General features: G+C 43.3%; 2 protein-coding genes across 3 annotated transcripts; one reads left to right on the forward strand and one right to left on the reverse strand.

The window, feature by feature from the left end:
• On the forward strand, positions 30583-45098 carry MED4 (mediator complex subunit 4). The gene is made up of 7 exons (XM_018056752.1): positions 30583-30767; positions 36803-36869; positions 38733-38903; positions 40261-40318; positions 41123-41209; positions 42271-42402; positions 44416-45098. Exons 1-7 carry the CDS (start codon positions 30643-30645, stop codon positions 44586-44588), a joined length of 813 nt encoding a protein of 270 aa, XP_017912241.1. The 5' UTR covers positions 30583-30642; the 3' UTR covers positions 44589-45098.
• NUDT15 (nudix hydrolase 15) lies at positions 49878-58611 on the reverse strand. 2 transcript variants are annotated; one of them, XM_018056753.1, is made up of 3 exons: positions 58361-58611; positions 54580-54776; positions 49878-52256 (listed from the first exon to the last, which is right to left on the reverse strand). In XM_018056753.1, exons 1-3 carry the CDS (start codon positions 58516-58518, stop codon positions 52096-52098), a joined length of 516 nt encoding a protein of 171 aa, XP_017912242.1. In that variant the 5' UTR covers positions 58519-58611; the 3' UTR covers positions 49878-52095. The 2 variants fall into 2 exon arrangements, 1 of the variants encoding a protein (XP_017912242.1); XR_001918957.1 differs by lacking the exon at positions 58361-58611 and adding an exon at positions 57999-58330 and having other exon boundaries at positions 52139-52256.

The following is a 72089-nucleotide window of genomic DNA, read 5'->3' on the forward strand; positions in this document are numbered from 1 at the left end:
CAGAGCTGAATAAACTCAAGGTTCCTTCTCGAGAAGTGGGCATCATTGCCTGCTTCTCCACTTGTCACCGGAGAGTGGAGTGTCCTTGGAGAGGCTGTGGCACCAGGATTTGAGATGAGAGAAGATAAAGTAGGTGCAGTCCATTAGTTAAGACTTGCATTTGCTTCTTATCAAAACGTGCACTGGCCACCTGGTACGTGACCAGCTGTCCAGGTCTGCCTGGGACTGAGACACAGGACTTTCGGTGTTGAAACTGGCAAAGTTCCGGGTGAGCAGGACGAGTGGGTCACACCAGTGTGCTTTTAGGACTCTGTGAACCTGCTTTTCTTCCTCTCTTTCCCCAGATTTGATGAGGCCTGTTCCTTATGCCTCCTTGAAAAATCCAAAATGTTTGAAAACAGTCACACACTAAGGATTTACTGCCTTTCGAAAGTGCGAGCCATGAAAACCTTTTCATTTGAGTTAAAAGTTACACAAGCATGAACTTGTGTCAGGCGTGCCTAAACCACTCTACTGCAATGATTTATCATCATTTATAAGCACGTTGTCAAGGCTGACTGTTTCGGACAAAGTCCAGTGGTGGGGCGGGGGGAGTTGAAGGGATAAACAGATCAACCACAGAAATTACCAAGTGCTGGGCGAGTGGTGTGGGAGGCCAAAGAGCAAAGTGATGACTGTGGGCTGAGACAGCTGGGAGAAGCTTAATACAGGAAGTGGGATGTGGAGAGGGCTGGAGAGGACTCTGCGAAGAAAAGGTAGCTTTAAGTGAGAAGAGCCTCTTCCAGGCAGAGGAAACAGCTGCCTGTAGACCCAGGAGAGCAGTGTGTGGGAGCTGCCTCGGCTCCTTGCCCTGAAGCTGAGCTGTCAGATGGGTGATCAGTTGCAAGAGGGTGTGGAGGACCATCCCTGTGTTTCTGTATCGAGGCTTTTGCAATTATTACAGGCACACGGAGCACGCCTTTTCCAGACAGAGGGAGCACTTCTTTCTTCTCCTGTCCCTCTGCCAGCTTTTTTTATAGGTTAGGCCCAGCCTCTCTAAAGAATTACCTGACTGTCTCAGTAAATATTTGGGGTGCAAAGTCCTGGAGCATTGTCAAAACTCTGTGTGCCTGCTCCACCCTTCCTTCCTGAGGCCAGCGCAGGGTGGGGCAGCCCGCAGAGTGTGGGCAAGGAAGCTATCCTTCACCTCCCTGTAAACAGGCTTAGACACAGAGACGCAAAGCATCAGCCCCGGCAACCCTATCCTCAGCAAACGCAATGAACGTTTTCTATGTGAAATGGGCTGGTTAATGACTGTCTGTCTCCCTGACACATAAAACAGGAACCGCTCCGTAGTGGACCTTCAAAGACCTTATCACAGATTGAACGTAACATTGTGCCTGTGGGTTTGTCATTTAGATGTTACTGTATCACCGTGAGTGTGGAAGAGGTTCAGGGTGTACCAGAAGTGGAATCTTCCACCCTTTGGGGCCTTGTAGGTGGTAACCAGTTTTTGTTGTATCCTCAATGGCTACGCCATTCTTTTAAGGTGTGGCCTGCCCCCTTACCTCCCGTCTCAATGGCGTGGATTTACCTAAATGACCTTTTTCTTCCACAAATCCCATTGTTCTTTAGTGAAGGGAACCTCTTTCAATGCAGCAAAGACCCTGTGAAGATGTGTCTGTGAACCAGGTAACTGCCATCATAAATGGGGTCGTGGGAGACAGAAGCAAAAGCAGAAACTGCCTTCCATGAGATTTGGGAGAAGGGATACCAGGAAGGTTCTTGTACCTCTTCCACCAGCTTTCGACCTGAAAAATTCCTTCTCATGATGCTTTAGTCTCCCAAATACTCCTGGGAAGATTATACCTTGCCTTACTTTCACACTAAAAATCGGTATCACTATTCTCCTTTTGTGAGGAATAGACAGGGCCTTGAGTATTTAAAGAGAAGAACCCATAGATACGAAAAAACACTGCCAAGCTTAACACTAATGAGCTGCCACTAACACTAAGAAAACACTGACGAGCCTGAGCAGCTCCCACAAGGAAGTCTTAGCCTCTTTAAATCAAATCTGTATCTCAAGTTTTCTGCAATTTGTCACAGTTTTTATCTGAAACGGTTTGAATTACAGCAGCACTCAGAAAAACTCTCTTAGTTTTCTTGTTTTGGGTTTGTTGCTTCTTAATACTATACGGTCTTCCCTTCTGTCATTCAATTTCCTTCCCTTGCTCTCACACTCTTTCCGTAAACTATTTTAATCTGTCCTATTTCCGATCCTGGATTCCCACCTTGGTTCCCACTGGTTGTGTTTATTTTTTAGCTCACATGATCCTTTCTTGGGTCGAGAGAGACCTGACTGCCCCAAGATATAACTCTGTCCTTAGAAGACCAAAAATCCGAGGTTAAATCATTGAGTTAATAACTGCATCTATTAAAAATATTGTGATCACCCTCCTGCTTTCATCGGTTTTATTTGAAGACATAGGTTGGCAACTAATATTTCTATGCTTAAAAAAATGGAAGAGAAAGTCCACTAGATAGTGTGGATTAATCAGACACATTTTTCTTTTTTTTAAAAAAAGTTGCTTTATACTTCTTTTGGGTTTGCTGTTTCTTAATTGTAGCTACAACTGAGACATCTCTCCTCATCCTCTTTGTCTTGGGCATCTTCTAACCCATGTCTCTTTATAAATCATTATTATTATTATTATTTTTTAAACAACTTTTCAATGGTTCTGCCCTTGTGATGTCAATTAGATCAGTATCATTTGAATCGAATCCTAAGGTATGGTGTTTGCTATTAGGTTAAACGTTTCCTTGGAGTCGATCCAGTTCTTTTTAACCTTTTTTGATAAGTAATGGCTTTCAAAGTCCTGGCTTGAAGATTCTTGTTTTGAATTAGGAATTCTTATCTCTACATAATTGGAACAATCCCAGACTATATGGACATGGCCCAAGTCTACTAGACAGTTGCCCTTCATTATAGCGGGGCCGCTTGAAAGCCTAGAGGAGAATTCAGGCAGCCCTAGCAGAACAGGCGGCCGAACCAAGAACATCCAGAGGCTACTGTGAGACTATCCTACCACTCCCCTTAATCCAAATACAGCTGCCAAGTCACACTGTTCTCTCAAAGTTCAGTTAGTCCTGGTTATGGCTCAACGCATTTTGCATGGATCAGTCCACTAGCCCTTGGCATTCCTCTGAGTCAGGAAGCTGACAAGTGGAACTAACCCAGTTTCCAAATGTGCACTCAGAGGCATAGAAAGCTTAAATAACTGCAGCAGGATCACTAATTCAGGCAGCAAAGCCATACACACTTGGGAACCAAGGCGGTATCAAAATGTTCCATAGGACCCAATGTAACGTCCTCCCCAGCACTGGAGTTCCTGTAAGTAGCAAATACACAACTCTGTGACAAGATAAAACACCTCTGCATGGACTCCTCCTCATTCCAACACTCAGAAGTAAACAGGCTGACTTTAGGCAACATCATCCATGTAGGAGAGTTTTGTCTCCCGGGCCATCTTCTCTCCAAATCAGTTTCCTTTCAACTATGGCCAAGAGTTTGAGCAAGCCCCGGGAAATGGTGAAGGACGGGGAAAGCTTGGAGCGCTGCAGTCCATGGGGTCACAGAGAGTCGGACCCGACTTAGTGACTGAACAACAACAACAGCCAGGAGTATGGGCTCTAGGACTCGAAATGCCAGAATTCAAATCTTGGTCTCACCCCCATGACCCTGCTGCTGCTGCTAAGTCTCTTCAGTCTTGTCTGACTCTGTGCGACGGAGTCCCATAGATGGCAGCCCACCAGGCTCCCCCGTCCCTGGGATTCTCCAGGCAAGAAGACTGGAGTGGGTTGCCATTTCCTTCTCCAATGCAGGAAAGTGAAAAGTGAAAGTGAAGTTGCTGAGTCGCGTCCGACTTTTAGCGACCCCATGGACTGCAGCCTACCAGGCTCCTCCGTCCATGGGATTTTCCAGGCAAGAGTACTGGAGTGGGGTGCCACTGCCCTGAGCAAGTACCTAATCTCTCTGTGACTCAGCTTTCTCATCTGAAAAATAGGGATTAGTAAGAGTACCTTCCCCAGACAAAGCACTTCGGGAGGGAATGAGTTAATCCATGAGCACATTTAGAACAGAACCTGGCCACACGTACTCAGTAAATGTTAGTTATCCCTCTTGTCACCATGTAATATGCTTTCCTTCCTTGGGAGACCTCTGGTGCCAGAGCCCTCTCATACTCTTACTTTTTCTTCCTATGGAAATAGCAGAGGATCCAGTATCAGCCATTAACATTTTAGTGAGAAAGAGTTTCAGGTTACCTCTGCCAGCTGGCTTGCTTATCAAGCTTTGTCTCTAATTGTGCAGATAATTACTGTTTATGGCTTTCTGGATACCATAAATGTTTTGAGGGAGTGCTGAAAGGTGGGTGATGAGAACAGGAAAAATCTCAATTGCCCTTGACCAAAACCCTCTCTTTAAAACAAAAACAAACAAAAAAACCCTAAATCCCTTCTCCATCCTTATCGTGTTCCTTCTGCCTTAACATGAATCGCTTTCCCTTCACTCACCCTAGTATTTTATCCAAGACCTCCAATTGCCAGGAATGCAGGGTCTGTTTTCATGGGTCCTCTGCTTTGTCAGTTACTTCTGGTCTAGTTCTCTTCACCCCAGCCCCGCTTTGCTGAGATAATGCTGTTGTGCGGACCTAAAATGAGAAGACTTGACCTGTAGAAGTATAATTTGCATACATAAAAGTAACACAGGCTACATATATGATTACTTACCAATTAAGCCTAATTGTCTACCAGCATAATAATATAGCTCTGTATTATTAAGTCCTAATAATATTAACTTCATTAGTCTTTATTTGGAAATGGCAAAACTCTCTTCACGTATATTGGGCTTTCCTAATTAGTTGCTGTCATAACCTTATCATTTGATTATAGCCTTGTCCATTGTGGTTTTGCTTCCAGGCAAAACAAAAAATTTAGGTAATTATTTCATGTAATTCAGTTCAGTTCAGTCGCTCAGTCATGTCCTACTCTTTGCGACCCCATGAATCGCAGCATGCCAGGCCTCCCTGTCCATCACCAACTCCCGGAGTTCACTCAGACTCACATCCATCGAGTCAGTGATGCCATCCAGCCATCTCATTCTTGGTTGTCCCCTTCTCCTCCTGCCCCCAATCCCTCCCAGCATCAGAGTCTTTTCCAATGAGTCAACTCTTCGCATGAGGTGGCCAAAGTACTGGAGCTTCAGCTTTAGCATCATTCCTTCCAAAGAAATCCCAGGGTTGATCTCCTTCAGAATGGATTGGTTGGATCTCCTTGCAGTCCAAGGGACTCTCAAGAGTCTTCTCCAACACCACAGTTCAAAAGCATCAGTTCTTCAGTGCTCAGCCTTCTTCACAGTCCAACTCTCACATCCATACATGACCACAGGGAAAACCATAGCCTTGACCAGACGGACCTTAGTCGGCAAAGTAATGTCTCTGCTTTTCAATATACTATCTAGGTTGGTCATAACTTTTCTTCCAAGGAGTAAGCGTCTTTTAATTTCATGGCTGCAGTCACCATCTGCAGTGATTTTGGAGCCCCCAAAAATAAAGTCTGCCACTGTTTCCACTGTTTCCCCATCTATTTGCCATGAAGTGATGGGACCGGATGCCATGGTCTTCGTTTTCTGAATGTTGAGCTTTAAGCCAACTTTTTCACTCTCCTCTTTCACTTTCATCAAGAAGCTTTTGAGTTCCTCTTCACTTTCTGCCATAAGGGTGGTGTCATCTGCATATCTGAGGTTATTGATATTTCTCCCGGCAATCTTGATTCCAGCTTGTGTTTCTTCCAGTCCAGCATTTCTCATGATGTACTTTGCATATTAAGTTAAATAAGCAGGATGACAATATACAGCCTTGACGTACTCCTTTTCCTATTTGGAACCAGTCTGAATTTCAACTCCCAGCTATTTGCTACATGGAAGAGACATAGGGTAAGGAATGGAAAGGAGAAGAGAACAGAGGGGAGGGTATGAAACAAAAATTTCCCCAGGCCTTCCCCTTAACTTCACCACCCAGAGTTAATCTTTTTAAAACACAAGGTTTAAAAGAAGCCAGTGATTCACAGACTTAAGTTCCAGTCATCTTTAAGTGACAATCTAATTCCAAAGCCTTTTTCTTTTTTTAACACAAATAGAGATTACACTTCATGCCACCATTCTAAATGACATAAATAACTTAACAGAAACAGTGACTAATTTTTCTTTAGACCCCTGAGCAAATTTGACAAGGTTGTTAATCTCTTAGTCTGTTTTCATATCTGCTCATCACTCTTTCTATGTCCTTTGTTAAAGCCCCATTATTTGTAGTTTTTTAAATTTTATTGGAGTATAATTGCTTTACAGTGCTGTGCCAGTGTTCTTTTTATGTGAAGTTCACAGGCACCCAGATTCTTCACTGAGCATCTTAGCAACATTCCATTGTTGTTGTTCAGTTGCTAAATTGTGTCTGACTCTTTGCGACCACATGGACTGCAGCACACCAGGATCCCCTGTCCTTCACTGTCTCCCTGAGTTTGCCTAAATTCACATCCGTTGAGTCGGTGATGCTACCTAACCATCTCATCCTCTGCCACCTTCTTCTCCTTTTGCCTTAAATCTTTCCCAGCATCAGGGTCTTCTTCAAAGAGTCAGCTCTTCACATCGGGTGGCCAAAGGCTTGGAGCTTCAGCTTCAGCATCAGTCCTTCCAATGAATATTCAGGGTTGATCTCCTTTAGGAGGGACTGGTTGAATCTCCGTGCTGTCCAAGGGACTCTCAAGAGTCTTCTCTAGCACCACAGTTTGGAAGCATCAATTCTTTGTCACTCAGCCTTCTTCATGGTCCAGCTCTCACATCCTATTATATATGTTTTAAAAGCTTCTGTGTCTATTCAGTGACTCCAAACAACAGATTTTATTTCCTCTAACCTAAGGTCTCTTCCTAAACTGTTTTCCTTGGGAGTTTCAATTATGTACCCCTCACATAGGTTCAGGATCATACCGGCTCAGATAGACACCAAATATTAGAAGGAGCTTCAATGGAGCCAACTTCAGATGTTGTCTGTGGTTATTACAGCATGAGTGGGCCAGAAGTAAAGTACTGAACTCACTATAATCAGGTTAGGACATATGGCTTTTAGTTTTGGCCGAATAAAGCAATTGTTTCCAAACTACATCCTGTAAAAATTTTTGAGGCTCAACAAGAGGCTCTTAAGTATCTTAGAAGGAAAAGAGTGTATCTGGATATATGTTTTTGATTCGTCTCATGAGTCCACGCTACTGGTAATTATGTAGGAAAAATGCGGTGGTGAGTCACTAAGTTGTGTGTGACTCTTTGTGACCCCGTGGACTGTAGCCCATCAGGCTCCTCTGTCCATGGGGATTCTCCAGGCAAGAATAACTGGAGTGGATTTCCATGCCCTTTCCATGACCCAGGGATTGAACTTTGGTCTCCTGCATTGGCAGGTGGATTCTTTACCACTGAGTCAACAGGGAAGCCCAGGAAACTTGGGAATGTTTGGCCAAATGTGGTGCAATTCAAAATTTATCATTCAAGTCGTATTTTATATGAATGCTAATTTCCTGAGTTCTTATTGTGAAAGTGAAAGTCACTCAGTTGTGTCCAACTCTTTGTGACCCCATGGAATTCTCCAGGCCAGAATACTGGAGTGGGTAGCCATTCCCTTCTCCAGGGAATCTTCCCAGCCCAGGGATCGAACCCAGGTCTCCCTCACTGCAGGGGGGATTCTTTACCAGCTGAGCCACCAGGGAAGCCTGAGTTCTTATTATGTGCCAGCAGTTACTTGGACTACTTTCATTAATCTTAACAATTCTGTGATCGGTGTTCTTCTATAGAAGAAGCAGAGACTTAGGAAGTGAAGAGACTTGCTCACGGTCTCAGAGTAAAAGGCAGCTAAGCCTGGATTGAAACCCTAGCATTTGGCTCACATGCTCTTAAAAATGGTGATTTGCTGCATCCTTAATGGTTAGAGCTGACAGCAGTAGAGTAATCTATATATTCAAGCTTTCCCTTTGTACAGTACGTTTGACCCCGCCCCTCCGATATCCCCCACCCTGTTGAATGTGTAGATTATAAACTTGAAACTTCAGATCTTCATGTGAACCATGTAAAGCACTGGGGAGTGGAGAGGTTCCCCTTGTACAGCAGTGTTGGTATCTGCTGCTTTCCATGCGGTTAGTTGAGAGCCAATCTATTTTTTCATGTTCCACCGGCCAGTAGAAAGGCAGAGACTACATTCTCTAATGACCATTCTTGTGGCACAACCTTCTCTCAAAGGGCCTTGGGTCAGTGCTGCCCAGGGAGGGGACCCTGCAGTCCCTCCCTCCCCACAGCTTTTTAGCTCCTGGCAGTTCAGATGGAAAAGAATCTGCCTACAATGCAGGAGACCTGTGTTCGATCCCTTGGTTGGGAAGATCCCCTGGAGAAGGGAATGACAGCCCACTCCAGTATTCTTGCCTGGAGAATTCCATGGACAGAGGAGCCTGGTGGGCTACAGTCCATCGGGTCCCAATTAACATTTTCACCTCTCGCTGCTCTGCAGACTAGTGAGTTGTCCCTGGAGGCGCCCTCTCCTGGCTGTTTCCAGGTCTGGCAGATTGCGGTTTTTTTATTACTCTATGTGGACAGGCTCAGTCTGAGATGCCCTGGAGGTGAAAGGTTTATGCTTCCGGTGCCCTGCAGCTGCTGACCTGACCAAATCCCTTAGTATGAAATACGGTCCCTGGCACTCACACTGCCACCCTGAAGTCTTCAAGCCAACCCCCACGGCCTCCACTCCCAAAGCTCCTCCACCCCTCACTCCACCATTGTCCATCCATTATAAGTGACCATTTGGAGGCTGTCATCTCCATGACTGTTCAGTGGGCGCTAGAACCCTGTAAGCCTCCCACCACAGGCTGATGGAGACTTGCCTCTCAGGATTACAAATCCATAGTCAAGGAGAAGCGCCTTCTGTCCCTCTGGAAAGCCCTGAAGCCCTTCCTAGTTCTTGATCGCCACAAGGCAGCCTCATTTACCCCACAGCAGCTTTCTTTCTGGAGTCCCAGCAGGACGGATTAGGAGAAACTGTGGTGAAACCAATCCATGTTTGCTTTTGCTTAAATGACTCTAAAATCGGATCCCTCCTCAGCGACTCTTTTGGGCCCCAATCAGTCTCTTTTTCCCTTTAACCTGAGCACCATTTCTGCATTGTTATGTCATTTATTTCTTTAATGTCAGGAACCCAAGATTCATCTGTCTACCCCTCTATCTGTCCATCCACCCCTCTAATTCACTGAACCCCTTGCTCACTATAAGGCATTTATTGAGCCTCTCCTATGAGGGGTGGAGTTACAATGATTAATAATACACAGTCCTTGGACTTCCCTGGTGGTCCAGTGGTTAAGAACCCACCTGCCAGTGCAGGGGGCGTGGGCTCGATCCCTGGTCCAGGAAGACCCCACATGCCACGGGGCAACTAAGCCCCTGCACACAACTACTGAAGCCCAGGTGGCTAGAGCCTGTGCTCCCCAATAAGAGAAGCCACCGCAGTGAGAAGCCGGTGCATGGCAACAGAGGGCAGCCCCGCTCCCCACAACTAGAGAAAGCCTGCTTGCAGCAAAGAAGACCCAGCACAGCGAAAAAGAAATAAACTTAAAATTAAAAAAAAATAATACACAGTCCTTGTCCTTGAGGAGCTAAAAGTCTATTGGAAAGGTTGAAAAATAGTCTGGCAGTTACAGTTATCATAATGTAGTAAGTGATGTTGCTGTCTTTCAGAGTACCGGGCGGGGGCGGGGGGGGGGGAGCATGGGCAAGCAGCCTTGGTCTTCCCCTTCTCTCTTTGAGTATCAGGTATATTCCATCTCATTGTGACTTCTGACCAACCTCATTAGGCTCATCACAGCCTGGGCTAAAGTTCAGTTTATAAAAGGAAAATGGAAAACCCCACACCCTTTGATAATGAATCAACTCATTTTGGAAGCGAAAGTAATACTGAGAGAAAACATGTTTTCCAGCTTGAGTCAGGTTTTCTTTCTTTACTCTTTAAAATGAATTACCCAGAGCACGGGGGAATGCTAATATATGAATTATCAGGGTCCTTACCAGTTAATTCCAAATATTTATTCTGAATTGCAAACTCACTTCCCAGGCTTCAGTGAGTGCATTGCAGTGTTTACAGTTAAGATGTCTCAGAAGAACAGTTATTTTGTCATGCACCTTAACTCTAAACATGCTGATGAAGCAAGCGACCTGATAGTTCTTTCTTGATGTTCTAGACCCAGCAGGACAGTCATATTTCCAACGGGTCTTAACTCGGAACATCTGTGCTGCTTCATCACACCCTATGTAGACTTCTCAGAATGACCTGGACATAGGGTTCGCTTTCCCAAGAGCAACATTTTGCCCTTCATCCTACTGCTTCTAAAATGTACCTTTAAATTAAAAGTCATCTCCTTGGATCCTCAACGCAGTCAATCCTTTCCCCCTGCAAGACATCCTGATATTTACAACAGCACTCTGATTATGCTTGGCCCATTGTTGGCCTGACCCAATATTGGCTCAAATACCCATTCATGTTGTAGTAAAAAAAAAAAAAAAATTCTTTTGGATACAAAAGTGAATACAGTTCACACCTGGTAGATTCTAGACCCTATACTAAGCACTTTCACTTACGTTGCTTCATTTAATTCTCAAAATAACTCTATAATGTGGGTAGAATCTTGCTTGGCGCACAGAAGATGCCCATAAAGCATTCACTGAGTGAAGGAAGAAATTACAGTTCCCATTTTACAGACTAGAAAACTGCAGATAAAAAAGGTCATGCCCTTTGCTTGAGATCACTGCCTCCTCGTTCTCCAGGCCCCCTGGACCGCGCGCTTCAAAGTCGAATGTGTTCTGGAAGACTTAGGCTGCATCACCATCTGATGCCCTAAGGATTTTCTAAGTCATTGTAGGCAACACTTTCTAAGCCCCCTCAAGTAGTCAAAAGTCCTTTAATCCTCAGCTGTGAACACATAAAGCAAGGCTTTATCTTTGTTAGATAAAGGTCTCTGCTGAATCTCCTTGGTCTTGGATATCAACCATCCAAAGATGTAGAGAAACTCTTCAGAAAATTCACAGGGCAAAATTAATTTTAATGACTTCAATTTACATAGAAGTGAAGTGAAGTCGCTCAGTCGTGCCCGACTCTTTGCGACCCCATGGACAGTAGCCTGCACGAAGCTTCTCCGTCCATGGGATTTTCTAGGCAAGAGTACTGGAGTGGGTTGCCGTTTCCTTCTCCAGGGAATCTTCCCTACCCAGGGATCGAACCCAGGTCTCCAGCATTGTAGACAGACGTTTTACCATCTGAGCCACCAGGGAAGTCCATTTACATAAGAGCCCATGAAATAACTGTAGTCTACAGACCCCAAATCTCTGCCGCATTGCCGTTGGTCTGCCTTGCTGAGTCCTAACCTTTGTCTGGGCTTCAGGACCCATCTCCCTTCGTCCTCCCTCCCAGTGTACCCTCTGGGTCCTGATCTTTCCACCCAAAGCTTATTCCTATCTGTGGGTCACTGCCTGTGATCCATCCCAGCACTGAAAAGACTTGTGTGCCTCCTCCGGACTTATGAAAAAAAGCAAGGCCGCTCTCTTGATTTCACCCACAGTCCTGTCTCCTTTTCTGGATTCACTATAGCATTAGTTGGCCCTCATGGCGCTTGTTGTAGGGTCCCTCATCTTGTCTTCCAGCTGGCTTGGACAATTATCACCCCCTCATTCTCCTAAACATGTCAGGTAAGTGGTGGACATAGAGGCAGGTGGTAGAAAGTCCTATTAAGTACTTCTGATAAGCACACCCGTCCCCAACCAAGCACCAAATAAAAGAGGAACCCTGACACGCTCTCCCCTTTCATGGCCTGAGTTCTGAATTTCCCCTGCACAAAAGAAGAATCTTGCTGCTGGTGGCAATGTTTACAGCTTTCTTTCCACAAACTGCACTACAGCCTGTGTTCCACAAACCGAACCAGCGCAAAGACGAGCACTGCCTGATTCCCCAAGACCTCTCCCTTCCCCTGTGTTGCCCGCCTGAGTTAATGACACTGCCTCCACTGGATCACCACCCAACCTCCTCATTCACCTTTTCTCCTTCCCCTCACCTCTCTCTTTTCTCTCTCTTTCCCTCCTCCTCCTCTCCTTTCCCTCTCTGTCTCTCTCTCCCCTAAATTCAGTCAGCCAGTCCTTTTTTATTTTATCTACTAAATACTTCTTAAATTGTCTATTCCTTTTTATTCCCTACATCTCCTGTCTTGGTTCAGACTCACATTACACTAAGTCCCCTACATAGGTATAAGTTCTGTTGCAAGAGCACGTTCATAAGTCTAATTTTTTTTCATTCAGTCCAACAAAGTTAGTCTAGGAACCCAGCTAACACAATGGGCTGCATAGTACTGTAATGTAGTAGGTTTATAATACTTTTCACACAAATAATATGTACAAAACAAACACAAAAACAATAAAGAAAATATTCTAAACCTTACAGTACAGAACCAGTACTATGACTGTAAAAGAGCTTCTTAGCAGTACCCACTACATCACTGCTGCTTTTCCACTTGCTTCCGGACTTCCTGGGCTTGAGATAAAGCTCCTGCACCGCTGTACCCTACACAGTCCTGCAGAGTAAAGCAGACAGAAGCACAACCCCCTGTAGAGCGTGCACGCACGTGAGACAGTGTGAACTGACTTACATTATTGGACATGTGAACACACGTTCGCAGTTTTGAAAGTTTGTAGCTTGAAGGTTCATAGGCAGGGGACTTACTGTCTTGCTTTCTTAGACTGTTGCAATATCTCTTTAACTGGTTGTGTGTCCCAACTCTTGTTCCAAACCCATTCCTCACATGGTTGTGTCACCCTCTTGCTAAACATCTTTCAGTGACTGATAAAACCACGTCCAATTTTATTGCTGATTTCTAGCTTAGAATCTCATCAGAAAATAATGATCTATAAAATCTCTTTTAGGATATTCTGTTATTAAGATTCTGTTTGTACCTAAATGCATGATCTATATTAGAAGATTCTCCAACAACATAGGAAATGATGTGTATTTTCTGTTTCTGATTTACAGAAAGAAAAGTATATATTCACTATTTACAGTGTTCGTATCCTAACCCTGTTTATGCTAAATTGATTTCATGATTATATTCTTCAATGTCTGGTTGGTCACTTTTTGTTTGGTATTTGGAATTTTAAAAGCTAAGTATTTACAGCTACAATTTAACAGCGTTTTGTAAAAATTTCCATTTCTAGTTTTTTTTAAAGTTGGAAGATACACTGTTGCATAATTTTTGCATCTTCTTGTGACTAAAACTTTTACCAATATTTATCTATAAAAAAGAATAAGTCTAAGATTTTTATCTTGGAGATAAAAATGCCCTTCATGGAACGGCTTCTCTTTAAATCCCCAGCCTTCTCTTCAGCTGTGACCACTTTATATTCTGATATTAATTGTACAGCCTGCTACAAGTGCTTCACAACTTTTCAGATACACCTAAAATTTTGCTGGTCCTAAAATTCCCTGCATAACTATGTTTCAGGTTTATATCTGATGTAACTGTTATAACCGAACATAACTGTGTCCAGCTGTGATACCTTGAACCCCTAGCTTAATCTAAACGCACTTTGTAAACTCATAGTACCCACCACATTATGTAATCTGTGTATACGTCTGGGTTCCTCACCAGACTTTAAGTCCTTAAGAACATGGAGCAGGCCATCCTCTCTTTTTGTCCCCTCACAAGTTCTGAAACTTGGTAGGTTGTTCAGTTTTCTCACGCTGTACCTCACAAACAATTTCCATCCACCAGCTCAGTCTGAGCCTTATCTCATCCTATCCCATCCTCATCATGTCCAATATGATTATCATCTTGGGTTTCCATCAAGCCTTCACTCCCTTTTACTGTTTGACCTGACTTCTCCAGAATGTTCATGAGTGCTTCTTGGCAAGAGTCAGCTTCTCTCCCCTGTTCTTTTTCCTCATCCTTCCTTGGGCCACCGCCCCCGGATCTGTGGTCTCTGGCCTCAGAAGTGGTTTCTTGTGATTCAACCCCTGGAGAAGGAGTTGGAGAGAGATCAGACATCACGACCGTTCAATGCTTTTTGTTCTCCGAGGCACTTTTTGATCGCAGTTGGACTCATTGAATTGAAAAACAGTTGATCCGTGGACAGGGACATCTACAAACACTCAGAAGTTATAGTTCTCATTATAACTGCTACAAGTGCTTCAGAACTTTTCAGATACACCTAAAATTTTGCTGGTCCTAAAATTCCCTGCATAACTATGTTTCAGGTTTATATCTGATGTAACTGTTATAACAGTTGCCTTGCTTTAATTAATGACTCTCGTGAAGAATTAGTTTGTATAACGTAATGGGTGATTCAGATTCTTTTAAGTTGCAAGGAGCAAAACTCAGTCAAGCTAGCCTGCATTTGGAGGGGGAGAAGCTCCTCCATATGGAGCAATACGAGAGACAGGGTCATGAGAATTCATGACTGGAACACGTGATAAAGCTGAAGCTTATGGGAACTGAACCTAGAAAGTTGCCAGGAAGTGGGCTGGCCCCAGGGACAACCACTCGCCCCCATCCCTCTCTCAGGGGCCATATCATCTCTTTCTTCCCACTATCCTTTTCTCTCCCTGTTCTCTGCATATCGTCCATCTTCTTCATAGCATCTACACATGCTTGGGTTTTGCTCCTTTATAAATTCAGCTTATATAACCCATCATGTTCTCTTCATTCTCTCTCCGCATCAATTTCATTCTCCCCATATTTTTTTGGTTTCATTTCCTTAGAGAGAGTTGGCTCCAAGTTATCTTTTTAAGCTGTGGATGACTGTATCTGTAATCAGTCAAATTTGCTCCATTTCCATGGCTACTATTTTGGTCAAATCACAAATATCCCCCCAAATTAGTATAATGACTTTTCCTACCACTGTCTTCCCTCATTCCCAATCCATCTTCCATACCCTTCAGAGAATTCCCATCACCTTCATGATAAAATATAGATGCTTTAACACCCTGATGTGACTCTTCATGATTTAGCCTCATGACCTGGATCCTTAAGTACATTTCAGCCTCAGTTCTTCCCACTTCTCAATGTTGTACTCTGCCTCTCATCTTTTTGAAAATATTTCTTAAAATGCACCACATTCTCTCTTACCTCTGGCTATATGCCATTCCTTCCAACTGGAAAACTTCTACAACTGGTCTTCTCCTGCTTAATCTTCAGCTCTCAGCTTAAACGTCGCTTCCTCCAGGAAGTCTTCCTTGACCAGGTTACTTGACTATGCTGCTGTATGTTCCCCTAGCACTGCACTTTCCCTATCATTAAGTTCCATAATAAGCAAGGAACATGTGTATTTTGCTCATCACTGTATCCCTAGGACATAACAGGCACTTAATAAATACTTAATAAATGAGTGAGGGCCCCACCATAAGTCACTGGTGCTGTTAGGCACTGGGGGATGTGAATAGTTCGTGACAAGCGGATGCACCTTAATTCTAATTGACAGATCTGAAGTAGGTTGGTGGGAAGAAAAGCGGCCCTTGGTAGGGACTAAAGTCCTGATAGGCAACATGGTTGAAATATTCAGCACTCTGGTGGCTCAGCAGTAAAGAATCTGCCTGCAATGCAGGAGACCCAGGCTCAATCCTTGGGTTGGGAAGATCACCTGGAAAAGGGAATGGCAACCCAGTCCAGTGTTCTTGCCTGGAAAATACCATGGACAGAGGAGCCAGGCGGGCTACAGTCCATGGGGTCCCCAAAAAAGCTGGACATGACTTAGTGGCTCAACAACAATAGCAAACACACAAAATCTGATCTCTTTTTATGACCCTGAGTATTACATGACTTTACCAGGTTGTAGGGACCCCATGAAGTTCAACCCAAAGCCACCTACTGATCACCCTCTCCACTCCCATTGTAACAAAATTAGAATACCAACTCCTTGCTGGGACCTACAAGGTTTCACATGATGGGGCCTTTGTCTGGCACTCACCTAATCCCACATACTCGGCCTCACTCACTGTGCTCCAGCCTGCAGGCTTCCTCAAACACTCCCAGGTATTCTCTGTCTCAGGGCCTTTGCATTTCCTGTTCATTCTGCTTGGAATGAACAGAATGATCCCCAGATCATCAAACAGTGAGAACTTCCTTTTCATCTTTTGGTTCTTAGCTAAAAATCAACCTCCTCAGTGATGCCCTCCTTGGCCACCCTGTATAACATGTCACCCACCCCTTCATAACATTTATCATAAACTAAAATTAAAATCTGAGTGGTAAAGAATCTGCCTGCTAATGCAGGAGATTCGGGCGGTTCAATACCTGGGTTGGGAAGACCCCTGCAGGAGGAAATGGCAGTCCACTTCTGTATTCTTGCCTGGGAAATCTCATGGACAGAGGAGCCTGGCGGGCTATAGTCCACGGGGTTGCAAAGAGTCGGACACGACTTAGTGACTAAACAGAAACAACAACAACAAATATCAGATATATTTGCTTATTAATTCTCTGCCTTCCCCATTAGAAGGCAAGCTCTAAGAGGGCAGAGAATTCATCTGACTCATCCTCTACTGCGTCATCAGAATCTAGAGCAGTATTCAGGATCATAGCTGCTCAATAAGTTGCTGAAAGAATGAATGAACAGGAAGACTTGTGCCCAAAGTTGGCACAAGATTTCTTCTATTTGGACCCTCTTCAGATTTTTTACTGCAATACAGTTTCCCGAGAGAAATGCAAAAACAGGACAGTCTAGCCAAATATATGCTGACTAACCCTACCGAGGCCCCTGCGTCATCTGCTGTCCCCTGGGGGCTCCCCCAGGCTCCCTCATCCTGCCCCCATCCCCATTTCTGACTTGACCTTCTCTTCTGGTAATTCAGGGCAGTGCCAGACCTCAGCAGCCTTTCTTTCCCCTAATATTTTGGGCCACCCTGAGCCTGCCTGGGCCCCTGGGGTGCATGCCAAATACAAAATGCATGTACATCAAGTGTGACTTGGAATAAGAAAGAGGACTGATTGGAGCTTTGTATCCCTGGACTTCTCCCCACTTCACTGTCCTTGGTGCAAGACTGGGGATGGGCCCTTCACTCACGCTAGGGATGTAAAGTTTGCTGACCAATACGCCAGGCTGCGAGTAATCCAAAAGGCATAGGTTGCGAAGAGATTGAAATATGCAAAAATCTGTTAGAATGGTCCCTTGCCAAGTGATATTTGTGTTTCATAATTCCACCACTTCACATCAAAATCCAGCACTAAACACACAGCAGGCTGGATGTCTGAAGACTCAGAAAAGAACCACTGACACCACTAAAATCAAGGGATCTAAGCTCCCTTTGAAACTGCAAAGCCTTTGTTGAGGAACGTCATGGCTGTTCTGCCAGAACCCGAGGCAAAACCGGAGAAATACCTTTGGGGCACTTTGTACAGCCCACTGGCCCGGCAGGGGCTTGTGTACATCCAGTCTTGAAAATGGATCGCCTGATCATGCAGCAAATGAAGCTTTATTATGCATTTGTCTGGTTGAGAAGAGATAAAAAGCATGGATCAGATGGAGTGAACTGTGGCCAACGTTTGGAACGGGCTTTCCAGTGAAAATACAAGTTCTTAACGAAGAGCGGCTTGCAGTTTCAGATCTCCTAGGAGAGAGAATTTGGGGTCTGTAATTAGAAGTTTCACATCAGGTGTTAGGTTCACAAAATGGGCAGGGCACATTCTGGAAGCCCAGCCCTGGAGGACAGCGAGTCAGTGTGTTCACCGCTGGCTGGGCGGCCCCAGGGGAACGACTCGGGGGGAGGGTTGCGACCAGAGCTGGCCGAAGCTCAGCACATCCAAGAGCAACGAGTTATCCAAGAAGAGGCAAGGGCCAAGCCCCAGAGAGTCTGGAAACACAAAGGGGCCACTGTTCTCCCTGACCAGGGCCAAGAAACCGCCTTCGACCTCAAGCTTTTTACTCAAACAATTAGCAGCAAACTCATCTGTGTGGCTTTAAGGGTAAAAACCTGGCCAGTATCAGAAGCAGATGACACGAATGCAGATGTATTTGAAAGTTATCAGAACAATGGGAAACGATGATGATGTTGTATCAAGACGGCCAAACGGCCTCGAAACGTGGTGGTTCTGAGCATTCTTCATCAACGCTTCATCTCCTCACACTTGAGTGTTTATCTCTTTGCTTTTGCGGGGAGGCGTTACACAGACTCATTTGCCTACATGGTCCTGTGGTTCATTCCGGATTGTGAAACATTCAGAGAGACGATGGATGAAAGCAATCTGAAGCCAATTTTGCCAATTGAACTATAGTGTTTAGCTCACGCGGTGTTTTCCTCAATTAAGTTAGTAAACATTGATTGAGGATCTGCCTATCATGTGAAAAGCTGATGCACAAAAATGAACAGGATTTGAAACGCGAGGAAATGAAAAACAAACTGGCAGCCTGGAGATTACAGTTAATCTTCTCTGAATTGTCTCCGCAGTTCGAGACAGGAAGTGAACTAACTTACTAACAGCCAAAAGGGAGAATTTTTCTGGGAAATCTCCCTCAATATAGCCAAAACAAATATTTTGATCTGGGAGAAAACAAAAGTTATAATGAATGTAACACTGACCTTCACATTCAGATGCTAGATAAGTCAAAAGGCTTCAGTAAAAATACTGAACATTTTCTCTGTGGTAGGTACTGGTTTTATGAAATTAAAAATATGTGTCCTTAAATGTAAGAACAAATTTAAACGTAGTCTGTCAAAAATGGGTATTATACAAAAGCATGTTCCTTTTCCTCAAACCTCGTTTTGTTGCTGTTATTGTTGTTTAGGAATGTTAGATGGAGAAAAAATAAAAATGATCGTAAGTGAAGTTCTTGAATTTGGCAGAGTCTATCATGAATTACTTGAGTACCAAACAAAGAAATATGCACAGGGTGATGGTAGAGTAGGTGGATTTTTGTGGTTAATAGTTCACACCCCAACAGCACTGATTTATTAATTGATGGCTGCTGTGTCCCAGAAAATTCTTGAAGACATCAAGGCTATTGGGCTAACTGGAATATCACACATCTCCAAATACACATTCACAGATTCTGGGACGTGGACATATCTCTTTGGAGGTTCAAAGAGATTCAAATGTGTAGTGAATTTACTATTTAATCCTCCATATAAATGGACTGAATTCTCCATTTAATTCACTACATGTTTGAATCAAGAATGGTGAGATATCTGAACCATTCTCTTTCTGACATTGATTCCTTATTCTAGTTCTTCTTCCTTCTATCCCTGCCTACCTTCCTGCCCCATGTCCAACACTTAGCCCAGCCAATTTCTACCTTCTTAAGAGTTTCTGAGGGCATCTCTTCCAGGAAGCCTTCCCTGACCACTGCAGGCCCAGCATTCAGTGTGATCCCTGGCACATAAACAGCTCAATAAATATCTGTTGAGAGAATAAATGAAACTATCAAACCAGGCCAGTGATGATGGCCACCTTCTCTGGAGTTACTGAGAATGGTAAGTTTTCAGTGATGCCTGGAGAATTTCTAGCAGGAGATGAGACTAATATTAGAAGGTTTATAAATTCTAGAAAACCTTTTCATTGAAACCACACCATGAATATTTAAAGAGAAGCAGATGTTTAACCTAAACTCCTTTTTATTCTCAAGGCCCAAGAATGTAGGGAGTTAAAAGACAAATTGCTTAACTTTCCACCGGGCTAATGACTTTAATTAACACTGAGCAATTTTGGACAGTGGGAGTTTTTTTGCCGTGTTGTGTTTTGGAAAGAGGAGGAGAAGGTTCTTCTGATGAAAGCTTCCCATTGTAAGCAGGACAAGGAAGATACGGGGCCTTGTTCAGCCTGTAAAACTTTTCCTGATGTAGAGCAATGCCAGTTGGATTGAATAGAGAGAACTCGGCTAATTAAAAGCGGTTAAAATGGCACATTCTGAGGCTTTGTAATTGATTTAAAAATTGAAGTTGCTGGACTTTCCTGGTGGCGCAGTGGATAAGAATCCACCTGCTAGGGGCTTCCCTGGTGGCTTAGTGGTAAAGAATCCTCCTGCCAATGCAGAAGACATGGGTTCGAACCCTGGTTCCAGAAGATCCCACCTGTGTGGAGCAACTAGGCCTGTGCACCACAATTACTAAGCCTGCACTCCAGAGTCCAGGAGCAACAACCACTGAAGCCCGCACCCTAGGGCCCACGCTCTGCAGAAAGAGACGCCACTGCAGTGTGAAGGCTGTGAGCCACAGCTAGAGAGGAGCCCCTGCCTGCCACAACTAGAGAAAACCCCACGCGGCAAGGAAGACCCAGCACCGCCAAAAATAAATAAATAAATCCATAACATTTTTTTTTTTTAATAAATAAAATTGAAGTTGCTAACACAACATTGTAACTCAACTGTCAGTTCAGCTCAGTCGCTAAGTCATGTCCAGCTCTTTGCAACCCCAAGGACTGCAGCATGCCAGGCTTCCCTGTCCATCACCAACTCCCGGAGCTTATTCAAACTCATGTCCATCAAGTTGGTGATACCATCCAATCTCATCCTCTGTCTTCCCCTTCTCCTCCCGCCTTCTTTCCCAGCATCTTTCCCAGGGTCTTTTCCAATGAGTCAGTTCTTTGCATCAGGTGGCCAAAGTATTGGAGTTTCAGCTTCAGCATCAGTCCTTCCAATGAATATTCAGGACTGATTTCCTTTAGGATTGACTGGTTGGATCTCCATGCAGTCCAAGGGACTCTCAAGAGTTTTCTCCTCAAAAACATCAGTTCTTCAGTGCTCAGCTTTGTTTATAGTCCAACTCTCACATCCACACATGACTACGGGAAAAACCACAGCTTTGACTAGACAGACCTTTAGGGCAAAGTGATGTCTCTGATTTTTAATATGCTGTCTAGGGTGGTCATAGATTTTCTTCCAAGGAGCAAGGCGTCTTTTAATTTCATAGCTGCAGTCACCATCTACAGTGATTTTGGAGCCTCAAAAAATAAAGTCTGACACTGTTTCCACTGTTTCCCTATCCATTTGCCATGAAGTGATGGGACCGGATGCCATGATCTTAGTCTTCTGAATGTTGAGTTTTAAGCCAGGTTTTTCACTCTCCTCTTTCACTTTCATCAAAAAGCTCTTCAGTTCCTCTTTGCTTTCTGCCATAAGGGTAGTGTCATCTGCTTATCTGAGGTTATTGATATTTCTCCTGTCAATCTTGATTCCAGTTTGTGCTTCATCCAGTCCAGCATTTTGCATGATGTACTCTGCATGTAAGTTAAATAAGCAGGGTGACAGTATACAGCCTTGATGTACTCCTTTCCTGATTTGAAACCAGTCTGTTGTTCCGTGTCCAGTACTAACTGTTGCTTCCTGACCTGCATACACATTTATCTGGAGGCAGGTCAGGTGGTCTGGTATTCCCATCTCTTGAACAATTTTCCACAGTTTGTTGTGATTCACACAGCCAAAGGCTTTGGTGTAGTCAATAAAGCAGAAGTAGATGTTTTTCTGGAACTCACTTGCTTTTTCCATGATCCAGCAGATGTTGGCAATTTGATCTCTGGTTCCTCTGCCTTTTCTAAATCCAGCTTGAACATCTGGAAGTTGACAGTTCATGTACTGTTGAAGCCTGGCTTAGAGAATTTTGAGCATTACTTTGCTAGCGTGTGAGATGAGTGCAATTGTGTAGTAGTTTGAACATTCTTTGGCATTGCCTTTCTTTGTGATTCTTTGGCATTGCCCCACAAAAGACTGACCTAGACTTGCCTGTGAGTGTCCGGGTGTCTCTGGTGGGGGCGTGGGTGGATGGTAGCCTGCTGCAGGGTTGGGGCACTGAGTGCAGCAGTCTGTGCGCAAGACCTTTTGAAGGAGGTCACCATTATCCTCATTACCTGCACACATGCTAGCAAAGTAATGCTCAAAATTCTCCAAGCCAGGCTTCAGCAATACGTGAACTGTGAACTTTCAGATGTTCAAGCTGGATTTAGAAAAGGCAGAGGAACCAGAGATCAAATTGCCAACTTCCGCTGGGTCATCAAAAGAGCAAGAGAGTTCCAGAAAAACATCTACTTCTGCTTTATTGACTGTGCCAAAGCCTTTGACTGTGTGAATCACAACAAACTGTGGAAAATTGTTCAAGAGGTGGGAATACCAGACCACCTGACTTGCCTCTTGAGAAATCTGTTTGCAGGTCAGGAAGCAACAGTTAGAACTGGACATGGAACAACAGACTGGTTCCAAATAGGAAAAGGAGTACGTCAGGCTGTATATTGTCACCCTGCTTATTTAACTTCTATGCAGAGCACATCATGAGAAATGCTGGGCCGTATGAATTGCAAGCTGGATTGCTGGGAGAAATATCAATAATCTCAGATAAGCAGATGACACCGCCCTTATGGCAGAAAGTGAAGAGGAACTAAAGAACCTCTTGATGAAAGTGAAAGAGGAGAGTGAAAAAGTTGGCTTAAAGCTCAACATTCAGAAAACGAAGATCATGGCATCTGGTCCCATCACTTCATGGGAAATAGATGGGGAAACAGTGGAAACAGTGTCAGACTTTATTTTTTGGGGCTCCAAAATCACTGCAGATGGTGATTGCAGTCATGAAATTAAAAGACACTTACTCCTTGGAAGGAAAGTTATGACCAACCTAGATAGCATATTGAAAAACAGAGACATTACTTTGCCAACAAAGGTCCAAGGCTATGGTTTTTCCTGTGGTCATGCATGGATGTGAGAGTTGGACTATAACATTGATGCTTTTGAACTGTGGTGTTGGAGAAGACTTTTGAGAGTCCCTTGGACTGCAAAGAGGTCCAACCAGTCCATTCTAAAGGAATACTCAGGACTGATTATTCATTGGAGAATTCATTGGAAGGACTGATGCTGAAGCTCCAATACTTTGGCCACCTGACGCGGAGAGCTGATTCATTTGAAAAGACCCTGATGCTGGGAAAAATTGAGGGCAGGAGGAGAAGGGGATGACAGAGGATGAGATGGTTGGATGGCATCACTGACTCAATGGGTATGAATTTGAGTAAACTCCGGGAGTTGGTGATGGACAAGGAGGCCTGGCATGCTGCAGTCTTGGGGTCGCAGAGTCAGACATGAGTGAGTAACTGCACTGAACTGAAGTGAGTTGAGGGAGGCTGCAGGCAGTGTGGCTGGGTGGGTGGGGGTGTGGATGAGGAATCCCAGCTTGCTAATGTCTTTTTAGACACCCAAGTGGAGGACTCTCAAGTAGCCGGGAGGAGCTGCATTTGCAAGTCTGAGTGCAGAGGACAGATCTGGGCAGGAAATAAAAATTTGGGAGTCAGTTTACAAGCAGCATTTAAAGCCACTGGACTGAATGACGTGATCTGAAGTGAGCCAGATGGAGATGAGAACCTAGAAGTGGCCCTAAAATGCTCTTCTGTACACAGGCCAGTTGGGCTTCCCTAGTGACTCAGATGGTAAAGAACCTGCCTGCAATGCAAGAGACCCAGGTTCGATCCCTGGGTTGGGAAGATCCCCTGGAGAAGGGCATGGCAACCTACTCCATTATCCTTGCCTGGAGAATTCCATGGACGGAGGAGCCTGGAGGGCTATAGTCCATGGGATTGCAAAGAGTCGGACACGACTGAGCGACTGACACATTTTTTCACTTTCACAGAGGTCAGGAGGAACTAGGAGGAAGCAGCCAGAGAGATGCAGAAGAGAGATCAGTGAGGAAATAGAAAAATGAAGAGAGTCTGGCATCTTAGAAATCAAGTGAAGAAAGGGTCATCAAGTAGAAGCGGGTGATGGACTGTGTCCAGGCGGCTGAGAGATCAAGCACAGCAAGCACTGACCTTTACATTCAGCAGCACAGAGGTCTTTGACGACCTTTACAAGCTGAGTTTAGGTGTGGGATTAGAGCTGAAAAACGAACTGAAATTGACAGGAGGAAGGGCTAAACTTGGCAACAAAATAATCTGATCTCTTTGCTGCTCAGGGCAGCAAAGAAGCCAAGCAGTTGCTGGTGAGGGAAGTGGGCTCAAGAGAAGATTTTCTCGACAGGAAAAATAGCCCCCTTGGCCTGCAAGGAGATCCAACCAGTCCATTCTGAAGGAGATCCACCCTGGGATTTCTTTGGAAGGAATGATGCTAAAGCTGAAACTCCAGTACTTTGGCCACCTCATGCGAAGTGTTGACTCATTGGAAAAGACTCTGATGCTGGGAGGGATTGGGGGCAGGAGGAGAAGGGGACGACAGAGGATGAGATGGCTGGATGGCATCACTGACTGGATGGACGTCTGAGTGAACTTCGGGAGTTGGTGATGGACAGGCAGGCCTGGCGTGCTCTGATTCATGGGGTTGCAAAGAGTCGGACACGACTGAGCGACTGAACTGAACTGAATGATAAGAAGGATGAGTAAAGGATGGAAATTACCACAAACTCGGTTGCTTAAACAATATAAAATTTTCTCACTGTTACAGAAACTGGAAGTCCAAGTGGCTCAGCTAGTAAAGAATCCACCCGGCAATGCAGGAGATACAGGAGATGGTGGTTTGATCCCTGGGTCAGGAAAAGTCCTTGGAGGAGGAAATGGCAACCCATTCCAGTATTCTTGCCTGGGAAATCCCATGGACAGAGGAGCCTGGTGGGCTACAGTCCATGAAGCTGCAAAGAGTTGGACACGGCTGCGTGTGTGTGCGCCCGTGCGCGTGTGCGCACACACACACACTGGAAGTCCAGGACCAGTGTGGCAGCAGGTTAGTTTTTTCTGCAGCCTCTTCTTGGCTCGCAGACAGCTGTCCACTGCAGGTGCCTTCCAGGTGTGAGACGGCAGTATCCTCACACCATCTTTGCTCTGCGCTTGCACATCCCTGGTCTCAGTGTGTCCCCACGTCCTCTTCTTCTAAGGACAGCAGTCATATGGGATTAGAGCTCACCCTAACAGTTTCATTTTGACTTAACTGCCTCATTAAAGGCCCTACCTTTAAAGGCAAAGGGACTCAGTCATACAAATACATGTATCCATTCTCCCCCAAACTCCCCTCCTATCCAGGCTGCCCCATAATATTGAGGAGAGTTCCCTGTGCTATAGAGTAGGACTTTGTCGGCTATCCATTTTATTTTTTTTTAATCCATTTTAAATACAGCAGTGTAGTATGTATCCTTTTGGAATCAATAGATTGAGAAAATACTTCACACTCAAAGTTACCATGAATTCAGTTATCATAGTTCAGTTCAGTTCAGTTCTGTTCAGTTGCTCAGTCGTGTCCGACTCTGCGACCCTGTGAATCACAGCACGCCAGACCTCCCTGTCCATCACCAACTCCTGGAGTTCACTCAGACTCACGTCCATCGAGTTGGTGATGCCATCCAGCCATCTCATCCTCTGTCGTCCCCTTCTCCTCCTGCCCTCAATCCCTCCCAACATCAGAGTCTTTTCCAATGAGTCAACACTTCGCATGAGGTGGCCAAAGTATTGGAGTTTCAGCTTCAACTTCAGTCCTTCCAATGAACATCCAGGACTGATCTCCTTTAGGATGGACTGGTTGGATCTCCTTGCAGTCCAAGGGACTCTCAAGAGTCTTCTCCAACACCACAGTTCAAAAGCATCAGTTCTTTGGCGCTCAGCTTTCTTCACAGTCCAACTCTCACATGCATACACGACCACTGGAAAAACCATAGCCTTGACTAGACGACCTTTGTTGGCAAACTAATGTCTCTGCTTTTCAATATGCTATCTACCCCATGAACAGTTATCATAAGAACAGTGTAAATATATAAAATATTCATATTTAGTTACAATTGACCCTTAAACAACACAGATTTGAACTGCAGGGGTCCCCTTACATGTGGAATTTTTTCAATAAATATAGAAACTGCATTTTCCTTTTATAGATCTTTAAGTTAAATGAGTGTAGATCTTCAAGTTAAATGAGTGTGGGGGAAAGCTTTAGGTCACAACATATGGAATAAAAAAACTAGGATTTGAGTCCCGATTCTGTTCAATTCTGCCTTTGGTGAGAAGGAAATGGCACCCCACTCCAGTATTCTTGCCTGGAGAATCCCATGGACAGAGGAGCCTGGCGGGCTACAGTCCACGGGGTCGCAAAGAGTTGGACACGACTGAGCAACCTCACGTTCACCTTCTGTTCAATTCTGCCCTGGGTGAATCACTTATCAGTTTCTTTGTTTCAAGGCAAAGGCAGCAGGACTCCAACTGGCACCCCTACCCACCACGTTGCTCAATGGCCAACTCTATATTATAAAATAGCTCATATTTTGTTTACCATACTTGGGTCTTTACAGTTTGCAAAAGAGTGTATCAGTAGGAAGTACCATTGCTTATTAGTCTATAGAGACTATTCAGTGTACATGTGAATTTGTGCACATCTGAGGAGTTATGTAGTTCGCAACACACAAGGGCATGTGTGCATGCTAAGTCACTTTAGTCGTGTCCAACTCTTTACGGCACTATGGACTGCAGCCCACCAGCTCCATGGGATTCTCCAGACAAGAATACTGGATTGGGGTGCCACGCCCTCATCCAGAGGATCTTCCCAACTCAGGGATCGAACCCACGTCTCCTGCAGTTACTACACTGCAGGTGGATTCTTTACCACTGAGCCACCAGAGAAGCCCTCACATCACACAGACAGTCCGTGTGTTTACCCTGGTTATCTGTAAAGGAGGATTTGTAACTGGCCATTTTTAACTAATTAGAATCCTCCCAGGATTTTTATGTGGAAGCTACACTAATATGATCTACCTCATCCCCTCACCAGAATCTTGGCCCAAGACAAACAAAATCCACATAAATTGAAGGAGTTTAGCCCCTTGGAAACTTAATATAAGAAATTATCGACTAGAGCTACTGGGAGGCATGCTTAGAATGCAACTGTAATTAAGAAAGCCTAAATCTAATTAAGTCCATTGCCTGAGAACTGACTGTATGAAATGAAGAGGTGAGCCCCCAGCAGAAGTAGGGGGTGGTAGGACAATAAAAGCTGTCCATAAATCTCGTCCTGTGTAGGGAAGAAGGCAACTCTGACCGATGAACACAAACATGCCAATCTCTTTAACACCGATATCCCTGCACCATGGTGCTGTAAGTCCTGATGATTGCATCAATTAAATCTGTGTTTATCTTCCTTTGTTCTGATCCAGGTTTACCAGTCAGCATTCTGGTGATAATTTGTGGCTTTCAGTGTGGGTTTGTCTATGCATATAATTGTGCTCAACTTAAGATAATAAAATGCCATTCTGGATTATTACTATTCAGCAGTTGAAATGAATGAATTTATTCAGCATGAATCCTGAGGAAATCCTTCAGCAGGAATCAGGTTTGGCACCTCCAGAAAGGACAGGCCAGAGGACAGGACCACAGGTACTCCTGGCTCCCTTCCAGCTGTTGTCTGGAAGTGACATCTTTGCAGCTCACTCTCTGTGACAGCAGCTTGGGTCAGATGCAGAGCTCCCACACTCAGGGCTGTCTAACCTTGGGTTTTCCTAGTAAGGAAGGTCTTCTGCTACATTGTTTTCCCTGCTGAAAAGTGACTTAAATCACATTTTTGGTTGATTTGGAATTGTTATGCAAATTATTGAACTTTAAAATTATTTAAACTACATCAACTGTTTAAACTGTTTTCAGGGGCATCCCTCATGGTCCAGTGGTTAAGACTTCACACTTCCAGCCCAGGGGGTGTGTGTTCAAGCCCTGTTCAGGGAATTAAGATTGCACATGCCTCGGAGAACAGACCAAAAAACAAAAAGAAAAGCCCAAATGAACTATTTTCAACAACTACCACTTACACGGTTGCTCAGTCGGTAAAGAATCTGCCTGTAATACATGAGATGCAGGTTTGATCCCTGGGTCACAAAGATCCTCTGGAAAAGGGAATGGCTACCCACTCCAGTATTATTGCCTGAAGAACCCCATGACAGAGGAGCCTGGCAGTCTACAAACCATGGGGCTGCAAAGAGTCTGACACGACTGACCAAGTAACCACACACACACAGCACTTACATACCACGTTCATTGACTCAGTTCACTGGTCATCTTGAACAGTGAACTAAACATTTTGGTGGGAGATATATGATTATAAAGATGGACTATAAAATCGTGAGAGCAACCTAAGTGTCTCTGACAGATGAATGGATAAACAAGAAGGGAGGGAGGAATGGGAAACTATTAGTTTTGCAAGATACAAAAAGCTCTAGAGGAGGATTACAAATAGCTTACAAATGGGATTACAAATAGCTGAGAAAAGAAGAGAAGCTAAAGGCAAAGCAGAAACGGAAAGATGTACTCATTTGAACGCAGAGTTCCAAAGAATAGCAAGGAGAGATAAGAAAGCCTTCCTCAGAGATCAATGCAAAGAAATAGAGGAAAACAACAGAATGGAAAGGACTAGAGATCTCTTCAAGAAAATCAGAGATACCAAGGGAACATTTCATGCAAGATGGGCTCAATAAAGGACAGAAATGGTATGGACCTAACAGAAGCAGAAGATATTAAGAAGAGGTGGCAAGAATACACAGAAGAAGTGTACAAAAAAGATCTTCATGACCCAGATAATCACAATGGTGTAATCACTCACCTAGAGCCAGACATCCTGGAATGCAAAGTCAAGTGGGCCTTAGGAAGCATCACTGTGAACAAAGCTAGTGGAGGTGATGGAATTCCAGTTGAGCTATTTCAAATCCTGAAAGATGACGCTGTGAAAGCGCTGCACTCAATATGCCAGCAAATTTGGAAAACTCAGCAGTGGCCATAGAACTGGAAAAGGTCAGCTTTCATTCCAATCCCAAAGAAAGGCAATGCCAAAGAACGCTCAAACTACCACACAGTTGCACTCATCTCACAAGCTAGCAAAGTAATGCTCAAAACTCTCCAAGCCAGGCTTCAGCAATACGCGAACTCTGAACTTTCAGATGTTCAAACTGGATTTAGAAAAGGCAGAGGAACCAGAGATCAAATTGCCAACATCCGCTGGGTCATCGAAAAAGCAAGAGGGTTCCAGAAAAACACCTATTTCTGCTTTATTGACTGTGCCAAAGCCTTTGACTGTGTGGATCACAACAAACTGCGGAAAATTGTTCAAGAGGTGGGAATACCAGCCCATCTGACCTGCCTCTTGAGAAACCTATATGGCAGGTCAGGAAGCAACAGTTAGAGTTGGACATGGAACAACAGGTTGGTTCCGAATTGGGAAAGGAGTACGTCAGGCTGTATATTGTCACCCTCCTTATTTATCTTATATGCAAAGTACATCATGAGAAACGCTGGGCTGGATGAAGCACAAGCTGGAATCAAGAGTTCTGGGAGAAATATCAATACCCTCAGATAAGCAGATGACACCACCCTTATGGGAGAAAGTGAAGAGGAACTAAAGAGCCTCTTGATGAAAGTGAAAGAGGAGAGTGAAAAAGCTGGCTTAAAACTCAACATTCAGAAAACCAAGATCATGGCATCTGGTCCCATCACTTCATGGCAAATAGACGGGGGAAAAATGGAAACAGTGAGAGACTTTATTTCTTGGGCTCCTAAGTCACTGCAGATGGTGACTGCAGCCATGAAATTAAAAGACGCTTACTCCTTGGAAGAAAAGCTATGACAAAGATAGACAGCATATTAAAAAGCAGAGACATTACTTTGCCAACAAAGGTCTATGGGGTCGCAAGAAGTCGGACAGGACTGAGGGACAGAACTGAACTGAACTGAGAGGACAGTAGTGCAATATGAAGGTACTTGATGTCACTGAACTGTGCGCTTAAACACGGTTAAATGGTACATTTTATGCTAAGCGTATTTTACCACCAAGAAAAAAAGGAAGAAAATATGATAGATTTCAGTTCCTGCCCTAAACTTCTTACAGCCTTCCTGAGAGCCCAAACAGGAGAATGGGAATAGCGTTATGGGAATGCAGACTAGAGAGAAGTTAGGAAGAGGAGCCCCCCACCCCCACACCCCCCGCCCGCCCATTTCACGAAGAAACTGACACAGAGGCGGGCCGTTACAAGTTCTTCGAATGCTGAAAATCCGTTGAGCAGAAGCTTCCCATTCCTGCTTGAATAACTTAAGGCTTAGGAGACTCTAAGCTGGACAGGGCTGAGCGACTAAGCAAGCACAGGCTAGGAGACTCTGACCGCGCTGGCCCGCAGTTCTCGGTGTGGCTCTGCCTCCAGCGGGTGGAACTGAAGCTGAAATCCCAATACTTTGGCCACCTGATGCGAAGAACTGACTCATTGGAAAAGACCCTGATGGTGCGGAAGACTGAAGGCAGGAGGAGAATGGGACGACAGAGGATGAGATGGTTGGATGGCGTCACCGACTCAATGGACACGAGTTTGAGCAAGCTCCGGGAGCTGGCGATGGACAGGGAGGCCTGGCGTGCTGCAGTCCATGGGGTCGCAACGAGTCGGACACGACTGAGCGACTGAACTGAACTGAATCGGGGCTGGAAGGAGAAGACCTCACTAACCAGCAGGGGGCGCTGGCGCCCTCAGCATACCGCCAGGCGCGCAGGGGGCGCTCTGGCCCGTCGCTCCTCCCCGCCTCGGCGATCCTTCCTTCCGCCGGGCGAGCCCGCCTCTCGTCGCCAGTGCGCAGCTGCGCGCACGCCTGCCCGTGGGCACCATGGCGGCGGCGTCGAGCGGCGAGGAGAAGAAGGAGCGTCCGGGCGGCGGCTTAGGAGCGGCCGGCGGTAACAGCACGCGAGAGCGGCTGCTGTCAGCGCTGGAAGATCTGGAGGTCTTGTCGAGGTGAGGCCGTCGGCCCGAGGCCCTTGCTGTGGCTGGGCCGGGAGGACTGAGTCGGAACCCCCGGCCTGCCTTGGGCTGGTTCCCCGGGGCTAGAAGGGGAGGGCTGCGCCCCGAGGGACAGTGCCCGAGCGCCGTGGAAGTCCGTCTGCAACCTTCAGGGACTCGGGGTCAAGAGCCCTCTTTGTTGTTATCGTTCAGTCGCTCAGTCGTGTCCGACTCTTGGCGACCCCATAGACTGCAGCAGGCCGGGCTTCCCCGTCCTTCACCATCCCCTGGAGCTTGCTCAGACTCATGTCCATCTTCATACTGACAGTGACCCTGCATCTGCAGAATATGGGATTCTTAGCGGACGTTAGAGGTCGCCGGGTGTGGGTCCCTTCGTCCACCGACACTCGAGAGACGTATAAGGAACTCCCATGCGTGCTGCGCGCTGGGAGACGGTCCCCAGGGGTGAGACTCGGTGCCGACTACGAGGAGGAGCCTAGTGTCATGGGGGAGAGCCCACTGACCCAGAGGAACGTCTGTGTCAACAGTGATTGTGGCGCGGAGCCTCCCCAAGGCCTGTCCTCGGTGTAGTCAGATATTGTGTTAGTTCAAGATGTACAGTGGAGAAGGAACTGGCAACCCACTCCACTACTCTTGCCTGGAAAATTCCATGGATGGAGGAGCCTGGTGGACTACAGTCTGTGGGGTTGCAAAGAGTCGGACACGACTAAGCAACTAACACACACACACACGCGTGTACAGCAGAGTGATTCAGTTACGTGTGTGTGTATATATATCAGTTATCCAGTCCTAGCTCCTACTGTTTGCCACATGACAGGCCAATAGAGAGAATTGTTGGGGCAGAGGAATAGCGACCTTATTCAGAAAGCCAGCAAACCTAGAAGATGGTAGAGTTGTGCCCTAAAGAGCCACCTGAGTTAGAATTCAGCCTTCTTTTATACTAGAAGGGGAGGCAAATCAAATGTTTCCCACAGCTTCCGGAGGGGAATTGTTAATTTCTTCCTCCCTGCAGTCCTTCAGGGGTGGGCCTGGTCAGGATGTTTCCTGTGAGTTAAACAAGGTATTTTAGCTTAATGCTCATTACCTGGGAGGCAGGCTTCCCAGAGATGGGACATTTTGTATAATTTAAGCTTACAGGCAACGTGTCTTTAATGATTTAACTTCTAGAAGAGTACCAAGATTTTTTTTTACCAATTGCATATCTATTCTTTTTCAGATTCTTTTCCCATATAGGTTATTACAGAGTAGAGCTCCTTATTCTGTACAGTAGATCCTTGTTGATGATTTGTTTTATATGGAGTAGTATGTATGTGCTAATCCCAACCTCCTGATTATCTCTCCTTCCCACTTTCTCCCTTTGGTAACCCTAAATTTGTTTCTTGAGTCTGTTTTTGTTTTGTGAATGAGTTAATTTGTTTCTTTTTTTTTTTTTTCAGATTCCACATATAAGCGATATCATATGATACTTATCTTTTTCTGTCCAACTAGTAGGATAATATTTTGTTCCATCCTTGTTGCTATAGATGGCATTATTTCATTCTGTTCTACGGCTGAGTAATATTCAGTTGCCACATTTTCTTTGTCCTTTCCTCTGTCAGTGGACAGTTAGGTGGCCTCCAGCTCCTTGGCAGTTGTCAGCAGTGCTGCAGTGAACACTGGGGTGCATGTATCGTTTTGAATTATGGTTTTCTCTGGATATTTGCCCAGGACTGGGATTGCGGCATCACATGGTAGTTTTATTAAAAAATTAACTTATTTGTATTAATAGTTATGGTGAGTGGGGATCACTCTCTAGTTGTGGTTCACAGGCTTCAAATTGCTGTGGTTTCTTGTGCAAAGCATGGTGAGTTCCATGCTTATGGGCTCAGTAGTTGTGGCACACGGGGTTGGTTGCCCTGTGACATGTAGGATCTTTTAATCCAGTGATCTCTATTAGAAATGAAGTAGAGATTCAAAGAAGATAGGTTTATGGATGTAACATCCCATTTGCTGGGTATTTACTATGATCCTGGTTCAGGATGTGTGACTAGTTAGTGGCTGAATTGAGATGAGAACTGTGGTGTCCTGTACTCTGAGTTCACTACTATTTCCAGTATACTATTTGTCATGGATTATTAAATTGGAATTTGGTTAAGATTTCAACTAAGGGCTATAATAATTTGCCTTCGAATTCTCATTCCTATTAATTTGGATCTTTCTGACACAGGGATCGAAACCCGGTCTCCTGCAATGCAGGCAGATTCTTTACCATCTGAGCCATTGGAGGGAAATCCAAATAATTTGTATCAAAAAGAACTGGCATGCTTGTTGCATATTTCAGGTGTATATTGAGGCATAGTTCTAATTTTTAATCCTGTTTTCTTCCTTTAAGGGCCTGTTTTTAGCCTTAGGGAGTTGCCTATGGCCCCAGGGTCTTGAAACGGCTATCTGTGATTTATTATAACAATTCCAGTCCAACGCCATTGGCCGCAGTTTCCCACCCTACGTTCTCTTTGGTTACTTTGACTCCTGATGAAAATTATATTGGCATCATGCTGCCTGCAGTGTGGGGCACCTGGGTTCAATCCCTGGGTTGGGAAGATCCCCTGGAGAAGGGCATGGCAACCCACTCCAGTATTCTTGCCTGGAGAATCCCATGGACAGAGGAGCCTAGTGGGCTATAGTCCCTGGGTTCGCAAAGAGCCGGACACGACTGAGCGACTGACACACACATGTAGGATCCTAGGAGCTTCGATACTGTTCTCCATAGTGGTTATGTCAATTTACATTCCAGCCAACAGCCAGGGTGCTGTTTTAAGTCCTTCGGATACATACGGACATCGCCTCCTTAAAATCACTCTATATGGCAGCGCTATGATTTCTTACATTTGGCTGATGAGGGGTCCACAGTACAGACAATCCCAGCATCTTTTCCAGGTCGCGCAAGAAGAAAGGAGTAGAGGACTTGAATCCACGCTCTGATGTTCGTGCCTGAGTGCTTGGTCAGCCCCGTGTACTTCCTTTCTTTGCATCTCCCACCATACTCCCTGCAGCCACCCCCAGCCCGGCCCCCAGAGGCCAGCTTGCGTTTAGGCCAGGAGTTCTCAACTCTCTTCATCTCATTAATGGGGTACAGAAATGGGCTAAAACAGTTGGTCATCTTAGCAAGTCCTGTCAGCTCTGCCTCCAAAATATACCCTAAATCTGTCCAGGTTTCCCCATTTCCGTGACTAAATCCTCATGCCTAGGACCTAGTCAAAGCCAGTGTCATTCTGTTGCCTGAGTTCCTACAAAGACCACCTAACCTGATTTGCACTCTAGCTCTCTTACAGTCTTGTCTCCAGATGGGCTCAGTAATTGTCTAAAAACATGAATCAGGTCGTGTCCTTTTCCTGTTTAAAACAATTTAGTAACTTCTCTTTGCACTCAGAGTGAAAGACTGATCCTTTAAACTGACCTACAAGGCCCTGCACCAGCAGGCGCCAGCCTTTGCGGCACCAGGGACCAGTTTCGTGGAAGAGTTTTTCCAGGGACAGGGTGGGGAAGGAGAGGGGTATGGTTTCGGGATAACTTGAGGGCACTACACGTACTGTGCCTTTTACTTTCTGTTTTGTAGTGACCTCGGAGTTCTCCCCGGGCTGGGGACTCCTGCCCCACACGGTGCCGCCTCGCATCCTTGCTCTGTGCCCTCCCTGGCACCTCCTGTGCGCTTCCTCAAGCCTGTCTTTGTGCTGATGAACTGGCTGTGTCTTTGACAAGCTTTCTTTCCTCCCACATCTGCTGGCTGGCTTCTCTTGTTTAGTTCATGCTTTACTCCAAAGATAACCCTGTAGAGAAACCTCCCCTGACCACACAGTGTAAGTAGCCAGACTACCTCCCTGACACTTCCTGGTATAACACTCCACTTAATTTTCTTCCTAATCCTTGTCAACTCTGGTTTTACTTATATATTTTCTTGACTTCTGTATTAGAATTTAATTCACTTTTATAATCCAAATCATCTAGAAAGTGCCTGACCCATAATAGGCACTCAAGAAATATTTGAATGTATGAAGACTTTTCACCCCCTTAACCACTTTTTTCATTAATTAGCTTTAATTAATTCCTATGTAATGGTGTATGGGAGGGAGGTAGTAGTGGGGAATACTGAGTCCAGTTGGTACCATCCACTAAAATAGCCTGAGGCTAGTGAGAGGAAGGTGGGTGGTGGGAATATGAAGGTAAAATGGAAGATGACGATAAATAGGTGCAACCCTGGACTGACCAGTAGTGTCAGGTGGCTAACTGTGAAGCTGTCCTTTCCTGGATAAGTTCTGAATTGTCCTATCTATCATCGATTTTGAAATTAATGTACAGATAGAAAATGCCTGCTGCACATTTCCTCCCAGTCATTCTACTATTTTTCATATAGGAAAGTTAACATATTTAACAAAGAAGCATTTTAGAAATATGTGATTTATTATGTGTAAGAATCCCTCTTAGTCGATACCTGTTTGGTTGATTAAAAACTGTGCAGGCCACAAGGTCTCCGTCACAGCTGCTCTGTTCTGCCTTTGTCATGAGAAAGCAGCTTTTGGCAATATATAAGTGAAGAGCTGTGGCTGCCTTCCTAAAATAGCTACTTACCTAAACCACAGATGGGCTGGATTTGTAGACCCTACTTACTTAACTTCTATGCAGAGTACATCATGAGAAACGCTGGGCTGGAAGAAGCACAAGCTGGAATCAGATTGCCGGGAGAAATATCAATAACCTCAGATATGCAGATGACACCACCCTTATGGCAGAAAGTGAAGAGGAACTCAAAAGCCTCTTGATGAAAATGAAAGAGGAGAGTGAAAAAGTTGGCTTAAAGCTCAACATTCAGAAAACTAAGAACATGACATCTGGTCCCATCACTTCATGGGAAATAGATGGAGAAACAGTGGAAACAGTGTCAGACTTTATTTTTGGGAGGCTCCAAAGTCACTGTGGATAGTGACTGCAGCCATGAAATTAAAAGACGCTTACTCTTTGGAAGAAAAGTTATGACCAACCTAGATAGCATATTGAAAAGCAGAGACATTACTTTGCTGACTAAGGTCTGTCTAGTCAAGGCTATGGTTTTTCCTGTGGTCATGTATGGATGTGAGAATTGGACTGTGAAGAAGGCTGAGCACCGAAGAATTGATGCTTTTGAACTGTGGTGTTGGAGAAGACTCTTGAGAGTCCCTTGGAGTGCAAGGAGATCCCACCAGTCCATTCTGAAGGAGATCAGCCCTGGGATTTCTTTGGAAGGAATGATGCTAAAGCTGAAACTCCAATACTTTGGCCACCTCATGCGAAGGGTTGACTCATTGGAAAAGACTCTGATGCTGGGAGAGACTGGGGGCAGGAGGAGAAGGGGACGACCGAGGATGAGATGGCTGGATGGCATCACCAACTCGATGGACGTGAGTTTGAGTGAACTCCGGAAGTTGGTGATGGACAGGGAGGCCTGGCGTGCTGCGATTCATGGGGTCGCAAAGAGTCGGACACGACTGAGCGACTGAAGTGAACTGAACTGGTGGAGTAGGAGCTTTTCTTGCATAGACCACCCATAATTCATCATCTGCGTTTTCTCCTTCAGTTTCTTTAAAGTGAAATGAGCCGTTGGCCACTCATCAGGCAGTCTTAGGGCAGGCTCTTGCTGAGTTTTTATGACTTGACTTCTCTTGGTTCAGTAGATTTCCTTTGTAACACCTCTGTTGAGTATTTCCAAGCTTAGGTTTTTATAGAAACAGTTCTTCCTATTCATAGTCATTCTTCATTTGTGTTTATATATTCCATATTGATTTATATAATTATAGTAATAGTAAACTTGAATAAATGGGACTGGTAATGAACACAGCTGAGTCTTGGTGAGAATGCACTGTGCTGGTGAGAGCTGAAGTCCAGTCAAAGGGCCTGTGGGGCAGTAGCTCTGAGTCAGCTTGCTGTGAGGACCATCAGTCCAGCACATCAGTTGGGTGGAGGTCAGATAAGAGAGCCTCTGTTGTGTTTACTTTGCAGACTTTGTTTTTGTTTTATAGAGAACTTATAGAAATGCTGGCAATTTCAAGAAACCAAAAGTTGCTACAGTCTGGAGAGGAAAACCAGGTAAGTGGTTTCTTTTTGAATTAAAAACAAAAAATCTCCATCATTTCTTCAGTTTCCTGTTTATGTTTACTTTGTGAGAACAGGAAGATCAGACTATTAAATTATTAATAGCAGTTTTTAAGTGGATTTTTTTGCACCATTTAGGTGAGAGGTAATTGAGATATAGTTGACATATAATTATATTTAATACATTATTTAATATATTTAGTATTTTATTTATATTTATATATTATAAATATGTTAATAAATATTGGACATAAGTAATATATTCAATGCATTACACTGGATTAGCTTAATATGTATATCATGATGATTTGATATATGTGCAAAGGGCAAAATGACTACAAGTTTAGTCACCATGCGAGATCTTAGTTCCCTGAGCAGGGACCCAGCCTGCACCTTCTGCAGTGGGAGTACAGAGTCTTAATCACTGGATTTCCTAGGAAGTCTTTTTTATGATAAGACTTTAAGAAAATTGCAAGGAAGGCAGAGGTGGCACCTTTTCATGTACCTGTTGGCAATTTGTATGTGTTTGGAAAAATGTCGCATTCTGCACATTTTTTAAGAACTTCATGTTGCTGAGATGTACTCTTTGCAACTTTCAGATCTACGGTGCTGTATTCTTAATTAGTCACCATGCTGTATGTTACATTTCCAGAATTTACTTGTCTGATAGCTGGAAGTTTGTGCCTTTTGACCACCTTCACCCATTTTATTCCCTTCCTTCTGGCCTCTGGCAGCCAGCAGCCTGAGCTCTTTTCCTGGTGTTTGGCTTTTTTAGCATTCCTCGGGTAACTGAGACGATACCATGTCTTTCTGTCTGACTTTGCTTCCTTTAATGTGATGGTCTGTGAGGTCCATCCATGTTATCACAGATGCCAAGGTTTTCTTTTTGTGGATGAATTATGCTCCCTTGTGTGTGTGTGCATGTGTATAGGTCGGCCTCACTCTTTTTCCGTCCATCCATCGTGGACACTTGGATGACCTCCATGCGTTGGCTGTTGTGAATCATGCTGCAGTGAACATGCGAGTGTGGACATCTCTTTGCAAGTAGTGATTTCATTTCTTTTGGATAAATACCCAGAGATAGAGCTGCTGGATCATATGGTGGTGTGTGTTTTTTTGACTTTTTAAGTATCCTCCACACTTCGTGGAATGTTTTCCGCAGCAGCTGCACTAATGTAGATCCCTGCCAACAGTGTACTAAGGGTTCCTCTTTCTCCACATTGTTGCCAACACTTATCTTTTGTTTTTCTGATGATAGCACCTAGCTGGTAATACCTGCAAGGTAATACCCAGTCGTGATTTTGATTTGCATTTCCTTGATGATTAGTGATATTGGGTGCCTTTTCTTCTGATTTTGTTCATTTGTGTATCTTTGGAGAAATGTCTGTTCAGTTCCCGGTGTTAACATACATACATACATACATGCTTAGTTGCTCAGTCGTGTCTGACTCTTGCAACCCCATGGACAACCTGCTAGGCTCCTCTGTCCATGGGATTTTCCAGGCAAGAATACTGGAGTGGATTGCCAGGGCTATCAACTAAAATCATCTCAAATAAATTTTGCCTTCCCTGAGAAATGAATTAAGCCTGCTCATTTTGGCATATTGCTAGTTCTGAAAGATTTCTTTTGTATGAAAGAATAGCATATAATTAGAAAAAGTAGGAAATCTTGATTAATCTCTTTTCTAAAATAATCATAGATAGGCTATTTTTATTTCTAATAATGATTAGAAAAATAATACTTTGAAGGTGTTAAAATTTTGAGGACTATCCAGTTCACCTGTGGCTTCTTTGTTTCATTGGAAATGTAGTTCTTCAGTATTCTGTTGTCTGTTTTAACCAACTATTACCTCACAGGTCCTGGAGTTGTTAATTCACAGAGATGGGGAATTTCAGGAACTAATGAAATTGGCACTTAATCAGGGAAAAATCCATCATGAAATGCAAGTTTTAGAAAAAGAAGTAGAAAAGAGAGACAGTGATATTCAGCAACTACAAAAACAGCTAAAGGAAGCAGAACAGATACTGGTAAGCTGATAGAGGCTGGTTCTTAATGTAAAAAGGGCTATTATTTACTCTGTTTACAAAAAATAAACCTATTTTCAGCATTTTGAAGTGGCAGAAAACTTGAATTTCCAGGTCTAAAATCTAACCGAACTTGTCACTTTCATTAGATGAAGCACCATGTCATTCACTTTTAACTATTGTTTTCAGATACTCTGCATTTCTTTAGAACCATATTTTCATTATTTAAAGATTTTACAAGATTGAATTCACAGAAGTATGACATTTTATTTTTATCCTGTCCTCAATGTTTTTTCTAAATCTTCAGTTTTAGAAATTTTGCAATCAGTAAAAATATATACCACTTTTATAAACTGATTAAAATTTACATTAATTTATGTCATCTTCCATCTTAAATGAGGTGGGATTTGGATATGTCAAGGACTCTTAGTTTTTCTTGTTCTACTATTTCAGAGAGACAATTTGTTCAATTATTTCTCTCAACGCTGACCAACATAATTGTTACGTGGTGGTACTGCAGGAAGAGCTGAATTTGATTCTCATTTGGACCAGACTTTGCAGGCTCTTCTCTAAAGACAGTGAACATGAGGGCTAGAAAAAGAATAAACCTTATGAGTTAGATAATGGCAACTAACAGTCTTACCAGTGCACCCTGGTGCACTAGTGTATTAGCTTAATCTTGACAATTTTATGAGGTCAGTACCGTTTTTCTATTTTTACAGATGAAACCATGACTTTAAATGAATACCAAGAAGGTAAAATAGAGAGATGGAACTTAAACCTAGATCTCTCTGCCTGCCTACTTTTACCCACTGTGTTATCGCTGAGGATGCATATGTTAGGGTTAGCTTCATTCTACCCTGTTTGTCTTTGCCCAGGGTGGGTACGTGAGGAGTTCATTGTAATAGTCATTATGCATTGATAATGTATAAATGAATGACATTCTCAATCCACACACCTATCTTGTAAACTAGAAAAAAAATAGTTGTGGTATTTTATCCTTGAACCAGATGTAAGGATTGTTTTGGGAGTAGTACCTGGTCTGTTTTCTACATTCTTATGATAGAAGACATAAAGCAAAAATGGTAGCGAACAATCCAATTTATGTTTTGTTTCTAACAACTAATTTGTGAATGGAGGCTAATTCATAAATACATAAATAATGGTTTTTTCTCATTGATTATAGCTGATGTAAATGATACCCAAGTGGTATTTCAGAATATTACAAATAAATTGTGGGGATTTCCAGGTTTTATATATTGTTTCTATGGGATAAATGGTTTTGTGAATTAGGCCAAAAACTGGACTTGGTATAGTTCTGAATAACCTGTATTTCTTTTTAAAATGTTGTTTAAATTAGGCAACAGCTGTTTACCAAGCAAAAGAAAAACTCAAGTCAATAGAAAAAGCAAGGAAAGGTTAGTAATGTGGGAACATTAAATGACTTTTGGTTTCAAGAAACTGATGAGAGTATTAATGGTAATCACGTCATGCTGTTAAAAAGTTTCCAGTGAATTTCCATTGTGAAATGTCTGCCATGTTACAGCCCTGTGCCGGGCATTGTTAGGGAGGTGTCACGTCCTTTTGCAGGTTACAAAATGAGATGAAGAAGTTATGGCTATTACTTAAATGTGTAATAAAGACAATGGGGTTTTTACATTGTTGGGAGACCAGAATATGGGCTGGAAGCAATGTGATTTGAGGTGGACCTTGAAAGACGGGATGGTGAGAGAGGCATGCAGTGGACAACTCGAGTAGGGCCAGAGCACCATGAGGTCAGAGCTGAGTAAGCCCTTGGGGTGTGCGCCCGTTTAGAGGTGCTGGGAGACGCTCAGTCTGCCTTCTTGTCCTGTCCTGCTTTTCTCTTTAAAAGGCTTCCATTTTGGATCTTTTAGTTTGGATACTAAAAGTCAGAATTGCAATGAAAACCTTGGTGGTTTGCTTTTCATGATATATAGGTACGATTTACATCTAAATTCCCTCTTTTCCTATTTTAGATTAACTGCTGTTAATGTTTGATGTGTGTGCTTCCAGATTCTTCTGTGTGTAACACATATGTGATAATAATAATGCGTAAAACCAGGTCATGCTATACAGATTGCTACTTATGTGCACTTTTGTAACCAAATGAATAGAAGTATGGAGCGTAACTGTGACCTGCGCACTGATAAACTTGCATGTTAGTAGACTCAAATGTTAAACTCTCCTCTCCACTCTCTTAGGTGCTATTTCCTCTGAAGAAATAATTAAGTATGCACATAGGATTAGTGCAAGTAATGCTGTGTGTGCCCCACTGACCTGGGTCCCAGGTAAAAGTGATTCCCTTTTTACTAGATATATGTGGTTTTGAAAATTCTTAGGTAACTATACATAAAAATAGGAAAAAAGATTTAAATATAGAATGCATATATTTTAAAATACAAGGTAAGATGTGATGATTCTAAAGCTGTATTATTTATATACCTGGAAACCCCTGGCTGGCCAGGAGCCAACTTTTTCAAGGGATTTCCACAAGGGCTCCAGCCTGAGAGACAGACAGGGTATAAAGATGAAGCACTGGACACCAGGCAGCAGGTGCGCAGGGCTGCAGAGAGCTGGAGTAACTCAGGAACAGTAGAGAGAGAAACTGCAGCATGTATTGGCAGATAAAACACTTACAAGCCAGAGACCTCAGGTAGAGCTCCAGCCTTTCGGGAGGATGGGAAGTAGTTATTTTTGGTCACTCCTAACAGTGGTATTTTGCCATACCTTGAAACATTAAGAGTAGCTGCAGTTTTGGAGGGTAAATAATTTAGAGTTGGTGAGAAAATACCCCAGTATTGGTTCAAATCTGGCCAACTTTTCATCAACCCAGAACTAAAGAGTGTGCCTTCATGTTTGGAAACAAACATCATTGGCTTCTGATTCTCCACCTGAAAGTTACAGGAATTAGTCTTTTTTGCTGCCCTGTGTGGCATGTGGCTTCTTACTTCCCTGACCAGGGATCGAACCTCAGGGCCCTGCAGTGAAAGCTCAGAGTCTTAATCAGTGCACTACCAGGGAAGTCCCCAGGAATTAGTCTTTGAATGACATGATTAAAGAGGTTGATTAGGAAAAGGTTTTAATTTAGAGGAATCAGGATTATAATTTTGTCATTTGAAATGGTTGCTGAAATGACAATTTTCATCTAGTGAAGATGTAAAGAAGGTATAAAAATACATATAATTAAAATTTTAACATGTTCTTAATAGCAATTGATGGCTTTAATATTCTAAAATTTAAAATGTGGCTTAAGTTTTTCAAAGTGAACCAAGGAAAATCAATATTTCAAATAAGGTATTTAAGCATATTTCCATATGTGATTGAATTAAAAGCAGGCTGTATTTTTTAGGGGACCCACGGAGACCATACCCAACTGACTTGGAGATGAGAAGTGGATTACTAGGTCAGATGAACAATCCTTCCACTAATGGAGTAAATGGTCATCTCCCAGGGGACGCACTTGCAGCCGGCAGACTGCCCGGTATGTGTTAATCAGAATAGTACTTCCAGATAAAGGCTTTTTTTCAGAGATGATGATGAAGACAAAGGTCTGGCTGTTGAACGGGTTTGAGGGTCTGGACCCATCTTGTTTTAGTTGCTAGAGTTAACTTTACCAGTTTGTCCTGCGCTCTGCTTCTTCTCATTTAAGACCGTCTAGATGGAGGGTATGAAATTAGAATCTATGTGATGTGAAAGTCACTTAGGCGTGTCCAACTCTGCGACCCCACAGACTAGAGTCCATGAATTCTCCAGGCCAGAGTGAGTTGCCATGCCCTTCTCCAGGGGATCTTCCCAACCCATGGATTGAACCTGGGTCTCCTGCATTGCAGGTGGATTCTTTACCAGCTGAGCCAGAAGGGAAGCCCCATGAAATTGGAATGAAGTGATATTGTGCCATTTTCCTCAGGCCTCTCATTAACTTAAGCTCCAGACTTAGTTTTTTTTTTAATGAGCCATACTTTATAAACAGAGTAAGATATATTCAGTTTAAAGGATACCACATGAACATACTTGTTAAAACCGCCCAAATTAAGTGAATAACAAAGCTCCTAATGGACTTTTTAGTAGCTAAATATGTTTTTTATGAGAGCTCATTCTGAACTCTTCAGCCCACCTCAGGTTTCACATAGAAGTCTACTTGTTTTCATCTGGTAGAACTTTTTAAAAAAGTTTTCTAAAAGGCATAAGATAGGAAAAAAATTACTATTTTTGGGCAGTCACTTAATATTTTACACATCTCATGATTTTCCATGTATTTTTAAAAATACCTATTTTAAATTTATTCATTTATTCAGCTCCACTGGGTCTTTGTTGCGGTTCATGGGCTGGCTTTAGTTACGGCCCGCCGACTTCCCATTGAGGTGGCTTCTCTGGTTGCAGAGCAGCCTCAGTAGTTGTGCCGCACGGGCCCAGCTGCCCTGCAACATGTGTAGTCCCAGTTCCTGGACTGGGGATTGAACCCTCGTTACTGGCATTGGCAGGCAGTCCTAGCCACTGGGAAGCCCACCCTGTATTTTTTACATTGCTAAAAATGTACTCTAGATAATGCTTTTTTAATGTTTAACGTTTCGTTGTCAGGCTGTCCCTGTGTTACTAAAAATGCTTTTGTGAACATTGTTAGCTAAGACAAACTGGGAGTTCACTGTGCATTAGTTTCCCTTAGTATCACCTCATTTTTCTCACTGTGATTGTACCATATCATGTCAGTACAGTCCCGGCAGAAGGCTGAAAGTACACCATCCCACCCAGCTGGGATGCCACTGACATCCTGCACGCCAGCCAGGCACCACAGGAGGGAATGCAGGCCCCAGTAGGGGAAGAAGCCTTTTCCTCTTATGGGTGTCCCTCATAGCTTAGTCAGTAGCGTCTGCCTGCAGTGCAGACCTGGGTTCGATTCCTGGGTTGGGAAGATCCCCTGGAGAAGAAAATTGGCAACCCACTCCAATATTCTTGCCTGGAGAATCCCATGGACAGAGGAGCCTGGTGGCCTACAGTCATGGGGTCGCAAGAGTTGGAGACACAACTTGGTGACTACACCACCGCCGCCACCTGTGGAGCCCCTGCGGCGCCCTCTACGGGCAGAGCTGAGCACTGTCGCTGCTGGCAGAGAACCGTGTTTAGGGTCCAGGGAGAAGAGTGCAGGCTTAGAGGCAGCTTAAACTGGAATGCCTAGTATAGTACACATTAGCTATTCATAATGTGTGTATAGAAGGTACTATACATGACCTAATACATATATAGATGAGACATTTGATTTGAAATTGTGACCATCTTGAATAGTGACTGTAGGAAAGTATGATTTTAAAAAATAAATCATAGGTTCTAGTTACTAAAACATCACATTTTTCCTCGATAAGTTTGATCATTAATTTGGCCAACTGTATATTTTGATTTTTTACCTTTAAAAAACTTTTCGAAGTGTCTGCATGAAGGAAAGAGTAAGGAGTGAATGAATTGCTAGTTGCACTGTCCTCCTGTGTGCGTCTCTCTCCAGATGTCCTTGCTCCTCAGTACCCATGGCAGGCAAGTGAAATGGCCATGAGCATGCTCCCACCCAACCACAGTCACGACTTCCTGCTGGAACCTCCAGGGCACAACAAAGAAAACGAGGACGATGTAGAGGTTATGTCAACGGACTCCTCAAGCAGCAGCAGTGACTCTGATTAGAGGCCGTAAGACAAAAAGCATACAGAATTGAATACTATAGAAATCTGTTTCTTAAATGGCAGACGTGGAAAGCTAGCCGGGTGATGTTGGCTGTAGTGGAATTGTTCTGCCATTAAAAATCATAGTGGACTTTCTTTTTAAAGCCCAAAAGTATGGTTGCAGTTCTAAAGCACTAGGTTAATACTTTAAGAAAAATCACACTTTACTGTTGGGGTACAGCTTTTTCAGTTCAATGCTGTCTTACCTTGTTCTGTTCCAGTTGTGTTGGACTTGTGCATAGCACTGGAAATAAGATTTGAGGGGAATGACCCATGTGCATATCACTAATAGGCCTCCTGGAATTATTTAGAAAAGCATAAACGAGAGCAGCACGTCACTCAGTGTGCACTGTATACCAGAAACCTTCATTTGAAAGTAAAGGCTGTTACTTTCTGTCACAGGAAGAGGAGAAATCATCTCAGTTTATACTTTATAATTATTGTATTTTTTGTAAATAAACTTATTCTTGTTGTATTCTTGTATGTTTTTAAAATTTTTTAAATGCACTTCCAGTGTAGGTAAGATAGGTCTGTAAATCCAGTTGCGTTTCGTCCATACTTTAGAATCCGGAAGATGAGCAAATATGATGCAGCGCATATACACCTGAACTAGGAATCCCAAATTTGGTTTAGGTTTCTCAAAGGCATAGACTACCCTTCTTAGAAGAAACAAAATGAAGTAGGTGTTTTTTCTGACAACTTACCATAGAAATGTCATAACAAACATAAATTGTAGGAAGGGTTTTAGAAGGGAAGACAGTCTCAGGCTTCACCTTCCCTCTTACTGCAGCTCCTAGAATCACTGTTAATTTTTTTCTGGTGGTTAACCTTCTTGTTTAAATAATACGCTTATACAGCTACATTTTGATTTGTCAGTTTTAGACAGTACTGCATCGTTTACTCTTTTTCCTGGTGTAGACTCTTCTCTTAAAAAAAAAAAGGCACACTATATACATTTTGTAAAAAAAAAAAAAACCAGCCCATATTACCGATGTTAAATTTGTGCAGAGGACAACAAACATAACTAGTTACACTTTATCTCCAAAGTGGTATTTCTCAGTGTGGCCACAAGCCAAGTGTATGAAAATCACTTGGGTGCTGTTAGAAGGCAGATTGAGGATCTGCTTCTTAACCTGCTGAAACAGCATCTGTGTGAAGCCTTCACATCCAAATCTAAGTACTGGGGCCCTAAAGCCCTTCACACCCCAAGAATCTTGCACCTTTTCCCTTGAGGGGCTTTCACTTATAAACCAACACAACACAACAAAAAAATAAACCAAAATGGAAAAACAGGACTCAGGGAATACCTAGATTCTGAGTGTTGGTGGACCAGTGGATTGGAAAATAAAAGGGAATTCCATGTGTACCTCAAATCAAACTGCTGTGTACATGCTCATTTGGTGTTTATCTGTACAGCTCTACAACCTCTCACCCAAAACCCTTAGGTCTAAAGTTACCTCAGAACTTGGGTCTTCAAAAAATATTCTAGAAAGTTAGCAGGACTTAAATACTGAATATTATAGAATAAACCCCCAGCAAGAACTGAAGAGGCATCTTATAAATTACGCATATTAAACCTTCATTTTAGGCACATTTCATACATACACACATTATTTAGCAATTTCCTCAACACAGGAACTTGTCATCATTAGTCCTGTTAAACTGATGATTGGATTTCCACTCTCCCGCCTGGTTTTGGCTTTTGTACAGGTCTTTAACCTTCAGGGCGTCTCTATTTCAGACTTTAGCTCCTCTCTACACTTACAGAAACAGCTCTCGTTTATGTCCCTCAGACGTTTCAACGATCAGTGTAGGAGGACTTGCCTGGGATAGAGGACACCTTGGGGCTTGATATAACAAACACATGAAGAGCTGTTTCAGACTTGCCAGCATCCTGGCAGAGTGAGGTATAGGCATTTCATTTTAGGAGAATATCGCTAGTAGTCAGTTATTAGTTTTTTCTATTAAAAGCAATTCTCAACCATTTGAGAATTAACTGCTTACTCAAGAGCTCTATTCTGGCCATTCGCTCTTTTAGAGAAATTATTTAGAGTGACTACTGGATGCCACTGCACACGTCAGATGCTGAGAAAGTACAATCCCCCTCTACCTTTTTACTTTTCGCTATAAATAAAGAGCCCAGATTGGTTTTTCTCTTTCCATTGAAGTAAACCCTCATGTCTAGTTTGGTGAGTTTAAAACAAATGGAAAACCTCACAAGCTCCTAATTAATTTAAAAATTAAAAATGTTTTTAAGTCTAAAAATTTTTTAAAGGAGATAACGGAAGAAACTTGTAGTTTATGTAAGTTTCTGAAACTATAAAACACCTGTTTATATAAGTACTAGCTAGCATAAAGATATATATCAATGAATTCCCAATCAACTATACTTGGGATTAAGTTATTGAGGAGTTTCATCCACAAGGCGTGCCTGGGTTCTTATCAAGCCTCCCATATCTGCCATTCAAGGAGGAGGCTTCCCTGGTGGCTCAGACAGTAAAGAATCTGCCTGCAATGTGGGAGACCCAAGTTTGGTCCCTGGATTGGGAACGTACCCTGAAGAAGGGCATGGCAACCCACTCCAGTATTCCTGCCTGGAGAATTCATGGACAGAGGAGTCTGGTGGGCTGCAGTCCATGGAGTGGCAAAGAGTCAGACACGACTGAGCAACTAACACTTTCACTCCACTTTCAGGGACAGAAAGGGGTTAAGTCAGTTGAAGGGAGTAAAACTAATGAGCAGGCAAAAGAAGGATGTGAATAATCAAACAGGAGTAGGAAAAACTGAAATTCATTAGTTCAAGGAACATACACTAATTTTACTTGAGCTCACTCTAAAACAAGTTGTCAAAACAGAAAATGAGATTTGTAAATGGTAAACTTGACAATGTGCACATATAATTTAGAAAAAGGAAGCAATTAATACAACTTTAAAAATGATCTTCATTCATTGGAGAAAGATTCTTTTGTAGCATGTATTACAACAGTACTCGAGTCTTCTGAAAGGGCAAAATTCAAATATAACCAGCTCTAGGAGAAGCAAGGGATTTTATAGAAATGGGTTCATGATGAAAAAAGATGAGTTTATGGTCTAATTCAGCAGTTCTCAAACTTTGGTTTTGAATCTTATTACACTGTTAAAAATTACTGAGGACCTAAAGATTAAAAAAAAAAAAAATCACTCAAACTGATAAAGTTAGTAAGGTGCATATGTGCGTGCTCAGGCATGACCAACTCTTTGCGACCCCATGGCTGCAGCCTGCCAGGCTCTGTCCATGGGGTTTCCCAGGCAAGAATACTGCAGTGGGTTGTCATTAAACAAAAAATATTAGAACTGATCAGTGAATTTAGCAAGGTTAATTACAAAATTAATTACATAAATCTGTTGTATCACAAAGAGAAAGTGAAAAATAATCCCTTTTAAAATCACATTAAAAAAACAAAACAAAAAAACTTAGGAATAAACCTGAGCAAGGAGGAGAAAGACTTATATGCTGACAACTATAAAACATTGATAAAGGAAACTGAAGATGATTTAAACAATGTAAAGCTATCCCACACTCCCAGACTGGAAGAATATTATTAATGTGGCCATATTACCCAAAGCAAATCTACATATTTAATGCAATGTCTATCAAATTACCCAAATATTTTTCACAGACTCAGAAAAAAATGATCCTGAAATGTATATGGAGCCACAGAAAACCCAGAATTGCCAAAGCAATTCTAAGGAAAAAGCAAAGCTGGAGGTATAACCCTCCCAGACTTCTGACAACACTAGAGTATCAAAAGAGCTAATACTAATACTAAAAGCTGATACTAATAACAAAAACACACATCTGGATCAATGGAACAGGATAGAGAGCCCAGAAATAAACCCACACCAGTTGATCTTTGACAAAGGAGATTAAAAATGCAGAGAAGACAGTCTCTTCAGCAAGTGGTGCTGGAAAAGTTTGAAAATTGCATGAAAATCAATGAAGTCAGAACACTCCCTTTTACTAAACACAAAAATAAACTCTAAATGGCTTAAAGACTTCAATAAGACGTGACATTATAAAACTTCTAGAAAAGAACACAGGCAAAACTCTGACATAAAATTGTACCAATGTTTTCTTAGGTCAGTTTCCCAACCAAGGCCAAAGAAATAAAAGCAAAAATAAACAAATGGGACTTAGTCAAACTTGTAAGCTTTTGCACAGTAAGGGAAACCGTAAACACAACAAAATGACAACCTACAGAATGGGAGAGAATATCTGCAAATTATGCAACTGACATGCAGCTCAACATTAAAAAAATATCATAAAAGTGAGAAGACCTAAATATCATTTCTCCAAAGACATACAGGTGGCCAAGAGCCATAAGAAAAGATGCTCAATATCACAAATCAAAACTATGATGAGGTACTACTTCGTACCAGTCCAAACGGTTATCATCGAAAAGTCTACAAGTGATAAATGCTGAGGAGGGTGGGGAAGGCAGCGGAGCCCTACCACACTGTTGGTGGGAATGTACACTGTGCAACCACTGAAGAGGCCAGTAAGGAGGTTCCTTAGAAAAAACTAAAAAAGATGCCATATGATCCAGAAATCCCTCTTCTGGGCAGATACTCAGAAAAGATGAAAGGAATTTGAAAAAGTTCACACACCCCAATGTTCATAGCAGCACTATTTACAATAGCTGAGATGTGGAAACGACCTAAGCATCCATGAACAGATGAATGGATAGAGGTGGCTCACACATACAATGGAGGATCACTCAGCCACAAAAACAATGAACTAATGCCGCCTGCAGCAACGTGGGGGGCCACAGTCAGTCAGAGAAAGACAAACATCACGGTACCACTAATGCGTGGACTCTATAAACAAATGGCACAAAGGAACTTACTTACAAAACAGAGTCACAGATGCAGGGAAAAGGCATGATTACCAGAAGGGAAAGGAGATGGGGAGGGACAAATTAGGAGCTTGGGATTAACAAATACACACTGTATGTGTATAAAACAGATAAACAATAAGGACATACTGTATAATACATGGAACTATATTTATCTTAAAACAATCTGTAATGGAAAAGAATCTGAAAATGTGTGTGCATCGATACATATCTAAATCACTTTGGTATATACCTGAAACTAACACTACATTGTAAACAACTATACTTCATTAAAAAAAAACAAACAACAAACAAACTGAGGCCACAAAGAGTTTTTGTAGGATGTTATCTAGTATCATACTAGGAATTAAAACTGATAAATTTTAAGAATTCTTTATTTACAAATAACAAAAACCCATAACACAAAACTTATATGTTAACATAATTTTTATAAAAATATAGATGTTTTTCTTTAAAAAAAAGTGAGAAGCATGGCATTGTTTTACATTTTTGTCGATTTCTTCCACATCTAGCTCACTAGGAGAGAGCCAGATTTTCTTATCTGCTTTGCATTCACTCTACTAGAGTAACCTGTAACACGCAGTTTCTGGAAAACTCCTCTGTACACTCAGCAAAGAATGAGGGTGTGACATAAGCGACTCTGACCCCGAGGACCCTTGACAGGGCCTTGCGGACTTCTCCCGACCATCCTGAGAACCGCTGCCCTAGTCTAGTCACAATTCACATACAAGGAAATCGAATCTTGAGAGAGATCAACTGAGATCCAAAATGGTAAAGCCTGTTAACAATGGGACACAGATCCTGGATGGTTTAACTTGCTTCCCTGGGTTTACATTCCCAATCAGAAGTACACCCTAATGACCTGTCCTGTCTGCTCTAGTTGTAGTAACTGTCAAACTATATCAACAACAACAAACAGAAAAGGAAAACCAACAAATGAGATAAATTCTGTGTTAGCACTTGAATTAGGATCTCTACTAGAACTGAAACACTAAGACAAATTCTACTGCACTCTCCTCCACACACATTAATACCAGAGAAATACAGAAAGTGGAATTACCATTTATAACATCACCAATTATCACATTTTCTGAAACAACTCATGACACAATCTCTTAAAATTTTTCACAAGTACTGAATGAAAAGGTGTTGGGTATATTAAGAGACTACAAATAAACTGTCCATCATGTGGGACTTTTCAAGTAAAACGGAGTTGTTCTGAAATGTAGATATTTTTTGTTCTTTAACAGGACCTTACTCTGCCTTTTATGTATTGGGTTGGCCCAAAAGTTCTTTTGATTTTTAAGCAAAAATAAAAAACACATTTTTCACTTTCACCAAGAACTGAACTGAACAACATATTCACCATTTTGTTCCACTACCTTCTGCCATTTTTCAGGCAACTTCATAATTCCATCTTCCCAAAATTTTTTATCTTTTTGAGCAAAGAACTGTTCCAGGTGCCTTTTGCAGTCTTCCAGGGAACTGAAATTTTTTCCATTGAGAGAATTTTGTAAAGACCGAAATAAATGGTAATCTGAAGGTGCGATGTCTGGGGAATATGGTGGAGGAATCAGAACTTCCCAGCCAAGCTGTAACAATTTTTGTCTGGTCATCAAAGAAACATGTGGTCTTGCGTTATCCTGATGAAAGATTATGCATTTTCTGTCGACTGATTCTGGACGCTTTTCATTGAGTGCTGTTTTCAGTTGGTCTAACTGGGAGCAGTACTTCTTGGAATTGATTGAATGGTTTTCTGGAAGGAGCTCATAATAAAGGACTCCCATCCAATCCCACCATATACACAACATCACCCTCTTTGGATGAAGACTGGCCTTTGGTGTGGCTGGCGGTGGTTCATTTCGCTTGTCCCATGATCTCTTCCGTTCCACATTATTGAACAGTATCCATTTCTCATTGCCTGTCACAATTTGTTTTAAAAACGGAACACTTTCATTACGTTTCAGTAGAGAATCACATGTGGAAATACGATCAAGAAGGTTTTTCTGGCTTAACTTAAGTGGAACCCAGACATCAAAGCGATTAACATAACCAAGCTGGTGCAAATGGTTTTCAACGCTCGATTTGGATATTTTGAGTATGTCGGCTATCTCTCGTGTGGTATAATGTTGATTGCTCTCAATTAATGTCTCAATTTGATTGCTATCCACTTCAACTGGTCTGCCTGACCGTGGGGCATCATACAGAGAGAAATCTCCAGCACGAAACTTGGCAAACCACTTTTGACATGTCCGCTCAGTCACAGCACCTTCTCCATACTCTGCACAAATCTTTTTTTTTGTATCTGTTGCATTTTTACCTTTCTTGAAATAATCAAGCATAATATGCCGAAACTGTTGCTTTTTTTCTTCCATCTTCAATATTAAAATGGCTACCCCCAAATTCACCAATTTTGATAACTTTCTTTTAAAAAATGCACATTGCTGTGACAGGTGTCACAATACAATCTCAAAATTGTTTTAAATGAAGTTAGAGACAACTAAGCACAATAGTCATCGTACAATAAAAAAGCCTAAGTGAACTTTTGGGCCAATCCATTAAAAAAAAAACAACTCAGTGAATCTCCTTGTTCACCTCCAGGTGACTTCCTTTATATCCTACCAGATGATCCAAATCTTCTTTAAAAGGATCGTAGCCTTGTTCTTTTAAACAACGTAGTGCCCAGAAAAGCTGGTCCAGGGGAGGAAATTCTTCCCAAGGAACCCACTCCCAACCTAGAAAAGACAGACATTAAAGCAATTTCTTCAGTTGAAAGGAAACAAAGCATATTCATTTTGGCTAATTAACCTGTACTAAGAAAAATTAATTTTAAAAGTGATTTGCTACTAATAAAACGAAGCCCAAGAGTGATGCTATGCATTATCTTGGCTATACAAACATAATTTTCAGTGGCTCAGCAGTGAAGAATCTGCCTGTGATGCAGGGTATGTGGCAGGAGCTGTGGGTCAGGAAGATTCCTTGGAGGGCATAGCAACCCACTCCAGTATTCTTGCCTGGATAATCTCATGGACAGAGGAGCCTGGTGGGCTACAGTCCACAGGGTCGCAAAGAGACATGACTGAGCGTGCACAGATGCTCACGACAGGTGAATGTTTAAATATTATGATATTAACGACAACAATACAATGATTATTAAGAATTCTATGTTCTAAATTAGTTTATGATTACATGTATATATCTATGTGTAATTACTGTTTCTTCCATTAAGCATCTCTCTGCCTATAAAATACAGATATGTAGCTGCACTCTGGGAAGGCAGAGGACAAAGAATCCATGGACCTGGAACAAGTTCTGGAAGGGCTGATCAGCACCTGTGACCACACAGTGTGGGGGGTGGGGGGAGGAGAGGTGGGGGGAGGAGAGGTGGGGGGAGGAGAGGTGGGGGAGGAAGAGGGGAGGCACACACTAACCATGTGTTGCAAGATGCTCAGTTAACTGAGTCTCCAGAGACCTGAAGTAGCCTCTACCCTGTCTCCTAGAGAAGGAAGCATCTGGATAATCCCTCTAATTATAATCTGTCGGCTGGAGGAAAGATGCAGTGACTAGAAGGCTGAAGCAGGCAGTTCAGATCCAGGGCCTGATGAACACAGGGCAGAGTCTGCATGCCCGTATTATAAATAAAACAAAACCCCCGAGCCACTGTACCTTGGCCAGTCATCAGCTTCCCTAGTTAATCTGGTACCATCCTGCCTTCCCATTCTTAAGGCGTGAATAATTTTTCTTGTACCCTAGGCCAGTTGAAGGCCTCTGGATCCTTCTTGTGTTTTTCTTCATGTGATATCATGAAATAAGAAATATGTATTTGGTCTTCATCCCTGTTTCCTGGCAGGATTCCTAAAACCTTTGTATTAATAATTTCCTGAGTGACAGGGATCAGAGGAGCATCTTTTTGTTTTCCATAATAAGCCCCTTTCAACCAAGGCTGAGTCAATGCTGATGAGATGGCTGGTGGCTCCTACACAGTTTCGGGAAGTGGGTGCTGACCAGAAAGACAGAGGCATGATCACAGGGTTGGAACTTTCAGCCCACCGCTGACCCCCACACTCCACCTTAGGGGCGGGGAGAGGGGCTGGAGGTTTGAGTTAATCAACAGGCAATGGTTTAGTCAATCACAATAATCATCATCCCATAACATAATGATGCTTCATAAAAACTCCACAAAACTGGGTTCAGAAAGCTTCAGAGCTGAACACGTCAAGCTGCTGGGAGGGTGGTGCATCCATGCCCCCGTCCCCACACCATCCCGTGCTGTTGTTTAAACCCTGTCTGACTCTTTTGCAACCCCATGGGCTGTAGCCCATCGGGCTTCTCCGTCCATGGGATTACCTAGGCAGGAATACTGGAGTGGGTTGCCATTTCCTCCTCCAGGGGATCTTCCCGACCCACAGATGGAAACCCCATCTCCTGCACTGGCAGGTGGATTCTTTACCTCTGAGCCAGCAGGGAAGCCCCAGAGACAAAGTGTAGTGCACAGTAAATAAAAGGTTATCAAGTGCTGTCATTAAAGCTTTCAGAGCACTCAATTCAACACAGAAGGTAACAGATTAGGTGTTTTGCAAGTTAATCATTTTCTATAAAAGAAAGTTATTATCTCTCTTGCACAGGTGAGAAAACTGAGGAAAGCACATTAAATGTTTTGCTTAAAAAAATCAGTTTGAAACAAAATTAAACACTAGCAATAAAACTAACACTGTTCATTAGGACGGGCCCACTGTAGGTAATAACTCATTTCATCCTTACAACAACCCATCTGAAGTAGCTACTATTATAACAAATGAGAAAAGAGGCCCAGAGACCTAAAGAACTTTGCTGGTGGTCACAAACCTCTAAGCGGAAGAACCAGGATGCAAACCAAGCAGTCTGGCTCTCGACCCATTCTCTTTCCTGTTCTATCCTTATGTCTTCAGAACTTCAGTAGATTTAAGCTCTAATTAAAGTATAATCACATTCTAACTCTCTTCATATGGTGACATAAAGTAATCTTCCTTCAGACATATGCTCTCGTAGAAAATGCACTATTGTATGTAATTCTCTTACTTTCATTCTTTTCAGGCTCTACATTCTTTGGTTCTGAATCATGAGTCAGGTCCACCTCTCCTTTCATTAAAATAGTGACATAATGGTAATTCTCTTTCTCAATGAAAGAATTCACAACCGAGGCAAAGCGAACATTTTTCAGGTGAAGAGCTGCTTCTTCCCAGGTTTCCCTTTGAGCACATTCTTCCCAGCTTTCACTGGAAAACAGAAACACACCACCATATTCAATTCTATTTATTCATTTTTTTTTTTTTTAGCCATGAAATTCCTGGCTAGAAATTTCCAGTGTAACCCCAAAAGAGCTGTAATTGATTCATGCTTTAAAACAATAAATCAACAACCCTGCTTGGATACTGTTTATCCTGTATCTAGTTATCTGAAGACCAAAAGGACTTCATATTGAACAACAAAAAATGAACATTTAGCCAATTCAGCACTAGTTCACTTGCCTGGAAGCAGCATGCAACCAGGAGGTGGTCTGATATATCAGTTAAGAGCACAGGCCCTGTAGTTAAGGAGACCTAGGTTTGAGTTCAAAGTCCATTACTTTCCACCTTGGATAAGTAAAAAGATACTACTACTTTCTCACAGGCTTGTTTTAAGTGTATCAAGAAGTAAGTAAAGTCTTTTCCAGTAGGTTCAGAATTTCAGTTTATGCCTCAAAATTGAGAACAAAAGGCATTCACAAAATATTAAAATACACTGATGTGATTAGTTCACCTTCAACATATGATCCATAATAACTAGATATTGACAAGAACTGATACTCTAAAAGTTACCAAAACCTGCATATAAATTCAAACATTTCACTATTCAGTTTTCATACATGAAACAAGATTAAAAATCTATAGCATCTCCCTTTAGAAATGGTTCCAAATGGAATTTTATAGTCAGATAAAGTACATGAAAAGTGAAAACAAGTGAAAACAAGTATGAAAAGAAATCTGTGTGGTTCACTGACTTTTAGATTAAATTTCCTTATATTTAGGAAGCACTTTAGTATGTGAGATATTCAGCAAAAAATAATACTGTTTCTCTATCTTTTGTACCTTGACTATTTCTCTAATTACCTAATCTACCCTCACTCTACCCGTTAGATCTTTGTGGAGGGAGGAAAGTTGTGAATTTTCAGGCTGTGGGAATGTTCCCTTTCTTCCTGATGGGGGGCCACCTCTGCCCCCAAACCAACCAAGAGGCGCTCCAAGAGAAAGAAACGCTCACGGAGACGGGGTGACCACGGACTCTCAAGGAGGCACCGGTGCGCCACCCCCACTTACAGGGCTGAGCGGTGGAAGCATACAGGGCTGCCCGGGGCCTCAGAGCGGAGGACCAGCAGGCAACGAGCTGGGGAAGTCTGAAGTGCGTTGCGTGGGATGCACGTGAACACAGAAGCTCGTCCCCACTCTCGGCATTTGCACGGTAGGAGCCTGGCGAAAGCAGCCCACGATGGCTGAGCACAGAAAACGAGCAGCAGACGAAGCAGCACGTTTTCTCCGCGCCAGGCAGATGCTGTGAGACTGCTGGGGACCCGGCAGAAGAAAACGCAGCGCGGGGCGCCAGCACCAGGAGCTGGCGGCTAGCATCAGAAGTTTTTGGTCACCTTTGTCAGGGAACTGTGCAGTGCAGAAATCCTTGTAGGATTGGAGTACTTCCAACCAGCACCAAACACCCGCAGGAAGACCGCACACGTGAATACTGCACCCAGAGGGCACATGCAGCAGCAGGACCCAGGGAAAGCTCTGCGCCCTCCCCTCCGACCCAGAAAGAAATCAGAAGCACCGGCCGAGAGCGCAAAACAAGGGCCCGCACCTCCTCTCCCCACCACAAAGGAAACAAACGCCTGGAAGGAAGAGGACCGGAACGCCCAAATACTACTTTTCTTTTTCTTTTTTAATTTTTACGATGTTGTGTTGGTTTCTGCCGCACAACAATGTCATCAGCCATAATTGTACATTCCCCCTCCCTCCATCCCGTTGATGGTGGGACAGGCTGGGACCTGGGGCCGGTTACGTCTCCTCTCCTCTGTAAACGGCAGAACAAAAAGAAACAAATAGGGACCAAAAATAACTATACCAGCGCACAGCTGCCATAAATTATGAACAAGATTTAAAAACCCACCTGCCACTTGTGGGCTGCCAGAAGCAAAAGCAGGGCACCTCACATGATCTCCGCACCCAGCGCCGTCAAGGGGTGTGCTTGCCTGTGCGATTTCATTTTTAATCTAGTGATTTTATTATTTATTAAGTGATAGCTTGCTGCTACTGCTAAGTCGCTTCAGTTGTGTCCGACTCTGCGACGCTATGGACTGTAGCCCGCCAGGCTCCCTCTGTCCATGGGATTCTCGAGGCAAGAATACTGGAGTGGGTTGCCATTTCCTCCTTAATGAGATCTTCCCGACCTGCTTCTGTTATATCGCCTGCATTGGCAGGCGGGTTCTTTACCACTAGTGGCACCTGGGAAGTCCTAATCACATGCAATATATACCCTCTCTTTGATCTAAATTGGTACAAAACAGTAAAAAGACATTTTCAAGCCAGTTGCAAAAAATGCTGGACTGGGTATCACAGGCGGATTCTTTACCACTGCGCCACCTGGGAAGCCCCTTGAACGTTTCTGATGCTGTTTATCTGCAGCAGACGTCATCCTTATTCTCACTTTGAGATAGGATGGAACCCTTTCCCGGGGTGCTCGCACCTGGACAAAGTTAGAGACTAAAAATAACGCATGCACAGTTGGGGAAATTAAAGGCAAACTACAAAAAAGGCCACAAACCTACAGCCATTTGTGAGCTGCTCAGTACTATTGCCTGGAAAATCCCATGGATGGAGAAGCCTGGTAGGCTACAGTCCATGGGATCGCAAAGAGTCGGACACGACTGAGCGACTTCACTTCACTTCAGAGCGAAGCAGGGTTACCAAGCATGATTTCCGTGCACAGAACCAAGGGAGCAGGCAGACCACCTAAGCTGCACCTTCCGCGCAACCTGCAGATCCGTGCCCACGCCCCACTCCATTTAAGAAACCAGCTCACCACCACCTCCCGCTCCAGGAGAGCGAGCAAGGGCACCTGTTTCTTGTTCTCGCTCCCTCCCTCCGGCTACAGCAGGAGCCCGGACAAAGCTCTGCCTAAATTCCTCCTCTGGCATCTTACCAATTTCTGTCGATTAAAGAGTCCAAGAGCCCGGGTGAACCCACCTTCTAGGTCAATCTCAGCCTTTCTTCACCCCTGTGTAGAACCAAACTTTCTCTGTCGGTCTGACACCTCAAGTCACAGAAAGTCAAAGCAGAGAAGGAGACCATAGGGAGTACTTCGAGCGATTTCCCCGTTTTAACGAGGGAGGCAGAGAGGCCCAGGGTTTCCGTCAACCATTCGCTTGGTTAGAGCGCTACGAGACTTACGGAAGCAGGAAAATAACATACCGCCTGCGTTTAAATCTCCAGCAAACCGTGCAAACGTCTGAAGGGACACTACACTATTCGATGCCTGTAAATACGCACTTCCGGCCTTTCAAGCGCAAGCAGCAGGAAAAAGACAGCTCACAACAACCAGCCGCGTCAGGGCTCGAGAGAGCTGACCCCTCGAGGGCGGCTCGCACGCGGACGTGGCGACTCCCGCGCCCGCCTCGCGCAGAGCAGCGCACCCTGCCGGCCTCAGGCGAGAAAGACAAGCGCGCGAGAAAGGACGCAGCGTCAGCGCGCACGCACGCACAGATGCACGCAGGAGGCGACGTCGTCCTTTGCGCCCCCGTTTCGTTTTCCCAGTCAGTCAGGCGGCTGCTTACCCGAACTCCAAGTGGCCCCCGGGGAGCTGGAAACTGCCGGCTCCGAACGACCCTTTCCTCCTTCCCAAGAGGACGCAGCGAGGATGCCTACCGCTGGTCACCACGACGCCCACCCCGACCCCCGGGCGCCGCCCCCGCCGCTCCACGCTGGCCGTCATCGCGCGAGAGGACCAGGCCGGCCGCGACGGGAAGTGACGTTCGGCCCCCCTCCCCGCCCCCGCTCCCGCGGCCGCTGCCAATCAGCCTGAGCAGGTGAGGGCCTGCAAACCTGGCCTTGGCGGTTTGCGTCTCTATGTCTCTGCTTCATTTACGGCTTTCAAATTGTGATATTTGTTTCCTCCTAGGGGACTGCGCGGCCGGAGTTTTTCGTTTAAACGAGTGCCGTTTACTGTGGATGTTTCAAGGTGCATTATTTATCTACTCTCAGATTCCTCCACGTGCTTACCAGCCACCTACTTTTTTATAAACCTCTGTGCCTTTGCACATCTTTTTTTTTTAAATGAGCTTCACTACAGTTAACTCATGCTATGTTTAATCGCTCAGTCGTGTCCGACTCTGCGACCCCTGGACTGTAGCCCTGTCCGTGGGTTTCTCCAGGGAAGAATACTGGAGTGGGTTGCCATGCCCTCCTCCAGGGGATCTTCCCAACCCAGGGGTCGAACCCAGTCACCCACACTGCAGACGGATTCTTTTACTGTCTGAGCCATCACGGAAGCCCAGACTCATGCTACTGTATTTCTAATCAGTGTGGTATCCGAGCAAGGACAAATAATACAGAAACACCGTGATACAAGAGTATTAAATCATGGGAAGAAAATTAAGGACTAATTAATCAGTTATGCTGGGACAAATTAGTTTTCTATTTACCTTTCCAGTTTGCATGGCATGTACCAATAAAAAAAATCTCAGCTAAATCAGAGTTGTTTGGTTTCTGGTTGGAGAGGATCTTTTTCTTTAAATTGTTTTACTTCTAAAATAATGTGCACATAATTTTAACAGGTGGTACAAAAAGTGGAATTATAACCTCATTTTCTACTCCTGCTTCCATTCACTTTTAATTCTGAGCTGTTATTTCTGACCCTTGCTTACATATTTTTAAGTAATATGCTTACACTGCATGTTATGGTAAATGAACTGATTAAACATTTTTAAAGCATCTCTCCTTCCACCCAGAAATTCAGCAGCCTTCAGTGTGTTGTGTCCATAAAGATACTCTGTGATGCTTTCCCAAATAAAATTGGCAACATGAAAAGGAGACTATTGATATATCATGACTAAATGAGGTTATTTCCAGAAATACACGTCTGGCTTAATATTTGAAAACTGAATGTAATTCACCATTCTAAAAAAGGGAAAAAAGGAAACATATAATCATCTTAATAGATGCGGGAAAAAAATCTGATAAAGTTCAGTACTCATTCAAGATTTAAGAAACAAGCAAACGGGAACCATTAAAGGGTGCCACTTATTGAACTATATGCTTAAATGCCGGGGGCCAGCGTGAGGAACTCCGCCCATGGCAAAGGTCATGAGGAAGGAGGCTTGGCATATGCAAAGGCGTGATCAAGCCTCAGGAAACCCCCTGTTCCCGAGTATCTAACCCCAAAACCAGAGTCTGTTTTATGCTCTCACATACACCTCTGACTTTACGGGGGCTCTCCCCCATAACCGTTTCTCTCGGAGATGCAGCTCCAAGGCAATAAAAATTCCTGGGCGTGACAAGAGTGTTTCAGCTTACGGACTCCTCTGAAGGTTATCTAGCCCACCTGTATAGGTTTGTCCGGCCACATGTGATTGTTTACAGCCTCCCAACCTGAGAGGCATGAGATGTTTTAGACTTACTAAAGGCAAATTCTTTTGGGGAGTTAGAAATTATTAGTAAAGTGGGTTGGTTAGGAATTATATTAGTGAAGGGTTTTTTCATTTGTTGTGTCAATAATTGCTGCTAATTCCCTGCTCTGGGTGGGACAAGGATGTCTCAGGTCAAACCTCTCTGCTGACAGACTAGCTTGTGTGACAGGATTATCCATACTCCTGGCACATGATTGTTTACTACCTCTTAACCATAAACAGCACAGAGTTTTGGAGTATTTTGAGAGTCTTAATTAGCATAGGGCTTTTTCTTCTTGTTTTTTCTTCTTGTCAATGATTGCCGCCAGGCCTCCATATCCTTAGGCACTTGGGAATATATTAATCAATGTATTGGAATATCAATTTGGAATATAGAAAAGGAACTACAGTAGTTTTTGATGTTAGCAATGCTAGACTTTTTGAGCTAATGGATTTTCTCTTTTGTAATAGATCACTGTACTTTGTTATAAATCACTTTGTCCTTGCTATGTAAGAATGTAACTTTTTATCATATCTTAAGACTAAATAGATCTTAAGGGGAGCATTGGTGAAAGGATTTTCATTTGTTGGGCTGATGTTTGCTGTTAAATCTCCATGTTCCCTACACTTATAATGAATATAACTAGCATATAGGAAGAAATAAGTATTAACCTTTAAGCATATAGGAGAAATAAGTATTAACCTTTAAGATTAATCATGTTAACCTTGGGTTAAATAAATTCCTTTCTTGATTGTAACTCACTACACCCTCACCCTATAGGAATGTAACTTTATTTGGAGGGTGGTGCCTGGTTTAAGAAAAAACACCCTTGGAAGAAATAAGTTTTTTGGTTATCAGAAAGAAAGGATCATAAAATGTCGGCAGGTCTCACTCATGGCCAGAAGATGATGTACCTTTTTTTATACATTTATGTGAAGCACCTGATTTTGATAAAGGTCAGGACTGCTGACCCCCGTGTGACTCTGTATTCATCCCTATGTGTAACAAAAGGTATATAAGCAAACCCAAAAATAAAGAAATCGGATCAGTTTCCGGTAAGTCTGATTCCCCCATGTCGCTTCTTTCTTGCTCCCATTTTTCTGGCTGAATTCCCATCTGGAGCATGGATGCTATTCCACGTAATCCAAGTTATTCAGCCTCCTTTTCTCCACTAATCTTCCTGCTACACTATCCATTTCTAATCTCTCTATATCTGTGATTAAATATGTATTTTCCCAAAGACGCCGACTCCGTCCCCCCACCCTCGAATCACCCTGGATCCACCGGGGCTGGACCCCGGCACTTAAAAATGGTTGAGATGATAAATTTTATGTTATATGGGTTTTTTAAAAAATTTATTTATTTGGTTGTGACAGCATGCAGGATCTTTTAGTTGTGGCAGGTGGGATCTAGTTCCCTGATCAGGGATTAAGCCCAGATACCCTGCATTGGGATCCAGAGCCTTAACCATTGGACCACTAGGGAAGTCCCAGACAAGATATTAAAAAAATGATAATAATAACAAAAATGCCGGTAGAACAGTGTGACATACAAATGTTAAAAGAAAGAGCCTTGATCTATATCTGGCACCATATCTAACAAGTCACACCAGGGCTTCCCTGGTAGCTCATCTGGTAAAGAATCCCCCTGCAATGCAGGAGACCCTGGTTGGATTCCTGGGTCAGGAAGTTCCCCCCGGAGAAAGGAAAGGCTACCCACTCCTGTATACTTGGGTTTCCCTGGTAGCTCAGTCTGTAAAGAATCCGCTGCAGTGCAGGAGACCTGGGTTCCATCCCTGGGTCAGGAAAATCCCTCTGGAGGAGGGCATGGCAACCCACTCCAGTATTCTTGTCTGGAGAATCCCTTTGACAGAGGAGCCTGGCGTGCTGCAGTTCATGGGGTCGTAAAGAGTTAGACACGACTGAGCAACTGAACACACATAACAAAATGGACTCAGTTCAGTTCAGTCGTGTCCAACTCTTTGCAGCCGCAACCCATGAATCGCAGCACGCCAGGCCTCCCTGTCCATCACCAACTCCTGGAGTTCACCCAAACTCATGTGCATTGAGTCGGTGATGCCATCCAGCCATCTCATCCTCTGTCGTCCCCTTCTCCTGCCCCCAATCTCTCCCAGCATCAGAGTCTTTTCCAGTGAGTCAACTCTTTGCATGAGGTGGCCAAAGTATTGGAGTTTCAGCTTTAGCATCAGTCCTTCCAAAGAACACCCAGGACTGATCTCCTTTAGAATGGACTGGTTGGATCTCCTTGCAGTCCAAGGGACTCTCAAGAGTCTTCTCCAACACCACAGTTCAAAAGCATCAATTCTTCGGCACTCAGCTTTCTTCACAATCCAACTCTCACATCCATACATGACCACTGGAAAAACCATAGCCTTGACCAGACGGACCTTAGTTGGCAAAGTAATGTCTCTGCTTTTGAATATGCTATCTAGGTTGGTCATAACTTTCCTTCCAAGGAGTAAGCGTCTTTTAATTTCATGGCTGCAATCACCATCTGCATGGATTAGACCTACATAAGAACAGCTGAAAGTATAAACTTTCTAGAAGAAAATAGAAAATTTTTGTGAGTTTGAACTAGGCATAAACTTCTTAGATGTGACACCAAAGACATGACCCATAAAAGAAAAACTGTTAATTTGGAATTCATCAAACTTTAAAATTTACTCTGTGAGACATTGCTATGGACTGAATTGTATTTCCCCATAGACATATATTGGAGGCTCGCCCCCTCAATTATCTGATTGTGGAGGTTTTAGGAGGCTTGGATTCCCTGGTAACTCAGATGGTAAAGAATCTGCCTGCAATGCTGGAGACCTATGTTCATTCAACTCCTGGGTCGGAAGATCCCCTGGGTGAGGAAATGGCAACCCACTCCAGTATTCTTGCCAGAATTCCAGAATTCCACGGACAGAGGAGCCTGGCAGGCTGCAGTCCATGGGGTTGAAAAAAGTCGGTACATGACTGAGTGACTATGATTCACTCACTTAGGAGGCTTAGGTGAGGTCATAAAGGTGGGATCCTCATGATGGGATTAGTACTTTTATGTAAATGGGCTGCCATCTGTGGGGTTGCACAGAGATGGACACGACTGAAGTGACTTAGCAGCAGCAAGGCCACCAGCTTTCTCTCCACACCTTGTGCAGACACAGCCAGAAGGTGGCAGTCTGCAAGCCAGAAAGAAAGCTCTCACCAGATACTGAACCTGCTGGCATCCCCGATCTTGGACTTCTCAGGCTCCAGAATTGTGAGAAATAACTGTCTGCCGTTTAAACCACCGAGTCTATGATATTGGATTATAGAGGCTGGTTTAAGAAAACGAAAAGACTAAATATAGGCTTCGGAGAAAATATTTGCAAAGCATATTTCTGCTAAAGGACTGGAACAAGAATATGTAAGAAATGCTCAAAACCCAACAATAAAGCAAACAAGCCAATAAGTAAATAGTCAAAAGAATTGAAAATATTTGAAAAGAATTGAAAATATTTCACCAGAAAGAAATATGGGTAGCACATAAGCACATAAAAAGATGCTCAAGTCATTAAAAACTAAACTACACGGAAGTACCTGTACATATCTGTTACAATGAATAAGATTTTTAATAAAATACAAAAAAACCCTGGTATTACCAAGTACTGGTAAGCATACAGACTAATTAGACCTCTCATACATTGTTGGTAGGAATGCAAAATGGTATGAACAGTATGGCAGACAACTTATTTCATATAATGTTGAGCATATGCTTATCACACAACCCAGAAGTTCCATTCTTGGATGTATACCCAAGAGAAATGAAAACTTAAGTTCATTCAAAAGCTTGTATGCAAATGTTACAGAAGCTTTATTCATAATCATCAAAAACTGGAAATAACTCAAATGTTCTTCAACTGTGAATGGATAAATCTACTATAGTATGTTCATACAATGGAAAATGACTCAGCAATACAAGGAGCAAACAACATGGATGGGTCTCAGGTGAAAAAAATCATATATAAAAAGCTGCCTGCTGTTTGGATCCATTTATATGACACTCTGAAAGAGGCAAAGCTATAGACACAATACAGGGCACTCTTGGCCTGGGGCTGAGGGTGTAAAGAGGTTGAGCACAACGGGACCTGAGGGATGTTGGGGAGTCAAGCAACTGTCCTTTGTCCTAATTGTGGTGGTGGTGGTAACATGGCTATCTGTTTGTCAAAGCTCAGAACTATACACTAAAGTAGATGAATTTTATTTTATGTACATTAAATCTCATTAAGTCTGACTTAAAAGAAAACAAAAAAGCATAGTGCACTTTGGACTTGAAGAAAGGAAAGTGAAGTGAAGTGGCTCAGTTATGCCCGACTTCTTGTGACCCCGTAGACTGTAGCCTACCAGGCTCCTCTGTCCATGGGATTTTCCAGGCAATAGTATTGGAGTGGATTGCCATTTCCTTCTCCAGGGGATCTTCCCAACCCAGGGCTTGAACCCGAGTCTCCTGCATTGTAGACAGATGCTTTACTGTCTGAGCCACCAGGGAAGTCAGAGAAAGGAAAAGTCAAGATGCAATTTAGCAATGCTAAGAGTCAAGATCTTACAGAGCTTGGGACTTCCCTGGTGGTTAACTCTGCACTTTCAATGCAAGGGGCATGGGTTCAATCCCTGGTCAGGGAACTAAGATCCCAGATGCTGGCGGCTTACCAAAAAAAAAAAAAAAAAAAGACATTTCAGAGCTAAACTGCTCTATTAACAATACCTGAAGTTGTCATCCTTGTGGACGGAGTTGTGGAAGTGATGACATCTCCTGGAAAGCTAGCGTTACACTGGAGATGAGGGGAGGAGTTTCCTGCTCACTGGGCCTTAGAAGATTCAGGGAGCCTGAGCTCTGGTGGGTGATGTTCATGGTTCTTGGTAAGGAGAGTAGCCTACTCCTAAAACACAGTAGGAAGTCTGGGGCTAATAGGAGTGGGTAGATAAGGAGATTCAGAAGAAGTCACATTTAGTAGCCAGTTTGAAGTATTCCTTTGTTCTGTGCCCAGTTGTGTTGAACTCTTTGCAACCCCATAGACTATAGCCTGCCTGCCTGGCTTCTCTGTCCATGGAACTGTCCAGGCAAGAATGCTGGAGTGGGTTGTCATTTCCTCCTCCAGGGGGTCTTCCTGACCCAGGGATTGAACGGCTCTTGTTTCCTGCATTGGCAGGCAGATTCTTTACCTCTGTGCTACCTGGGAAGCCCAAAGTTTTCCCTTACTAGGCTGTAATTTCGTTTTACTATCCTGAAGCCTTCAATAAAGTCTGGTTATACATTACAGCCTTGTCTTAACTTGCCTTGAAGAGTTAGGATGGGCCTGAGTTTACCCTCCTATGAAGGAATAAAGAAAAAAGAAGGGCATCAGGCCAGAGAGCTTTGAGAGAGCATCAAATGTCAAAGCCATTTGATCAAAGTCTTTGATCTCACTGCACTGTGTACTCAGAGCTATACTTAACACCATAAGTGCCCTATACTTGAATACTTGAACAAAAGCTACTGTCCACATTATCATTTAAGGAAACTAGAAAAAAAATTTTCTCAAAATCTTTATGCTGATTGACATGAAATACAAATGGCTATGAAAGGAAAAAGGCACCGACCTGATGTTTAGGGGTCCTACAAGAGAAATATGAATCAGCCCACATGGATGTTACTTACTCTAATTAGACAATCCGCATACCACAGTTCCTTTCTGCAGGACCCATTCCTTTCTGCAGCCCATTGAACAGGGCATACCAATAGCTCCTGCAGCACTGGAACCCGACAGATCCTCTCATCACTGCGTCTCTTCTTAGTTTACCTAGATTCTCAGCTGAAGGGTACGGCTCTCAGGCACAGGGCACTCCCATGCCCAGTTCCAGGACTCTCCTGGGAGGGCACACTTCTCCTCCCACCCATCCAGGCAAAAGTATTGAATGCCCACCATGGAGGGTGCTGGAAATCCTCCAGACTGACTCTTTTGTCCAACTTCAATACATCGTTATTTTAATGAAATCCTGTTTATTTTCTATACATTTTCTATTTATTTATTATAATTGAGTCAGGTTTTTTACCAGAAGTTTATCTGATCTTCCCCAGTGGCTCAGATGGTAAAGAATCTGCCTGCAATGCAGGAGACCCAGGTTCAATCCATGCGTTGAGAAGATCCCCTGGAGAAGGGCATGGCAACCCCCTCCAGTACGCTTGCCTGGAGAATTCCACGGACAGAGGAGCCTGGCAGGCCATGGTCCATAGGGTTGCCAAGAGTCAAACACTACTGAAGCGACTTAGCACACATGCATAGACCAAAGGAATAGAACAGAGATCCAAGATATGAACGCTTGTATGGGTAACCAGCATTGTCCAGCTGTTAGCTCCTTCAGATCCTCCCACCCTCAGTGTTTCAACTGAGGTCACCTTCTTGTGGTGGTCCTCAGCCAGTGACGGAGATCGCGGTTAGAGGCAGAGGTACAAGGCACTTTTATCCCACATAGAATTTATCTAACAGGCCGTTTTTGCTCCAGAGCTCCCTACTGGGTTAGCAGTCTTGTCAGGTTATTGTTTGATGGCTCCCCTGCTCAATCGTTTTCCCTCACTGTTACTTAAGAAGCATCAGTAGAGCTTCAGCACTGCCAACTCAATCTCTGCACCCACTTCGTGTGTCTGTTGTCGGGCCGTGGTTTGTCTGGTGACTAGATGATGTAGGGGGCCCTCCCTTACTTGTGATTAGTCGGCTGGGGTTGGGACAGGAGGAGCAGTGAGCCACGTGTCGCTCATCATTCTGAAGGGCAGCCTGGACTTGTTCTCATGGTGAGTGACTCAAGAGCAGCAAAAAGGCAAGTCCCCGTGCACAAGCACTTTTCAAGCTCATCACATTTATTAACGTCTCGTGTGCCAAAGCCAGCCACGTGGCTGGCCAACCTGATTTAAGAGTGGAGAAAATAGCCTCGGCTCCTCAATGGGAATGTCTGCCAACTGACACTGTGAGGTGTGGATGCCAAGAGAAGACTGTGGCCATTTTCATAATCTACCAGAGAGACCTTGGTAGAGTTAGCCAACTCCAGTTTTCTCTTAGGTAAAATGAGAATAATGAGTACCTATGACAGCTGAAAGGGTTATTGAAAGACTTCCATAGGACACAGTGAGTAGAGGGTCTGCTGCGGTATATGGCTCACAGTGGGGCTTCTCTGGTAGCTCAGGGGTAAAGAATTACCCCCTGCCAATGCAGGAAACATGAGTTCAATCCCTGGGTTGGCGAGATCCCCTGGAGAAGGAAATGGCAACTCATGCCAGTATTCTTGCCTGGGAAATCCCGTGGACAGAGGAGCTTGGCGGGCTGCAACCTTTGGGGTTGGAAAGAGTCAGGCATGACTTAGCAACTAAACATCAACAACAAATGCCCCACAGCAGCCACTCTTAGGCAGCTCTGCCTTGTGCTCCTAAGGATACAAGAATGTTTGCATCCTCATGGCATGTGTAAGTGAATACGTTTTGCGAGAGGTTGTATTGTTATTCCCAAATATCCACAGATCCCTTCCTTGTAAAATGATTATACACTCCTGTCTATGGCACTGCATCCCCCGGACGGAGTATAGGTGCCTGTCACTAGGCTTAGCCACGTCACTTTCTTTAACAACAACAGCATAAGAATAAAACTCCACAAAACCCAAAACCAAACCAAAAGAGGATTACAATGTGCTAGTTCTTAGGAGAAACTTTAAGAACCATTGCTGTTTTCTACTAACTCACTTAATATTTTCCTCTGCCATGAGAATGTCAGGTCCGGATAAAGACTGTTCCTTCGGCACCAGTCCTAGAATGAGAAGCAAAATGGATGAGACCCACAGCCAGCCTGCAGCCCTTGGCAGGTAATATGAATGAGAAATACACTTGTTGTAAGCCATTGAGATTTGCGGGGCTGTTTGTTACTGCACCATGATCTGGCGAAATCAAGTACATATTTCTTGTTCTTCGTTGGAATAAAGGATGTATCCTTGTAGATACTTCAAGTAAGAAAAACTTCTGTTTAATTTCAGAATTTCTCATCTAGTTTCAAACTTGTATCACTCAGACTATTTATAATAATAGTTATTTTCCCTTGGGTAACATGTCATTGCCTGAGATTAACTAAAAATGTGTCTTTCTCCCATTATGAGTAGCAAACTTTCTTGTAGCCTTGAATTTTCCTTCTTCCTATACTGTAGGTCAATATCAATATTAAGCCACACAGCTGGTGTTTTGCAAGTTGTTTACTTTTCTAACACGTTTCATTTTATTAAATGGGTATCTATTGATTCTTCACAATTGCACCACTGCTGAAATGACTAGAGATTATTTCTTTTGAAGTCTTATAATCCCTTTAGTTTGCAGCCAATTTTGCCCTAAGAGTAGATAGTCTGAGCCTGTGAGAAATTTAGAAGAGGCATAATATTTTTCTACAGTTTTTCTAAAAAAAATCAGTCAGGTATATTCAATATAGAAAATGTAGCCATGAAGAAATGTACAAAGGAGAAAACCAAATATACCAGCCAGAGATGACTATGGTTAGCATTAATGCTGTATATCTCCAGTTCCTCTCCTAAGACACCACTGGAAAACTAATAAGCATCTTATCTATCTATCCTTCTTCCTTCGTATGAAACAGGATAAAATCAACTGGGTCTTGAATACACCACTTCTAATAGATCCCACTCTCTCTCCTTTACTCTCTACCCTTCCTCCCTCTCCCCAACTTTAACTACTGCTCAACCTCTAGTGCAGTAATTGAAAACTCATCTTGGGTGGAGGTATCCTGGGGTACAGCCCACTTCTGGAACAATGACTTTGCCTGGAACAACGGCACTTGGCAGAGCTTCTCTTGAGGGCAGAGACTTTCCATTTCCTTTGTGGTCTATCAGTTTAGTTCAGTCACTCAGTTGTGTCCGACTCTTTGTGACCCCATGAATCGCAGCACGCCAGGCCTCCCTGTCCATCACCAACTCCTGGAGTTCACTCAGACTCACGTCCATCCAGTCAGTGATGGCATCCAGCCATCTCATCCTCTGTCGTCTCCTGCTCCTCCTGCCCCCAATCCCTCCCAGCATCAGTCTTTTCCAATGAGTCAACTCTTCGCATGAGGTGGCCAAAGTACTGGAGTTTCAGCTTTAGCATCATTCCTTCCAAAGAAATCCAGGGCTGATCTTCAGAATGGACTGGTTGGATCTCCTTGCAGTCCAAGGAACTCTCAAGAATCTTCTCCAACACCACAGTTCAAAAGCATCAATTCTTCGGCGCTCAGCCTTCTTCACAGTCCAACTCTCACATCCATACATGACCACAGGAAAACCATAGCCTGGACTGGACAGACCTTAGTTGGCAAAGTAATGTCTCTGCTTTTGAATATGCTATCTAGGTTGGTCATAACTTTTCTTCCAAGGAGTAAGTGTCTTTTAATTTCATGGCTGCAGTCACCATCTGCAGTGATTTTGGAGCCCCCCAAAATAAAGTCTGACGCTGTTTCCACTGTTTCCCCATCTATTTCCCATGAAGTGATGGGACCGGATGCCATGATCTTTGTTTTCTGAATGTTGAGCTTTAAGGCAACTTTTTCACTTTCCACTTTCACTTTCATCAAGAGGCTTTTTAGTTCCTCTTCACTTTCTGCCATAAGAGTGATGTCATCTGCATATCTGAGGTTATTAATATTTCTCCTGGCAGTCTTGATTCCAGCTTGTGTCTCTTCCAGTCCAGCATTTCTCACAATGTACTCTGCATATATGTTAAATAAGCAGGGTGACAATATACAGCCTTGACATACTCCTTTCCCAATTTGGAACCAGTCTTTGTTCCATGTCCAGTTCTAACTGTTGCTTCTTGACCTGCATCTAGGTTTCTCAAGAGGCAGGTCAGGTGGCCTGGTATTCCCATCTCTTTCAGAATTTTCCACAGTTGATTGTGATCCACACAGTCAAAGGCTTTGGCATAGTCAATAAAGCAGAAATAGATGTTTTTTTGGAACTCTCTTGCTTTTTCCATGATCCAGTGGATGTTGGCAATTTAATCTCTGGTTCTTCTGCCTTTTCTAAAACCAGCTTGAACATCAGGGAGTTCACGGTTCATGTATTGCTGAAGCCTGGCTTGGAGAATTTTGAGCATTTCTTTACTAGCATGTGAGATGAGTGTAATTGTGCAGTAGTTTGAGCATTCTTTGGCATTTTCTTTCTTTGGGATTGGAATGAAAACTGACCTTTTCCAGTCCTGTGGCCACTGCTGAGTTCTCCAAACTTGCTGGCATATTGTGTGCAGCACTTTCACAGCATCATCTTTCAGGATTTGAAATAGCTCAACTGGAATTCCATCACCTCCACTAGCTTTGTTCACAGTGATGCTTCCTAAAGCCCACTTGACTTCACATTCCAGGATGTCTTGCTCTAGATGAGTGATCACACCATCGTGATTTTCTGGGTCATGAAGATCTTTTTTGTACAGTTCTTCCATGTATTCTTGCCACCTCTTCTTAATATCTTCTGCTTCTGTTAGGTCCATAACATTTCTGTCCTTTATCGAGCCCATCTTTGCATGAAATGTTCCCTTGGTATCTCTAATTTTCTTGAAGAGATCTCTAGTCTTTCCCATTCTGTTCTTTTCCTCTATTTCTTTGCATCGATTGCTGAAGAAGGCTTTCTTATCTCCCCTTGCTATTCTTTGGAACTCTGCATTCAGATGCTTTTATCTTTCCTTTTCTCCTTTGCTTTTCACCTCTCTTCTTTTCACAGCTATTTGTAAGGCCTCCCCAGACAACCATTTTGCTTTTTGCATTTCTTTTCCATGGGGATGATCTTGATCCCTGTCTCCTGTACAATGTCACGAATCTCATTCCATAGTTCATCAGGCACTCTATTTATCAGATCTAGGCCCTTAAATCTATTTCTCACTTCCACTGTATAATCATAAGAGATTTGATTTAGGTCATACCTGAATGGTGTAGCAGTTTTCCCTACTTTCTTCAATTTAAGTCTGAATTTGGTAATAAGGAGTTCATGATCTGAGCCACAGTCAGCTCCTGGTCTTGTTTTTGTTGACTGTATAGAGCTTCTCCATTTTTGGCTGCAAAGAATATAATCAATGTCCATGTGTAGAGTCTTCTCTTGTGTTGTTGGAAGAGAGTTTTTGCTATGACTAGTGCATTTTCTTGGCAAAACTCTATTAGTCTTTGCCCTGCTTCATTCCGTATTCCAAGGCCAAATTTGCCTGTTACTCCAGGTGTTTCTTGACTTCCTACTTTTGCATTCCAGTCCCCTATAATGAAAAGGACATCTTTTTTGGGTGTTAGTTCTAAAAGGTCTTATAGGTCTTCATAGAACCGTTCAACTTCAGCTTCTTCAGTGTAACTGGCTGGGGCATAGACTTGGATAACTGTGATATTGAATGGTTTGCCTTAGAAACGAACAGAGATCATTCTGTCGTTTTTGAGACTGCATCCAAGTACTGCATTTCAGATTCTTTTGTTGACCATGATGGCTACTCCATTTCTTCTGAGGGATTCCTGCCCACAGTAGTAGATATAATGGTCATCTGAGTTAAATTCACCCATTCCAGTCCATTTTAGTTCGCTGATTCCTAGAATGTTGACGTTCACTCTTGCCATCTCTTGTTTGACCACTTCCATTTTGCCTTGATTCATGGACTTGACATCCAGGTTCCTATGCAATACTGCTCTTTACAGCATTGGACCTTGCTTCTATCACCAGTCACATCCACACCTTATTTCTACTGATGGAGGTGTAACATGTGTATCACTATTTTTGCTCACCCATTTCCCTTCTTTTTAAAATTTTTATTTGTTCATTTGGCTGTGTTGAGTCTTCTTTGTGGCACAAGGGATCTTGACTTGTGGCACATGAACTCTTAGTTGTG

The sequence above is a fragment of the Capra hircus genome, chromosome 12 (assembly GCF_001704415.2).
Source record: "Capra hircus breed San Clemente chromosome 12, ASM170441v1, whole genome shotgun sequence".
Lineage (NCBI taxonomy): Eukaryota > Metazoa > Chordata > Mammalia > Artiodactyla > Bovidae > Capra > Capra hircus.

Coding starts and splice junctions, on each gene's coding strand:
- MED4 (XM_018056752.1), top strand. CDS start 30,643: ATGGCGGCGGCGTCGAGCGGCGAGGAGAAGAAGGAGCGTCCGGGCGGC. Junction 30,768..36,802: donor GATCTGGAGGTCTTGTCGAG/GTGAGGCCGTCG, acceptor TTTGTTTTATAG/AGAACTTATAGAAATGCTGG. Junction 41,210..42,270: donor CCCACTGACCTGGGTCCCAG/GTAAAAGTGATT, acceptor TGTATTTTTTAG/GGGACCCACGGAGACCATAC.
- NUDT15 (XM_018056753.1), bottom strand. CDS start 58,518: ATGACGGCCAGCGTGGAGCGGCGGGGGCGGCGCCCGGGGGTCGGGGTG. Junction 54,777..58,360: donor GGGGGCCACTTGGAGTTCGG/GTAAGCAGCCGC, acceptor TCTGTTTTCCAG/TGAAAGCTGGGAAGAATGTG. Junction 52,257..54,579: donor AGAGCCTGAAAAGAATGAAA/GTAAGAGAATTA, acceptor TGTCTTTTCTAG/GTTGGGAGTGGGTTCCTTGG.